The 72089-nt window shown below is 35.3% G+C and overlaps 7 protein-coding genes and 1 pseudogene across 8 annotated transcripts; 4 read left to right on the top strand and 4 right to left on the bottom strand.

Annotated features, from left to right (window-relative positions):
* The first annotated feature begins 5897 nt into the window (after positions 1-5897).
* On the top strand, positions 5898-9272 carry LOC140816670 (subtilisin-like protease SBT4.3; annotated as a pseudogene).
* Positions 9273-23171: 13899 nt separating this feature from the next.
* On the top strand, positions 23172-25678 carry LOC140817366 (subtilisin-like protease SBT4.3). Its single transcript, XM_073177019.1, has 8 exons — positions 23172-23178; positions 23243-23489; positions 23565-24072; positions 24161-24258; positions 24347-24565; positions 24642-24753; positions 24836-25049; positions 25132-25678. The coding sequence occupies exons 1-8, from the start codon at positions 23172-23174 to the stop codon at positions 25671-25673; spliced, it is 1947 nt and encodes a 648-aa protein (XP_073033120.1). The 3' UTR covers positions 25674-25678.
* A 2999-nt stretch (positions 25679-28677) lies between these two features.
* On the top strand, positions 28678-31926 carry LOC140816966 (subtilisin-like protease SBT4.13). Its single transcript, XM_073176486.1, has 9 exons — positions 28678-29006; positions 29119-29210; positions 29332-29578; positions 29650-30154; positions 30236-30330; positions 30411-30629; positions 30713-30824; positions 30907-31120; positions 31215-31926. Exons 1-9 carry the CDS (start codon positions 28816-28818, stop codon positions 31748-31750), a joined length of 2211 nt encoding a protein of 736 aa, XP_073032587.1. The 5' UTR covers positions 28678-28815; the 3' UTR covers positions 31751-31926.
* Positions 31927-34739: 2813 nt separating this feature from the next.
* LOC140817365 (uncharacterized) lies at positions 34740-35225 on the bottom strand. The gene has a single exon (XM_073177018.1). The coding sequence runs from the start codon at positions 35223-35225 to the stop codon at positions 34740-34742; it is 486 nt and encodes a 161-aa protein (XP_073033119.1).
* A 1801-nt stretch (positions 35226-37026) lies between these two features.
* On the bottom strand, positions 37027-41625 carry LOC140817046 (protein NRT1/ PTR FAMILY 4.6-like). 2 transcript variants are annotated; one of them, XM_073176613.1, is made up of 5 exons: positions 41483-41625; positions 41247-41345; positions 40537-40754; positions 38379-38819; positions 37027-38303 (listed from the first exon to the last, which is right to left on the bottom strand). In XM_073176613.1, exons 2-5 carry the CDS (start codon positions 41269-41271, stop codon positions 37329-37331), a joined length of 1659 nt encoding a protein of 552 aa, XP_073032714.1. In that variant the 5' UTR covers positions 41272-41345; positions 41483-41625; the 3' UTR covers positions 37027-37328. The 2 variants fall into 2 exon arrangements, with proteins under 2 accessions (XP_073032714.1, XP_073032713.1); XM_073176612.1 differs by having other exon boundaries at positions 37028-38303; positions 41247-41349; positions 41483-41610.
* Positions 41626-52697: 11072 nt separating this feature from the next.
* LOC140817233 (uncharacterized) lies at positions 52698-54189 on the bottom strand. The gene is made up of 2 exons (XM_073176873.1): positions 53486-54189; positions 52698-53277 (listed from the first exon to the last, which is right to left on the bottom strand). The coding sequence occupies exons 1-2, from the start codon at positions 54016-54018 to the stop codon at positions 52866-52868; spliced, it is 945 nt and encodes a 314-aa protein (XP_073032974.1). The 5' UTR covers positions 54019-54189; the 3' UTR covers positions 52698-52865.
* A 12798-nt stretch (positions 54190-66987) lies between these two features.
* On the top strand, positions 66988-68929 carry LOC140816272 (pentatricopeptide repeat-containing protein At1g59720, chloroplastic/mitochondrial). The gene has a single exon (XM_073175410.1). It carries the CDS (start codon positions 67067-67069, stop codon positions 68882-68884), a length of 1818 nt encoding a protein of 605 aa, XP_073031511.1. The 5' UTR covers positions 66988-67066; the 3' UTR covers positions 68885-68929.
* Positions 68930-69197: 268 nt separating this feature from the next.
* Positions 69198-71101, bottom strand: LOC140816273 (uncharacterized). The gene is made up of 3 exons (XM_073175411.1): positions 70348-71101; positions 69672-69963; positions 69198-69474 (listed from the first exon to the last, which is right to left on the bottom strand). Exons 1-3 carry the CDS (start codon positions 70915-70917, stop codon positions 69398-69400), a joined length of 939 nt encoding a protein of 312 aa, XP_073031512.1. The 5' UTR covers positions 70918-71101; the 3' UTR covers positions 69198-69397.
* Between the last annotated feature and the right edge of the window lie 988 nt (positions 71102-72089).

Below are 72089 nucleotides of genomic sequence, written 5' to 3'. Positions count from 1 at the left end.
TATTTATCACATGTTAAATAATAATAATATATAGCTTCTTGAAAATTAAAGAATTAAATATGTATTAAGGTTGGTGACCGACATCAATACACTAAACACGATAAGAATCATGTCATTGCCTTAGGCTAACACAATCTAAAATTTTGAGATATGATAGTGATTATTAGTCAAAAAAATTAATCCATATGGGTTGTATTTGAGAAAGATTTTTTAAAATTAGCAAAAAATAGTTTTTATTTTTATTTTTTATAATTATATTATTTTTTCAATTTAAATATCTATTCATTTTCACTAATTTTAAATAATATCATCTCGTACATCGTACATGTTAGATACTAGTTAATAAAATAGATGAGTTGTTAAAAATATAGTTTTGTTTTTAAGTGGGCCCATTTTATACAAATTTTGTTTAAAATATTAAATATCCAATATCATTAATTAAATCTTACAAAACGAATAATCACAAATCAAAGTCCTAAACGTAGGGGAGCAAAATTTCGGTTAAACCGAATTAACCGACCGAACTGAGCCAATTCGGAAATTCGATTCGGTTGTTTCGGAAATTCAGTTTTCAAATTAAAAAAATTCAGTTACAGGTTAATTCGGTTCGGTTACGGTTTTCAAAATTTTGAAATCGGTTAACCGAATTAACCGATATAATAAATACTATTATTTAATAAATTTTTATTATTTATCAATTTTTTTATATATTTAAATTTTTAATTTTAAAATCGACCCTAATTATAATCTAATTCTAAACGTCTTGGCTCCTCTATTCTCCACTCTTGACTTCATCCGCCGTCCACCCATCTCTCATCATTGGTCAAGACGATGCCCGTCCATGTTATGTTATTTTATATAAAAAAAAACATGTATTAATTGTATTCAAACAAAACTTATGCATTTGTGATGTGTGTGATTTTATATTTTTATGTATTTGTGTAGATCGTAGTGTTCAAGAAAAATTACCTATATAATCAAAGTTAAATCACATTTTTTTTAAATCTAATCGGTTAATTCGGTTACCGACCTAATTAATCGATTTTAGTTCGGTTCGATTTCATCGGTTATTAAAATTTATTCGGTCGGTTCGGTTATGAATAAATATTTTGGTTCAGTTCGGTTATGGCTAATTCGGTCCGGTTGACTGAATGCTCACCCCTACCTAAGTGTTGATATTTCGAATTGTCTTATATTCTATGTATACATCCTCATCGTCTGGATCATTATCTAAAGACAAATTATTCCGTACACTCAACATCCAACCACTAATTCGATCTCAATAATAGCGACAAAAGATTTCACAGCAATAAGAAAAATACACATGAAGAAAGGATGTTAGAATTTAGAAAGGACGAAATAACTAAATACATATCAGAATCTCTATCATGCAGCACGTTGATTATAGGAAAACAAAATGGCTCACATGTATCTTTAGACCCAGCATGTTGACCCACAGGATCTAAGAGGTGACTCATATGATAAAAAGAATAATATACACCATAGAATCTATTCATGATGCACATTGACTATTTGGTAAACAAGAGGTGGCTCACATGCTGCTTTTTGACCCGCATGAACAAATATGTGGCTCACGTGACAACATAATAGAACAACATCCACATTAATACTCCATTCATGCAACAATTTTACCATGATAAAACAAGAGATGACTCACATATATCCTCAAATGCAGCACTTTGACCTACATGAACCAAGAGATGGCTGACATGATACATGTATCAACCAGGAAATCGCCAAACACAATAGAATATTGAATTATATAAAAGGAATCAACAAGCGTTAATAACAATAATATACATACAAATTTATTAATGTGGATTTTTTGCGAAAGAATTTTGGAATATCAGTGTAAAGCCCCAGATTTGACGACTGTCCTCACTGTACCAAGACAAGTCTTTCCAGCATGCTTATGTCCTCACTCACACGCACCCTAGGAAACTTCCCAGGAGGTCACCCATCCCAAAATTGCCCCAAGTCAAGCACGCTTAACTTTGGAGTTCTTATGTGATGAGCTACCGAAAAGAAGATGCACCTTCATGATATGAGTAGTACTAATCAAATCTTTTTAAGCCCTCTTCAACTGTTCAGTCCATTACATTGCCCAGTCTCGGAATCCCTCTCATTCCCGTGTGGGTCGGTTCATTCATGTTCCCTTCACCTAGAAGCCTGCCAAGAGCCGCTCATTGTCTGTGCAACTGATGGCACCGGCGTTCACCCCCCGCCCTCTTCGGCCCCGGGCCTCACATGCCCACCAAAACCGAACTCACTTGTGCTGTCAAAAAATATCAAAGGGCCGAGAGGGTGGCCTGCTCTTGCTTCTTGTTTTAAAACCGATGCACCATGGACCAAGCCACCAAAAGGGCGACTTAGTCACGTCTTAGACATGCTAGGGAAGTGTTCTAATCATGGCTATAGGCCCCGAGGCAGCCAAGATCAGATTTATATCCCAAATGACAGCAAACAGATTTTTGAAACACAAATCTGTACCTACGGGGTGCTTGCTGTCATTTCGTTTTTCCAGCAAGCATGGGGCTTGTTTGAATGGACCAACATGGTCCTAATGCATCCTATTACATGTATAGATGTCGCCTTAGGAGCCTGGAGTCGAGAAATCCACCTGAAACATCACAACAAGCGAAAACCGTGAAGCTGCCAAAGAACACGAAAAATCTGCATGTGATTCCTTTGAAAAATCTGTGGTGTATTTCGGTTTTCTGGTATAAATTAATGTACAAGTGATGTTTAAAAATCATAGTAGGACTTGATTGAGGTTTGAAAGAAATAAATACATGCCTTGGATTTTTCGTTTGAAAGAAACGAACGAAACGACGACGCGACGCGGAGGAGTGGAGCGCTCTTGCTAGCTAAATAAAATCCTGGATATATTTTCTGAAATCTTAAATTTATCTCTAAACTCCAACTCCAGTCCGGCCTCGCTGAAATAACTGAAATGCTGAAATCGAACTACTGGACTGAAATAATAAAATAATTAACTTCAAACAAATGCATTTAAAATAATCATGCAATGAAGTCAATTAAATTTAAAAATCTAGAATTATGCATGGCTTATACGTAGACTGATTTACGGGTTCTACAATCCCACTTGTAACGCCCCAGATTCGACGACTATCCTCACTGTATCAAGACGGGTCTTTCCAGCGTGCTTATGTCCTCACTCACACGCACCCTGAGAAACTTCCCAGGAGGTCACCCATCCCAAAATTGCCCCAAGTCAAGCAAGCTTAACTTTAGAGTTCTTATGTGATGAGCTACCGAAAAGAAGATGCACCTTCGTGATATGAGTAGTACCAATCAAAATCTTTTAAGCCCTCTTCAACTGTTCAGTCCATTACATTGCCCAGTCTCGGAATCCCTCTCATTCCTGTGTGGGTCGGTTTATTCATGTTCCCTTCACCTAGAAGCCTGCCAGGAGCCGCTCATTGTCCGTGCAACTGATGGCACCGGCGTTCACCCCTCGCCCTCTTCGGCCCCGGGCCTCACATGCCCACCAGCTTCCGCTTGGTTCGTCCCCGAACCACACCGTACTAAGAGAGGTCGGCTCTGATACCACTTGTAAAGCCCCAGATTTGACGACTGTCCTCACTGTACCAAGACGAGTCTTTCCAGCGTGCTTATGTCCTCACTCACACGCACCCTAGGAAACTTCCCAGGAGGTCACCCATCCCAAAATTGCCCCAAGTCAAGCACGCTTAACTTTGGAGTTCTTATGTGATGAGCTACCAAAAAGAAGATGCACCTTCGTGATATGAGTAGTACTAATCAAATCTTTTTAAGCCCTCTTCAACTGTTCAGTCCATTACATTGCCCAGTCTCGGAATCCCTCTCATTCCCGTGTGGGTCGGTTCATTCATGTTCCCTTCACCTAGAAGCCTGCCAGGAGCCGCTCATTGTCCGTGCAACTGATGGCACCGACGTTCACCCCCCACCCTCTTCGGCCCCGGGCCTCACATGCCCACCAAAACCGAACTCACTTGTGCTGTCAAAAAATATCAAAGGGCCGAGAGGGTGGCCTGCTCTTGCTTCTTGTTTTAAAACCGATGCACCATGGACCAAGCCACCAAAAGGGCGACTTAGTCACGTCTTAGACATGCTAGGGAAGTGTTCTAATCATGGCTATAGGCCCCGAGGCAGCCAAGATCAGATTTATTTCCCAAATGACAGCAAACAGATTTTTGAAACACAAATCTGTACCTACGGGGTGCTTGCTGTCATTTCGTTTTTCCAGCAAGCATGGGGCTTGTTTGAATGGACCAACATGGTCCTAATGCATCCTATTACATGTATAGATGTCGCCTTAGGAGCCTGGAGTCGAGCAATCCGCCTGAAACATCACAACAAGCGAAAACCGTGAAGCTGCCAAAGAACACGAAAAATCTGCATGTGATTCCTTTGAAAAATCTGTGGTGTATTTCGGTTTTCTGGTATAAATTAATGTACAAGTGATGTTTAAAAATCATAGTAGGACTTGATTGAGGTTTGAAAGAAATAAATACATGCCTTGGATTTTTCGTTTGAAAGAAACGAACGAAACGACGACGCGACGCGGAGGAGTGGAGCGCTCTTGCTAGCTAAATAAAATCCTGGATATATTTTCTGAAATCTTAAATTTATCTCTAAACTCCAACTCCAGTCCGGCCTCGCTGAAATAACTGAAATGCTGAAATCGAACTACTGGACTGAAATAATAAAATAATTAGCTTCAAACAAATGCATTTAAAATAATCATGCAATGAAGTCAATTAAATTTAAAAATCTAGAATTATGCATGGCTTATACGTAGACTGATTTACGGGTTCTACAATCAGTGTACGCACCTGAGATCTTTATTTTAATTCGATCACTTAATCGGAATCCTCAAATAAGTCGAGGAAGGATTTTCATTTCAAAACCAAATTTACTCGTCAAATTAAATCGTCATTCATGCTACCAAAATCATTAGAATTGTTACATCTAAACATATGCTTACAAGACAAGTCACAAATTTTACTATATTGCTAAACCGACACCAACTCGGGTTCGAAGTCATTTAAAAATCCTCAATTAACTATGTTCTATACTGAACTCAAATCACACTCATCTAATTTTCCGATCATTTTCTCAAATTATGATATTTTATTGAATAAATATAACAAAACAACAGTCCAGAATAAGAATTCAACTAACCTTAATTTGATAAATGAAACAACGCACTAATATGTGACTGGGCAGTAGGAACCAAGCGACTTTGAGGATGAAAATTCTTATGTTTTCTTCTCCTTCTTTTGGAACGTGGTTGATGTATTTTTGGATGAGGGTTTAACTTGAAGAATAGGGTTTCTTATTCAATTTACATATATTTTCGGGTATTATCACCAAGCCCAAACCCAAAATTAAGGAATTTAATTAACCTAAAATATTAATGATATTTATCTAAAATAACTCATTATTAACTATATGATAATAAAAAAATCGTTTTATGCATAACATCTCTTTTTTCCAAATATTCTCCCAAATAAAACTTATATTATTTTATTTTAGTTTAAAATTGTTGGCTATTATTTGGGGTGTTACAAAGATTATTTCAAGAATCTGGTCATATTCATTAATTTTCTTTCTGGAGGCCTTTGCCAATTTTGTTTTAGCTAGATTTGGTGGGGCGGGTCGTGATTTACCAACCTAACCCACCTATAATATGTGATCAGACGAGTTTAACCCGTTTTGACAACTTTATTTACAACCCATACAAATGAGCCATCCTTTTTAATCACCACTCTTCTAAGTCGTTGCATCTCTCTCATGTTACTGCAAAATATAAATATTACTATTATGATTTGATTGATATTGATTATATTTGATTTGATTTGATTTGATTTGATTTGTTTGACTTGACTTTTGTGAAGTTGCAATCCTTGTCCATTTTCCCGTTGACCCAAAGCAGCAACATTAGGACACATTTTTGGACAACTCATAATGATTTTGAACTTTCAATTAAAAATACATCAAATTATATCCCAGCCCACACAAGATCTTACAAATTCACCTATAAATCTGTACTTTGACTGACAAAAAATAAAAACAGAAAACATGGATTCGCTTGAGCTAATGCACTATTAATCAATCAATAGAATCAACCCTTCTACATATGATAAATATAATTCTTAAAATGAAGTTTCACTCTATTTAAAGCTGTCAAAAATCTATCACAACACACTTTCATATTCAAAATCAGCCGGAATTGGTTTGAAAGGCCACTCATTATACAATGTCTGGGCTGCATTCTCTCAAAATTTCATGTTTTATACTAGTTCTTCGTGTTTTGAGTTGGATAGCCGGTTGTAATGCTTCCGATCAAGAAAGGAAGATATACATAGTATACATGGGAACTCTTGGTAAAAATGAGCAATCATCTTCGACCTACCACCTGAACATGCTTAAAGAAGTTGTGGACACCAGGTATCCTAAACAACGTTAAGATTTTAGAGGAATATACGGACAGGGGATTTCAAGAAAAAAGATCATTGTTTTCTGTCTGTGACGTCTTGTCGTTTTCTTGTGTTTCTTGAAGGTTTCGTGGTCAATCATTGATTAGAAGTTACAGCAGGAGTTTCAATGGATTTGCTGCCCTATCTCACACATGAAGAGCAGGAAAAGTTGGCAAGTAAACTTCTATGTATTTTCCACATTCAGATATTTAGCTTTCTTATTCCTAATGACGTGCAGTAAGTTTTTGTAATGCCTTGGTATAATATTCAGGGAAGGAGGAAGTAGTATCGATTTTTCCGAGTACAACTCTTCAACCACAAACAACGAGATCATGGGATTTCATGGGATTACCTGAAAATGTTCATCGAAATCCCACAGTCGAGAGCGATACAATCGTAGGAGTCATGGACAGCGGAATATGGCCAGAATCAGAAAGTTTCATTGACAAAGGCTTCAGCCCTCCTCCCAAGAAGTGGAAAGGAGTGTGTAAAGGAGGACAAAACTTCACTTGCAACAAGTAAAATCCAATTTCTCGTTGTCACTTCCTTCATTTTCTTGAAAATTGAGCTGTGAATTTTATTGGCGCAGCAAAATAATCGGAGCTCGGTACTACAACTCCTTTTCACCTATGCCAACTGATTCGGCAAGGGATTTTGAAGGCCACGGATCTCATACAGCATCTACAGCTGCTGGAAACTACGTGAGAGATAGCAATTTTTATGGCATTGCTAACGGGACCGCAAAAGGAGGGGTACCGTCGGCAAGAATAGCTACATATAAAGTTTGCCATCCCGACATTGGATGCAAGTCTGCAGATATATTAGCTGCATTCGATGACGCTATAGCTGACGGAGTTGATATCATAACCGTGTCCCTTGGACCAGATCTGGCACCTAGATTGGAGAATGACCCAGTTGCCATCGGGTCACTTCACGCTTCACAAAAGGGCATTTTAGTTGTACAATCAGCAGGGAACGGGGGGACAACGCTACGGGTTTCAAGCACCGCTCCATGGATTTTCACGGTTGCAGCTAGCAATTCTGATAGGGGTATCATCACCAAAGTTGTTCTTGGGAATGGAACTACAATAACCGTACGCAATTCTTCGAAAGTATACGATTCATTGCTGAATTCTTAAGCTCTCATTTTGACGAAATTTTACTATATCTTACAGGGAAAGGCTGTCAATGCTTTCGACTTGACGGAACAGAGTTTTCCCTTAGCGTATGGGAAAGAAGTCACGAGCACATGTGTCGAACAACTTGCTCAGTTAGTCCAGTTTTTGACATGCTCACCATTGTTATACCAAAACATAGACATTGTTTTGATTATCTGTTTGAAAATCTCAGGGCCTGTATCGCTGGCTGTCTAGATAAAAGTAAGGTCAAAGGGAAGATTGTGCTTTGCAGCGAATACAGAGGCATAAAAGAAGCCTTCAGGAGAGGAGCAGTTGGTTCAGTCGCCCCGTCTACGAATTCTCCTGACGTTTCCTTTGTCGTTCCCTTTCCCTCTTCTGGTTTAAGTACACTGCGTTTCAGTGACTTACAAAACTACTTCAACTCCACAACGTAAATCCGATATTCAAATTATAATACATAAAGTCGAGTATAACAAAATACTTATATTAATTAGTTGTTAAATGTTAATGCAGAAATCATACCCTGGACATACTCAAGAGTGAAGTAGTGAAAAATTTTGATGCCCCTTCGGTAGCTTCCTTTTCTTCAAGAGGCCCAAACATCATTTTTCCGAATATTTTGAAGGTAAGCAATCAATAAAATGCAGTTTTTACCATATTTAGCAATGTATGTATGATAACATAGGAATGTGACTTCATATACACAGCCAGATGTAACAGCCCCTGGAGTTGAAATCTTAGCAGCATATTCACCTGTGAGTTCACCTTCAAAATCCATCGAAGACGAGCGATCCGTGAAATACAATATATTATCAGGGACATCAATGTCATGCCCTCATGTCACCGGTGCAGCTGCTTACGTAAAATCATTTCACCCCGATTGGTCACCTTCTGCGATCAAATCAGCTCTTATGACAACAGGTAATTTGAATTTAATTTATAATGTAAAACTTTAAGCTTGTCTGTTCATTATAGCTTTGTATGTTGAATAATTCTTTTTTTCCTCATCTCATAGCATGGAGAATGAATGCCACAAAGGATCCAAAGGCTGAATTTTCTTACGGAACAGGGCACATTAATCCTGTCAAAGCCACTGATCCCGGCCTCGTATATGAGAATTCGCCTGATGATTATATCAAATTTCTTTGCAACTCCGGATACGATGCATCAATGCTTAGTAAAATATTTGGAAAAAGTGTCCACTGTCCAGAAGACAGAACAACATCCAAGGATCTGAACTACCCAGCAATGACTTTTAAAGTTACAAATAGTGGCAGCAAAAATAGTATGTCATTCTCAGCAGAATTCAATAGAATGGTCACAAATGTAGGATCCGCTGATTCAATATACAAGGCAATTACCAGTACAAGTTTGGACTATAACATCACTGTGAATCCAAACATCCTTAAATTTAAGGCACTGAATGAAAAACAATCATTCACAGTGATTATTATTGGGAATATAATCGATAAGACAATTTTGTCTGCATCATTGGAGTGGTCTGATGGTGTTCATAGTGTAAGAAGCCCAATTCTTGTGTATATGGGTTAGTTATACATCAAGAATCGATTGTATCTATGTAACCAATAATAAAGGTTTATCACATGATTAAGATGAGTGTTTTTTCTCCAAAAAAATGGACCTCGAATTCCTTATTTACTGAATCTTAGAATTAACAAAATGCAGGACCCTTTTCATAATCTGCAAATTTCTGATTGCTGATTGACTGTTAGCAAACTATATCATAGCCGTTTCTGTATCGAAATTCAATAAAAGCTTGAATAAATATAAAAGAAAATAAAAAAAAAGTTGGTTTTTCTCATGTTTATGCACAAAAATTCGATGGCAAATAATTAGTAGCTTCACTGCTGAAATCAGCACTTCAGTCCCCTATAGACACCGACAAAATCTGTACACACGGACGCAACATATTACGACCCTCGATATTCTTGAAAGATAAAAATGTCTAATTTTTTCCCGACTTTGAATGTTAATGGTCTTCTTTTTAAGTCTGCTCAACTTTTCTAACTATCTTGGGCTACCTTGAGTCGTTACCTAATTATCTTAACATTATATACAGTGGCTTGAATGAGTTCAGGTCTGGTGATGGTCCTCTCTTTCACTTCGTCTCAATACAGTGGTATCAATATTTTCTCCCATAAAGAGCGTCATAAGGTGTCATGCCCAAACTGTTATGGAAGCTGTTGTTGTAGACAAACTCTATCAGTGGTAGGTGATCACTCTAATTTGAGCTGAAATCTAATGCACAGACCCGCAACATGTCCTCTAGTGTCTTAATAGTTCTACAGGTCTGTCCATCAGTATGCAGGTGGTATGTTGTGCTAAGCATTACATTCGTACTCATTACTTCTTAGAAACTTTCTAAAATCTCTATGCAAATCTCGAGTCTGCTGACTGGAACTCAATGAAATCTCACTATATTATCCATGTAGAGAGTTGTCAATTTTTCCAAATTATAGTTCATGTGTATGAGTAAGACATGTGTGGTATTGGTGAGTCTATCCACAATCATACATATTTCATCGTGATTATGTCGTGATTTTCGCAATCCCACTATGATATCCATGTAAATATGCTCTCATTTTCATTCCAGGATTTATAATGGTTTAAGTAATCCATAGGGTCTTTGGTATTCGGCTTTAAACAATGGATAAAAACTGTTGTCGTTGAACGGACTTTCAACAACACCCTCAGTTACAACAGTTTTAAAAAGCTACGACAACGGATAAAAAAATTTTATTGCTGATTGTCTGTTAATGAACAGAATCGCGGCCATTTAGATGTAGAAATTTGATTGAAAACGCTGAATAAAATGTCAAGAAACATGAAAGTGACGAAGAAAAACAATCCAAAAATATGTCTAAAAGAACCTGTCAAAAAAATATGACTAAAAGAAGAATTATGTAAGGTCTATGCACCAAGACTGAGCAGAAAACCAGTAACATTTGATAAACCATTCCCCAACGTAACTACGAAACTTTATTATTATCTCAAGTTTTCCTACATGTTGCTAAGTTCTTTGTGTTTTGAGACTAATTGCTATTAGCCACATGAGCATCATTGTAACACCTCAAATTCGACGAAAATCTCTACTGTACCAACACATGTCTTTTAGGGTACTTATGTCCTTATTCACATGCACACGAGAAACTTTCTAGGGATCACCCATCCCAAAATTGTCCAAAGTCAATCACGCTTAACTTTGAAGTTATCAAATGATAAAATCTCGGAAAGAAGATGCACATTGACTCAAAAATGGTTAGATCTTCACTTGAATTTGAATGATGTTTGGACAGAACTTCGGCTTGAAAACCTTGAAAAATGGAAGCAAAATTTCCCCTTCTTGCTGCTGCTATGGCTTGAAAATTTGGAGTCTTTGTGCTTGATAATATGCGATTTTCTTTAAGCTCAAGCCACTATTTATAATCTCCAAAGAGGTGAGCTGAATGGTCCTAAATATAGCCATCTTTAAATGACATAATTGTCTTTTATTTAGATATTCCAACTCTTAGCATTTCAGATTAATTAAACAACTTCTTTTCCTCTTTATTTTTGAGTTTATGGCTTGTAAATGAGTGTGATAATTACTGATATAATGTCCGTTAATTTCCTTATATGATGATAACAATTTTGAGGTCTTTATAGAAGCACAAAAATTTATGTTAGACGATCTCACATGTCAATTTTGTGAAACAAATATTTTATATGGGTCGTCCACAAAAAAATATTATTTTTTATGTCAAATATATTAATTTTTATTTTAAATATGGATATGACTAATCCGTCTCAAGAATAAAGATTCGTGAGACCGTCTTATGAATAACTTACTCTTGTAGAATCACTAATCTAAAAATTAGTTCAAACACTTTCGATTAATCTCAACATAGGCAAATAGGCAATTATTATTGTAGGGGCTAACCCCAATATTTAAAGGTTCTGTTTTTGTAATTTTTTATGGACTTCAATAACATATTATTATAAAAGTGGACTTCTATTATTTTTTGGCTTTTTTATATCGATTTTTTTTAACCCAAAACCGATCAAATTTCATTAGCTCAAAGCTAGTTCATTACAATCATTAATTAAAGCATCATAAATAAAACTAGGAGCATCAAAGAGGACACAAGGACTAGCGTGAGAAATGGCCGCTCGAGCAAGGTTGTGGGCAACCATAATCGCTTGTTGTCTTGTAAAATGAACTTTGTAGTAGCGTTCTCTTGACAGAAGGGAGCAGCATTCTCCAATAATTGTTCCAAACTCACTGCAAGCTACCGCATTTGAGTGAACCGCCTCCACCACGGTTTTCAAATCTGTTTCGAATATAATATGTTGCATATACAAAGATGCGGCCCAGGTTATGGCATCAAGCATCGCCTTTGCTTCTGCTTCTCGTACTTCAATTGACCCCTGGAATTTGAGCATCCTACAGACCACAAACTCACCCTTTGAATCCCGAACCACCGCTACAGATCCAATCAAGTGCGTGTCCCTAAAGATTGCCGCATCGACATTGCATTTCATGAATCCTGTTGGTGGAATTTTCCAAGTAAGCTCCTGATCCTCAGGTGCATTCATTTGAGAGTGTGTGGCATAGGGTGATTTATGAGCCTCTATCCAGTTATTGAGGAGATCAACAACTAGTTTTATATTAACCCATGTTGATCTTTCTGTCGCATTCCAGAGTTTGTCATTTCTGTATTTCCAGATGCTCCATATAGTCATGAACATGGTGGGCAATAATTGATGAGGCCAGCATTCCAAATAGCCGAAGAACCATTGCATAAATGATTCTGAGTTATTTGCCTTATCATTTACAATGTGCACCAAGTTTACAGTTTCCCAACAAGCCTGAGCGTGAGGGCAATCAATGAACAAGTGCCAGTTATTCTCATTTCCTGATCCACATAGAGCGCAGATGGAAGGTACGTCAATATGACGATTAAGCAAGTTCTGCCTGCACGGGTTGCAGTTTCCTACAGCTTTCCAGATGAAGAATTTTACCTTTGGTGGTACATGGATTGTGCACGTTCGATTCCATAATCCATGTGCGTGTTGTGCACTATTCGAATTTGCGATATTTGTCATAAGGAGACTATACCACGATTTAACTGTATAGCAGCCATCTCTACTGAAATGCCATAATCGGATATCCTCAGAGGCAGCCGTTGGTACTGGTATTTTCATGATTTCCTCAATATTCCTTTGTTCGAATATGGCTTGCAGTGTTGTGTCCTTCCATTGATGTAAGTCTACGTCGATCAGCTCATGCACCGTCATGGCACGGTGCTCTTCATCAAGGGCTGTTTGAATATAGAAATGTGCAGGATCACGTAACCAAGGATCTGTGCCGATGTTGATAGATTTGCCATCACCAATTTTCCAACGTGTTCCCCATACCAGTATAGCTTGAGAGCACCATATGCTTCGCCATATGAATTTAGGACTAGATCTTAGGCTTGCATTCAATGTAGAGATATATCTTTCAGTATAAATTAATGTATATTAAACTTTTAAAAGCTATAATTTATATTATGACAATAATATAAATATTTAATTCTTTAAGTAACAAAAAAATATATTCGTTCACCCATCGGATTTTTACACAATTATTTTTCAAAATAGATTTTAATTATTAGAATGCAATATAATATATAATCTGTTAAATGCATAGAATATTGATATAAAAAAATTGATATGGATAAAATAAATTAGTGCTTTCTATCATTATTAATGAAATTGTAATTCAAAAAATAAAAACATAAAAACAACTAAACAGTAAACGACAAATAAATTAAGAGACTGACAGATTAATATAAAATATGTGTATCTTGCGTCGATTTTTTATTTATAATTTTTTCACGTAAAATTTAGGCCCCTAAAAATAATTCACAGGGTCGTCCGGATTATTAACCTCAACACATAGTTTGATACGGAAAACATCACGCTATAAGTGGTACAAGAGCCACGGATGAGTCTATGTTATACTAGGAGATATATTCTCGATTTTTTTGTTTTGTATAAATAATCGATCGATCATCTCATTTGAAAACAAAAAATGTAGGTTCCATCAATATTTTTCTATTTTACAGTGAGATGATCGATCGATCATCTTATATAAATACATCGAAAGTAGAACTCTCGGTGTAACATAGATCCACCTCAAAAGTCACACATTTTGCCATTTTTATGCAGCATGTGAGAACTAGCATGATGTACACTAATGTGATTAATTTTTTTAAAAAAAATTAAGTTATTGATTATGGTTAAGAAATTATTTAGTTATTTTTAGAAATTACTAAAATATTTGGTATAATATCTTTTATTAGATTGAAAAAGAGTATTTTTGTCTATCTATTAAAATGATCAAAGTAATTATTCTAAAGTGTTGATGCATTATTACATAGTATATTATAGATATATCACTAAATTATTTATAGCAGTCACTAAAATAAAGTGGATAAAAATTTTAAAACTACTGGTATTCGAAAAAAATGAAATGACTATATGTTTGTCACGAAAATTGCGGGCGTGCCAGGCACGTGTTCGTGCCAAATTTGTGAAAATAATCTGACTTCTTTGTCAAACGTTGTAGGTCTCGATTCGGTCGTAAGTTCTAACTCATTCGAAATGGCTTCAAAGCGAAAAAATTAAACTAAAGAATATAATGAAATTGTAGAGAAAATCCATTAACAACATCAAATTTAATTATGTTGTTATGAACATGAACGACATTTTAACAACAAAAGGTTGGAGGAATATGCAAAAATTCAAGAAACCTGACTGCTGGGAAATTGAAAATATACAGACTGCTAATAAGAGAATTTGAAGAAGCTTTGATGTAGATTTTTGTGTTGATTTTGTCGGTGCCTTTTTTCTGATTCCTCTATCTGCTTTTGTCACACTCCACAGGGAAGTTTCCACCATATTCCACGATCACTCCACGTCTTCCATCTTGGGTAATGGATGTAACCGGCCGCAACGTTCTTTCACTGGGCCAACTGCAACTCCTCTGGGCTTTATCTGTTGGGCTACTGCTTATGGGCTTCAAAGTGGGCTTCTTGGATTATATTTTAGGCACAACAATTGCTCCCATAGCCAATTTGGGCCAATGACCAATTTGGCCCATTTTGGCTATTTGGTTAAGTTGACCAATTTGGTCCAGTGGGCCATTTGACTACTTTATTTGGTCTTCTAGCTATTCAACGTACAATCATATAGTTTAAAGGAAGTTCTATAGATTTGAAGAAAATTGACAGCTAGAACTCATGTTCTTCCTCCAACAGGTTAGACCCTAGTCTGCTTTCCCTGAACTCATTCCTTATCTCTTTCTTTCTCATTTCATTCCCCCAAATCTCTAGCGGCGCCCACTGATATTCTCGAACAAACCACCGATTACATCGCCTTTGTAATGCCACTCAAGTTTATGAAAATTGTCATCATCAATCTCCTTTACATCAAGCCACACCTTCTCAAGATAGGTATGTTGCACCATTTTTCCCAATCCTCTATCACCAAAACATTGCAGAATTTGACACATTTCATGCTGCACCCAAGATATTTGTGAATATGTCTGAATGAGTTTTGATAATTAACAATGGATGTTGCACTTCAACAAAGCGACTACCTTGCTGTGCATATTCAGAGCTTGGCCTATGGCTAGTGCACATTCTGTAATCTTCATATTGAGAACACAACCACATGAGTTGCTTTTCTTTTGCCCAAATCATTAGCTAGCACTGTATTAATTGGTTCTGATTGAGATGACATAGTCTGATGGATTTCAGAAAATAGAAATGAGGTATGTATAAATCACCCAACTGTCATTCACTTGGCCATCTTCCATCATGCTTAGTAGATGCTCTTCTTCCTCGCTGTTATGTTGCACTATTATTTGAGCATTCATAGTTTATTGATCAACACTCTGTTATTCATCACTTGGTCTCATTTATTTCGCAGGAACATAGTTGGAGAAATCGAGAGTTTATCTCAAAAGCCAATACAAGAAAATACCTTAAAGGCCAATAGAGATGAAAATTTCTCGTGGTAGTGCCGCTGGCCTATCAAAAAGAAAATCACCAAGCTTTGATGAATATCCCTGCAACCAGCTGAGAATATACGTGTGGAGTGTCATGGACATTGAGAGGAAATAAAACATGCAGACTAGGGACAACAATAGCTGTAACTTTTTGCACTTGTTTGCCATGATTTAGCAAGTTTTTTTTTATATGTAGAGTTGAAAAAGTGGCTTGAAAGCCAAACTTTGTTCTTGGAAACATGTTGTTTACCTTATATATGCTGCTTGGGATTTGTTTTCATGTATTTGTATTTCTGGGATGTCAAGTTTACATGGGAAACTCTGCCCGGATTTCTGTAAAATAAATTAAGAACAACGGCTAAATTGCCTGTTTTCTTCAATATTATCACAACATGTTATCACCATTGCTCATTATCACTCATACTTTCCAAACACCATCAAAGTATCGAAATATGTAATAAACGTACTCGACATGTCATCAATCCGGCTATCAAGACAACACATTCTTCTCTTAAAAATACATCAGCTGCAAAGGATTCCATGAGCAAATTTTCTTTTTATTTATTCACATATGGTCCATCACTATTTGCAAACAAGTTCAGCGGGGAATGGCTTAAAAGCCTATTCCTCGCATATTACAGAAACTTTTCTACGAGTCAATATCTCAAAATTAGCCAAAGTGGCTATCGAGCCTACTTTGTACAATACTTCTCATATATTCCATCTTCATGAACCATTTTTCTCCGGCTGTCGATCTTTCATATGAGCCGGAGCTAAGATTAAATCCTCCGTTTGTAACTCTTTTTCCTTGCTACCTCCATATTCCTCCTCAAATATTTTCTTTTCTTTGAATGATTCCTCCACCTTAGATCTGCGGTCAACGACTTTTTCTCTCAACAAACGTCGTTTTTGGGTCCGAGAAAGCGGTTTTGGGAACTTTGGATGCTCCACCCGTTTCCATACACCATTGGGGATTGCTCTGGGAGGAATAACAAAACGAGATTTTCTTTCATATCTATTATCGGTGTCTAGAGGTGGTGGCCTCTGTATTATTTTCTGGAATGACTTTGGGTCACTCATTCCCTCGCCATTCATTGACCCATGAAATGAAACTTTTCCGAGGTGCTGGTTCTCAGGCCTTTTGGCCATGGATCCCCTACTGTACCTCATATTCCTCCCACTATAATACATATCATCTCCACTGTGACAACGGCCTTTTCCATAAAAAGTTTCTGTCTTGTTCTCCTTTACCTCAAACATCATTTTCCGAGGCAGTGTAACATACCAAATAAAATCAGTACTAGTCAATTAATAAGGAAACAAACGTAACTCGTAGTTGGAAAAATTATCCAAATTTGCTAGTTCCCCACACTGTATAGTAAACCTCGCCACATGTTCCACGTTAGATTGACAGTCTTCCCCCAAGTACAAAGTAAAGTCTGGAATGTGATATCCTCGTGGGTAAGGATTTTCACGATCAACAACATCGGGGTATGGCTTATGAAACTCTGGTCGGTTGAATGGCCTCACTCCCGGGCCATACAACTCTTGAATAACATCATGTACAGTCTCGGAGTCCAAGACTGGAGTTTTTCGCAATGGGTGCGGGGAATAATTTGCCCCCCGAGTGTTATTCCCCGAACCTGGCACTGAATATCCACGCATTCCCTCATCACCATACATCCCTGGATGTAAGTTAGGAGACGTCACAGATAACATATTACCATCCATTTGTTTACTGTTACTGCAATTTTGGAATTTTAACCCCAATTCCTCATCTTTTTTGTGCGGAGGAGTGTAACTTCCTTCCCTGGCAGATTCAGGAATCAGTACTTCTCCCAAGCGGCGATTTTCACCTGCTTGAGGAATTCCCGATCCTTGGCCTTGATCTTTAAATAGTTTAGTGTATGCTTCTTGAAGTTTATGATTTTCTGATGTAACAACCTCTCTTTTTGCAGACTTCCTCCATTCCTTCATCTCTGCCACAAATTCCATCATAACAGTAGCGAAAACTTGGGTCATTTCTCTGAGATCACTGGGTATATTCTTTTCCATAGTCACCATGAAGTTTGTTGAAGGTCCATCACCACCAGAAACGACAACTCCTTCCTTCATAGTCTCCTCTTCGAACTGGTGAAAAAGTCTTTCAACAGTTCTTCCATCAACATCGTTCTCTTCCTCCTGTGAACGATGATCTTTCCCCTGTGATGGAGGAATTCCTTCATTCTTCTCAGTACGCTTTGCAGGCATTTGGTCCCACCGGGCGTGCCAACTTGTTTGTCACGAAAATTGCGGGCGTGCCAGGCACGTGTTCGTGCCAAATTTGTGAAAATAATCTGACTTCTTTGTCAAACGTTGTAGGTCTCGATTCGGTCGTAAGTTCTAACTCATTCGAAATGGCTTCAAAGCGAAAAAATTAAACTAAAGAATATAATGAAATTGTAGAGAAAATCCATTAACAACATCAAATTTAATTATGTTGTTATGAACATGAACGACATTTTAACAACAAAAGGTTGGAGGAATATGCAAAAATTCAAGAAACCTGACTGCTGGGAAATTGAAAATATACAGACTGCTAATAAGAGAATTTGAAGAAGCTTTGATGTAGATTTTTGTGTTGATTTTGTCGGTGCCTTTTTTCTGATTCCTCTATCTGCTTTTGTCACACTCCACAGGGAAGTTTCCACCATATTCCACGATCACTCCACGTCTTCCATCTTGGGTAATGGATGTAACCGGCCGCAACGTTCTTTCACTGGGCCAACTGCAACTCCTCTGGGCTTTATCTGTTGGGCTACTGCTTATGGGCTTCAAAGTGGGCTTCTTGGATTATATTTTAGGCACAACACTATATTTTTATGATTACTTAGAAAATAAAAAGAGAAAAAAATTCAATTATCAGTATTGCTCATTCTACATATCTATATATATATAAAAGCAGAGTTTTTGCTAAAAATAGTAATTTCCCGCCAAAATGTCATTTCTAAAAAAAGAAAGATATATCATGAATATTGAAATATGTGTATTGCAATAAATGATAACTTCAATTGTTGCTTGCATTGATTATTATATCAATCCATTTAGTTCAAGGCAAAAACTTGTGTGAGACGGTCTCACGGATCATATTTGTGAGACGGATCCCTTATTTGGGTCACCCATGAAAAAGTATTACTTTTTATGCTAAGAGTATTACTTTTTATTGTGAATATAGGTAGGGTTGACCCGTCTCACGGATTATGACCCGTGAGACGGTCTCACATGAGACTCACTCATAGTTCAAATTTGAATTTAATTAATTTTTATATTAATTTAAATATAATTTATGTATTATATGTTTTTTTTAATTTTTTATTCAAACTGAAACTAAACTTTATTGAAAACATAAACTATATTAAAATTTTTGCATTGATTATAACAATCAATTTAATTAAAATTGTATAAATAAATTTAAAACGCAAATTATTGCAATGTGCAGTATCACTCATGAGGCAAATCATTCAAAAATACATTTTGCTGTTTTAAGTAATTTTCTGTCCAAATTACTTACTAAAAAAAATACAATATTTAATTAGATAATTTAATTTTTTTTAAATAAAATTGGTTAAGTATTAAAAGTTATCACTACAACAAGATTTTTCAATAGACATTAAATTATCATTTAATAATCATAAATGTTTTTTTTTATCTCAAATGCATATTATTTCGAGATTACCTTGATTTGAAAGAATTAATGTATTGTAATTTTCTTCTAAAATCATATGTATATTGTATATCTTGAATTGTCTTCTTGAACATTCAAATAAGATAGCCCGAGAAAATTAAAGAGATAGATTCAAAAGAGTTTCAATTGGACATTAAATTACCCTCAATAAAAATGTATATTTCCCTCAATAATCAGAAATGTTGACACCCAATGCATGTAATTCGATATTCCCATAATTTCAAATAGTTAATATATGATATAATTCTGCCAAAAGCATCCAATGTATAATTTTTTCCCTTGGGATTTCTTGTTTGAATTTTAAATTATAAATAATGAATATTGCATATTATATTAAAAACCAATTTTATTCCATTTATCTTATTAAATTTATTTACTCCAAAATTGAATTCTGAAATGACTCATCTTTTCAGCACCATATCTGAGTTGAATCCTTCCAAGATGTAACGTCCGTTTAAATTTAGATTTGGTCGTTGTTATGAACTAACTACATTTGGAAACAACGAGACATTAAGTTTGAAAATGACTTTCATTATCGAGAAGTAAAAATTAGTATTCTTCTATTTGTACAAAATTTTAATTATTACGTATTTACTAATGTGATAATTTTCTTCTATATTACAAAGTTCACAGATACATGATATTATAAAATGTCCCGTAATGGAAATGATTAAACGAATTCTAAAGAAAGTACACATTTTATTAGGAGACACATTATAAAATTTATTGGCATTGTTTTGGAATACACATAGTAAATGTTAATAAAATAATTTTTCTGTTTTATACATAATTTATTTACAATCGCATATTTCATTTTATTTAGGAATAATAGGCTGTGGTGTATAATATGAAGATATTTTGTAGATAAAATCACAACTCATTTGGATAAAGATATTAATGAAACAATTATTGTTATAATTCAAATGTGTCAAACACGTGTCATATCACAAAATTGTTTGTGAATATGGATTTAGACGAAATTATTGAATTTTTAAAAAATTAGTTCTCATTAATTTTATTGAATGTGATTTAAAAATATTTTCTATCACATGTTAAAAAATAATAATATATATAACTTTTCGAAAATTAAAGAATTAAATATGTATTAAGGTTGGTGGTCTACATCAATACACTAAACACGATAAACATCACGTCATTGCCTTAGGTTAAGATAATCTAAAATTTTTATATATGATAGTGATTATTAGCCAAAAAAATTAATCGACATGCGTTGTATTTAATAAAGTGTTTTAAAATTAGCAAAAAAATAGTTTTTATTTTTATTTTTATAATTATATTATTTTTTCAATTTAAATATCTATTCATTTTTCACTAATTTTTAATAATATGATCACGTGCGATCATTCTGTGCATCGCACGGGTTAAATACTAGTATTTTTTAAAAACAAAGATTTATACAAAGTAATAAAAGATAAAGATTTACATCATATTCTAATTGATTTTTTAAAAAATAAAATTTTTGTGATATTTAATTAATATCGTCAGACTTTGAGACCGGAGTTAGTCGACACCGACGTTGTTTACAACCACACAATTAAAAACAACAAGTCATTTTCTCCAATTTTCTCTTCAAACTTAACGGGAGATGGTAGAGTAAGGGGTGAGTGATATTGTCGTCACTCAGTATGTAGAGACCATTTGAGTACATACATACCAAATACACACGATCTTCGAAATAACATATCATGCATAACATATTTCATATAATATATATCATAAGCATAAACGTAACCACAGCTTGGCCTAGGACCTGAGATTCATCCATTTTATATGGTTTATTGATATCAGTCTCTAATTTTTACTTCTATAGGGCGATGCCATATAACGATCACAATCCCACCATGTAAGGGTCATAAACATATCGCATATTGGGATTCTCTTCCATAGCTAATTGAATCCTCACAGTACCAAAATATATAACATACAATAATCGTAGGCAAAAACTTGTGTGAGACGGTCTCACGGGTCATATTTGTGAGACGGATCTCTTATTTGGGTCACCCATGCAAAAGTATTACTTTTTATGCTAAGAGTATTACTTTTTATTGTGAATATGGGTAGGGTTGACCCGTTTCACGGATTATGATCCGTGAGACGGTCTCACATGAGATTCACTCATAATCGTATCAATAAGGGATAGAAGAAGAATTGCGTTCGACCTAACTTTAAAAAAAACGAAGCAATGGATAACCTACTTTATAAAACAAGCCCACTTACCTTAGATCTGGCTGAAAATGTGAAGAACGATTTCGTTGCTTGGATTTTCAAATCCTCCTTAGATCTGAACGGCAGTAGAACTTTGATACTCAGCAGAACTTGGGGAAAAAACTCGAAATCTTGAAAGCACTTTGAGAAAAATTTCTCGAAATTTTGACTTAATTTTTTGGGTGTGAATTTTCACATAGCATAGGGTGATATTTATAGGTGATATTGTGAAAATCTTACCATAATTCCGTTAATATTCCTTCCAAAATTTTGAGATAATTCTTCCATAATTCGAGATGTTTCTTGCGTACTTAACATCATACAATACTTGGAAAAATGTGTTCACCAAGTATCATTGATTTTTGAAATTTGATGTTGGACTAGATTGTTGAATGTAAACTGTTTTCTTATATAAATTTATAATGTATCTAGATTGCACTGAAATTTGCTAACTTCCTTATTGAGAAAATTATATTGTATGTAATACTTTCTTCCAAATTTAATTGATATCTGAGCCTCGATTTTCAATATTAATATACGTCTTGCACTGGATTTCAAATTTCATGTATTTATTGGCTTGTAAATTTTATATATAATTTATTATTATGAATTTTTTATTATTTAACCTAATACCAAGATTTCGAAAATATAATCTTATACATATCTATAATTAAATAAATAATTACATCTCCAAAAATTTGAATTGTCACAAATATTTTTTAATGTGTGTGCATGCTATCCTTGGCTGATTTCCCGTTGACCGAAATTAACGAAATTTATAATTTTTTTAATATTTAACTATTGGATAACGACTGAAATTTATATTTAATAATCGGTCATCATGAAAATTGACCCCAAAATCAGCATTTTGATTTTGAGCAAAACGGATTAAAAGTCTGGTAATATATGAAATCCAAAACAAGGATTTACTTCGATTAATGAACAAATCTCGACCAATAATAGAAATCAACCCTTCAAATATAATTCTTAAATGAAATTTCACCCTATTTAAGGACGTCAAATGGCTAAAACAAAAGACACATTCACTTGTTTTTGTTTCATTCGTCAATCAGCCAACAATGGCTCGGCAGCATTCTCTCAAACTTTCCTACCTTTTGCTTGCTCTGTGTGTTTTGGGTCGGATAATCTGCTGTCGCGCTTCGGACCAAGAAAGGAAGGTTTATATTGTGTACATGGGAAATCATGGTGAAAAGGGACAATCATATTCGACGGACCACTTGAACATGCTTCAAGAAGTTGTGGACAGCAGGTATCATGAACAAGATTAACACAAATTTAATTTACAGACATGAGGTTTCAAGAAAAAGGATCGAACTTTTTGTTCATATCATCTTGTGATTTCCTTGTGTTTCCTGAAGGTTTCGAGATCGATCATTGGTCAGAAGTTATACGAGGAGTTTCAATGGATTTGCTGCCTATCTCACACATGAAGAGCGGGAAAAGTTAGCAGGTAAACTTCGATAGTCTCCATATTCACATGTTTTGCTTTCTATTTCCCAATGGTATGTCTTCAAAAGAGGGAAAAAACCAGTAACTTGAAGTTTTTCCAATGACTTAAATTGAAATACAGGGAAAGAAGAAGTAGTATCAATTTTTCCAAGTAGGACTTTTCGAACACAAACAACAAGATCATGGGATTTCATGGGATTACCTGAAAAAGTTCATCGAAATCCCACGGTCGAGAGCGACACCATCATTGGAGTCCTTGACAGCGGAATATGGCCAGAATCAGAGAGTTTTAGCGACAAGGGATTCAGCCACCCTCCAAAAAAATGGAAAGGAGCTTGTAAAGGAGGAGAAAACTTCACTTGCAATAAGTAAAATACCTTTCTCACCGTCACGTCATTTCATGCTTGTTCATGAAATTTTAATATTGCATTTTCCGTATGCAGCAAAATAATCGGAGCCCGCTTCTATGCCCCTCCTTTTGTTCCGCCAAGTTATACGACGACGAGGGATATAGAAGGCCACGGATCTCATACAGCATCGATAGCAGCTGGAAACTATGTAAAAGGTACCAGTTTTTATGGCTTGGCTGACGGGACCGCGAGAGGAGGGGTACCATCAGCAAGAATCGCCGCATATAAAGTTTGCTACCACGGCTTCGGATGCGCATCTGAAGATATATTAGCTGCTTTCGACGACGCCATAGCTGATGGAGTTGATATCATAACTGTCTCTCTTGGAGGCGCTCAGCCATTTGGATTGGAAGATGATGTGATTGCGATCGGGTCACTTCATGCTTTCCAAAAGGGCATTTTAGTTGTACAATCAGCAGGGAATGGTGGGTCTCAATCAAAGGTTTCAAGCACCGTTCCATGGATTTTCACGGCTGCAGCTAGCACTACTGATAGGGGTATCATCACCAAAGTTGTTCTTGGGAATGGAACTATAATTACGGTATGCATTTTCCCGAATATATATTGTTCATTAAAAAATCTTTAGGCTCACGTAATTTTGATCAAATTAATTATGCAATATCCTACAGGGAAAATCGGTCAATCCTTTCGACTTGAAAGGGCATAAATTTCCCTTAGCATATGGAGATGAAGTGGCGAGCAGTGAATGCATAGGAGAGAGTGTTCAGTTAGTTCAATTCTTGAAATTTGAAATTCTCACCATTGTTATACCAAAATTTATACGTAGCATTCATTTTTCTGTTTGAAAATTTCAGGACCTGTCGTATTGACTGTTTAGATAGAAATCAAGTAAAAGGCAAGGTCGTACTTTGCAGCGAATACAATGGCATGCGAGAAGTCAACAGGGCTGGAGCAGTCGGTTCGGTCGTGCAGTCTCAAAAGTTTCCAGATGTTGCATCTGTCGTTCCATTTCCAGCTTCTGCTCTAAGTATACCTCGCTTCAGGGACTTGCTAAGATACTTCAATTCCACGAAGTAAAAATCCAACATCAATTATAATACCGAAACTCGAGTAAAGCGAGATTTTTATAATAACCAATCTTTAATGCAGAAATCATACCCTGGACATACTCAAGAGTGAAGTAGTGAAAAATCTTGACGCCCCTTCGGTTGCTTCATTTTCTTCTAGAGGCCCAAGCGTCCTTTTTCCAAATATCTTGAAGGTACATAGGGAACAAAATAGAGTTACTACTTCATTTAAGAATATGATACGATGACGTAGTAATACAATATTTGCATACACAGCCAGATGTAACAGCCCCTGGAGTTGAAATCATAGCAGCATATTCACCTGTGAGTTCACCTTCAGATTTCCCCGAAGATAAGCGATCCGTGAAATATAATATATTATCTGGGACATCGATGTCTTGCCCTCATGTCACCGGTGCAGCTGCCTATGTTAGATCATTTCACCCCGATTGGTCACCTTCTGCGATCAAATCAGCTCTCATGACAACTGGTAATTCAAGTTTTCATCATAAGAAATTATAGGCTGTAGATGCATCATTGCTTCATATGCTAAATGTGTTTTTATTTTGTAGCATGGAGAATGAATGCCAAAAAGGATCCAATGGCTGAATTATCTTACGGAACAGGCCACATTGATCCGGTCAAAGCCGCTGATCCCGGTCTCATCTACGAGATTTTAACTGCTGATTATGTCAAATTCCTATGCGGCTCCGGCTATGATGAGTCAACCCTTAGTAAAATATTTGGAGTACATGTTCAATGTCCAGGCAAGAACTCAACAACCGGCGATCTGAACTACCCTGCAATGGCTTTTAAAGTTACAGCCAGTGGAAGTAAAAAGACCACACCATTCACAGCAAAATTCAACAGAACTGTTACTAATAAAGGATCCGCAAATTCGACATACAAGGCAATTATCAGCAAAAGATCATATTATAACATCACCGTGAATCCTAGCATCCTTAAATTTTCCGCACTGAACCAAAAGCAATCGTTTTCCGTGAGTATTAGTGGGAAGATACGTGATAAGACAGTGTTGTCTGCATCATTGGAGTGGTCTGATGGCATTCATAACGTCAGGAGCCCAATTGTTGTGTATACAGATAACATTTAGATCAAGAATTTATATATCTCTACACCCAGCATGTTGACCTACATGAGCTAAGAGATCACATGATAGACAGAATAATATACACCATATAATCTAGTCATGCGGCACATTGAACATTTGGTAAACAAGAGGTGGCTCACATGCAGCACTTTGACCCGCAAGAACCGACATATGGCTCACATGACAACAGAATAGAACAACACCCACATTAATACTCCATTCATACAACAATTCCAGCCGTAGCTAGCATTTTGTAGCAGCTAGCATGTTCAGTAGCAATACAAAAATTCCAGCAGAAGCTAACAATTCCAGCAGTAACTAATATTTCAGAAACTGGTATTTTTCCAGCAGATAGAATCCAGCAGCAGAAGAGTTCAGTAGCGCGAGATTCCAGCAGACATCTACTGATTCTACTAATGACTTGTAACTGAAGCATTTAACATGGAATGAAAGTTGTTAATGGCACATAATGGCAGATTATGACCATTAATTAAGAGGCTAACAGTCAGAAGTTTACCTATAAATAATACCCTCAAATCTCTGAATTGGTGTTACACAAATATTGAGTTATCACTTGAAATTCGAGCTAAGAGAGTGCCTTTTTCAAGCAGTAAAATCCAGTAGCGAGAGCAAGCAAATTCCAGACTTCAACCGAAACTTTTTAGCAAATTACAGTAAGTGGACTTATGTATAAATATCTTGAAACAAGTTTGATCATTTTTGTTTTGAAGCAAATTATATGTATTTTTTTATTTCTGATCTCTGATTTTTGAAGTACTGAAACCTAGTGAACTAATGGTAGGAATATATATTCTGAAACATTTCTGTTTACTGATTACTGATTCCTGATTACTGATTACTGATCTCACCTCTTAGAGAAGAGAACATATAGCGGACTGATATCAGTTTAGCCATGAAATTTACAAACGTGCTCAGTGCTTGCTTGCTAAATTTTAAGTTCTCATTTCTGTTCTGAAACCGGTTATTCCTGAATACCGATTCATGTTCTGAAAGTTAGAGTTTTTGTGTATTATTTGTATTTTTTTCTGTTGTAAATGGTTTTGAAAACTAGAAGTTATTCTCGCCCCCGCTTATTGAGTGACAACCATATCACTCACCCACCAAACTTATCTTAGATAAGAACAAGGAAGAATCGTTAGAAGAAGAGCAGAATCAGTTCTGGGTCTGGTGAAGAAAACTGTTGTTTTTCAGTTCTAAATCATGTTTTCCGATGTATCGTTTAAACATTGTTATGTCTGGTTTTACATTTCTGCTGTAAAACATTAGTTATTTGAGTTTGTATCAGACAATGAAATATTCAATATTATGAATAAAAACTGATTTATGAATTTTGTACTTTTGAGGCTCGTTATCTTCGAATGTAAATTTGAGAGCAACGTCGGTGTCGACCAACCCCGTCCCTGGAGCGTGACATATGATACACGTATCAACCAGGGAATCACCAAACACAATAGAATACTGAATTCCAATATAAAAGGAATCAACAAGCATTAATAATAATAAATTTTTTAAAAATAATTTTGTAATATCATGTACGCACATGAGACCTTTATTTTAATTCGATCACTTAATCGCAATCCTCAAATAAGTCGATGAAGGATTTTCATTTCGAAACCAAATTTACTCATCAAATTAAGTCATCATTCATACTACCAAAATCATTAGAATTATTATATTTAAACATATGCTTATAAGACAAGTCACAAATTTTACTATATTGCTAAATCGACACCAACTCGGGTTCGAAGTCATTTAAAAATCATCAATTAACTATGTTCTTTACTGAACTTAAATCACCCTCATCTAATTTTCCGATCATTTTCTCAAATTATGATATTTTATTGAATAAAAATAAAAAATTAACAGCCCGGAATAAGAATTCAACTAAAATATTAATGATATTTATCTAAAATAACTCATTGTTAACTATATGATAATAACAAAATCGTGTTATGCATAACATTTTTTTTTTCCAAATATTCTCCCGAATAAAACTTATATTATTTATTTTAGTTTAAAATTGTTAGGCTATTATTTGGGGTGTTACAAAGATTATTTCAAGAATCTGGTCATGTTCATCAATTTTCTTTCTGGAGACCTTAGCCAATTTTGTTTTAGCTAGATTTTATGGGGCGGGTCGTGATTAACCAACCTAACCCGCCTACAATATGTGACGAGGCGAGTTTAACTCATTTTGACTGCTTTATCTACAACCCATACAAATGAGCTATTGAGTGCAATAATTATCTCTGTTTGGTAGAGCGATCGAACCGTGTTTCTTGAGCTGTTGTGCGGTTTAAAAGATTTGAGTTGCACCATTACCACTAGCTATAGCTTTTGATAAAACTGCAAGCGCTCGATACTACAATTGATATCAGAGCCAAGGTCACGTGTCCTATTCTCATTGATTGCAATGAGTACAATTATTGGGAGGGATATTTTTGAGTGCAATAATTGTTCATGCTTGATAGAGCGATCGGACCGTGGTGCTTGAGCTGTTGTGCGGTTTAAAAGATTTGAGTTGCACCATTACCACCAGCTATAGATTTTGATAAAGCGACAAGCGTTCGGTCTTACATGAGCCATCCTTGCTAATCACCACTCTTCTAAGTTGTAGTATCTCTCTGATGTTGCTGCAAAATATAAAGATTAATATCATGTTTTTAGTTCTTTTTCTTTTTCTAAAAAAAAGGTAGTTTGATTTGATTGATATTTATTATATTTGGTTTGGTTTGGTTTGTGTGAACCTGCAATCCTTGTCCATTTTCCCATTGACCCAAAGGAGCGACAATAAAGCACATTTTTGGACAACTTATATTGACTTTGACTTTCAATTTAAAATACATCAAATTATATCCCAGCTGAAATAAGATTTTGCAAATTCACCAATAAATCTGTACTTTGATTGACAAAAATAAAAACAAAAGACATGGATTCACTTAAGCTAATGCACAAAATCTTATTCAAAAAATCTTATTCAAATCAATATAATCAACCCTTTTACATATGATAAATATAATTCTTAAATGAAGTTTCACTCTATTTAAATTTGTCGAAAATCTATGACAACACACTTCATATTCAAAATCAGCCGGAATTGGTTTGAAAGTTCATTCATCGTACAATGTCTGACCTGCATTCTCTCAAAATTTCATGTTTTATATTTGTTCTTCGTGTTTTGAGTTGGATAGCCGGTTGTCATGCTTCCGATCAAGAAAGGAAGATATACATAGTATACATGGGAACTCTTGGTAAAAATGAGCAATCATCTTCGACCTACCACCTGAACATGCTTAAAGAAGTTGTGGACACCAGGTATCCTAAACAACGTTAAGATTTTAGAGGAATATACGGACAGGGGATTTCAAGAAAAAAGATCATTGTTTTCTGTCTGTGACGTCTTGTCGTTTTCTTGTGTTTCTTGAAGGTTTCGTGGTCAATCATTGATTAGAAGTTACAGCAGGAGTTTCAATGGATTTGCTGCCCATCTCACACATGAAGAGCAGGAAAAGTTGGCAAGTAAACTTCTGTGTATTCTCCACATTCAGATATTTAGCTTTCTTATTCCTAATGATGTGCCTTCAAAAGAGGAGAAAAGATGGATCAGTAAGTTTTTTTACTGTCTTGATATAATATCCAGGGAAGGAAGAAGTCGTATCGATTTTTCCGAGTACAACTCTTCAACCACAAACAACGAGATCATGGGATTTCATGGGATTACCTGAAAATATTCATCGAAATCCCATAGTCGAGAGCGACACAATCGTAGGGGTCATGGACACCGGAATATGGCCAGAATCAGAAAGTTTCAGTGACAAAGGCTTCAGCCCTCCTCCCAAGAAGTGGAAAGGAGTGTGTAAAGGAGGACAGAACTTCACTTGCAACAAGTAAAATCCAATTTCTCGTTGTCACTTACTGCATTTTCTTTCAAATTTAACTATGAATTTTATTGGCGTAGCAAAATAATTGGAGCCCGGTACTACAACTCCTTTTCACCTATGCCAACTGATTCGGCAAGGGATTTAGATGGCCACGGATCTCATACAGCATCAACAGCTGTGGGAAACTACGTGAGAGAGAGCAATTTTTATGGTATTGCTAACGGGACTGCAAGAGGAGGAGTACCGTCAGCAAGAATCGCTGCATATAAAGTTTGCAATCCCGGCATCGGATGCCAGTCTGCAGATATATTAGCAGCATTCGATGACGCTATAGCTGATGGAGTTGATATCATAACAGTGTCCCTTGGACCAGGTACGGCAGTTAGATTGGAGAATGACGCAGTTGCCATCGGGTCACTTCACGCTTCGCAAAAGGGCATTTTAGTTGTACAATCAGCAGGGAACGGGGGGACCACGCTACGGGTTTCAAGCACCGCTCCATGGATTTTCACGGTTGCAGCTAGCAATTCTGATAGGGGTATCATCACCAAAGTTGTTCTCGGGAATGGAACTATAATAACCGTAAGCAATTCTTCGAAAGCATATGATTCATTGCTGAATTCTTAAGCTCTCATTTTGACGAAATTTTACTATATCTTACAGGGAAAGGCTGTCAATGCTTTCGACTTGGCGGAACAGAGTTTTCACTTAGTGTATGGGAAAGAAGTCACGAGCACATGTGTCGAACAATTTGCTCAGTTAGTCCAGATCTTGACATGCTCACCATTGTTATACCATAACATGGACATTGTTTTAATTATTTGTTTGAAAATATCAGGGCCTGTAACGCTGACTGTCTAGATAAAAGTAAGGTAAAAGGGAAGATTGTGATTTGCAGCGAATACAGAGGCATAAAAGAAGCCTTCGGGACTGGAGCAGTTGGTTCAGTCGCCCCGTCTACGAATTCTCCTGACGTTTCCTTTGTCGTTCCCTTTCCCGCTTCTGGTTTAAGTACACTGCGTTTCAGTGACTTACAAAACTACTTCAACTCCACAACGTAAATCCGATATTCAAATTATAATACATAAAGTCGAGTATAACAAAATACTTATATTAATTAGTTGTTAAATGTTAATGCAGAAATCATACCCTGGACATACTCAAGAGTGAAGTAGTGAAAAATCTTGATGCCCCTTCGGTAGCTTCCTTTTCTTCAAGAGGCCCAAACATCATTTTTCCGAATATTTTGAAGGTAAGCAATCAATAAAATTTAGTTCTTACCATATTTAGCAATGTATGTATGATAACATAGGAATGTGACTTCATATACACAGCCAGATGTAGCAGCCCCTGGAGTTGAAATCTTAGCAGCATATTCTCCTTTAAGCTCGCCTTCAAAATCCAGCGAAGACAAGCGATCAGTGAAATACAATATATTATCAGGGACATCAATGTCATGCCCTCATGTCACCGGTGCAGCTGCTTACGTAAAATCATTTCACCCCGATTGGTCACCTTCTGCGATCAAATCAGCTCTTATGACAACAGGTAATTTGAATTTAATTTATCATGTATAACTTTAAGCTTGTCTGTTCATTATAGCTTTGTATGTTGAATAATTCTTTTTTTCCTCATCCAATAGCATGGAGAATGAATGCCACAAAGGATCCAAAGGCTGAATTTTCTTACGGAACTGGGCACATTGATCCTGTCAAAGCCACTGAGCCTGGCCTCGTATATGAGAATTCGTCTGATGATTATATCAAATTTCTTTGCAATTCCGGATACGATGCATCAATGCTTAGTAAAATATTTGGACAAAGTGTCCACTGTCCAGATGACAAAACAACATCCAAGGATCTGAACTACCCAGCAATGACTTTTAAAGTTACAAATAGTGGCAGCAAAAATAGTATGTCATTCTCAGCAGAATTCAATAGAATGGTCACAAATGTAGGATCAGCTGATTCAATATACAAGGCAATTACCAGTACAAGTTTGGACTATAACATCACTGTGAATCCAAACATCCTTAAATTTAAGGCACTGAATGAAAAACAATCATTCACAGTGATTATTATTGGGAATATAATCGATAAGACAATTTTGTCTGCATCATTAGAGTGGTCTGATGGTGTTCATAGTGTAAGAAGCCCAATTCTTGTGTATATGGGTTAGTTATACATCAAGAATCGATTGTATCTATGTAACCAATAATAAAGGTTTACTACATGATTAAGATGAGTGTTTTTTTCAAAAAAAAAACAGGTGTATTTCCAAGAGAAGGTCGATCAGCGCTTACAATTTTACGTCCGATATACTTAATTTATTTATTTATTTCCAATTCCATGTAACCTTTCGTTTACGAATCGGAGGTCTTAATTCTCTATTGAGTGACCCCAGGCAGGGTCATCTCCGATGCATCCCCGTCAAGATTTCGACCACTGTTCTCGTTTACAACCTTCCATTTCATTGTTATCTCATACTACACCGTGGCTCATGTTACCCGCGGTGGAGAATCAACCCTTCTGCAGAAATCCACTGTGTATCCGCCCTTCCAGGAATCATAGACACAACGACGAAGCCATGGTAGAAGAATGAACTGCACCACTCCTTCCTACACAATGTGGCTTCAACACGGCCCGCACCCGAGACAGCTGTGTGACACCAGAGTTGTTCTCCAATTATACATTCGAAAACATAAACCTCGTCTTCTTTGATATCTTCTTCATTCTTATCAGAAAGAGGTTGTTAATGGGTAAGTGACATGACCATCATTCAGCAAACGAATATATATACATATTTTTAGAATTAAACATATATAAACTTATGCACTAAACAGATTATGAAAGTTTTTTAATCATCTAAAGGGTGAGACATGATCATGAATTAGATATGTTCCAAGTATATATTCCTACAAATTTTCATAAATTTCATTGATTCAAATATATAAATTTCAAGAATCAGACTTTAAACACATAAAGTACATGCTGCTCGGTTTTAAATAAGATACACTAGTTAAAACCAAAAGTCCACTTTCCATAATGAGTAGGTCTCATGTGAGACCGTCTCACGGATCTTAATCCGTGAGACGGGTCAACCCTACCCATATTCACAAATATAACCCGTGAGACCGTCTCACACAAGTTTTTGCCTTCCATAATATACTTAATAAGTTTCGGTTGGTGCTTGACAAAAATTATGCTCTTGCTACTAGAATGGTACTCAAATAAGGTAGTTCCTTGCTCGAATTTTTAGAGTGCTTTGTTTAGAATTTTAAGTAACAATGATTCATAAATTTTTGTGTTTTTTATAGGTAAAATATGATTGTTAGTCTCTCATTTACTTATAGTAGGAATGATCACGTGCGATGCACGTAGATAACTAATAATGGAAAATAAAGATTTAGATAATTTTTAAATCGTTTGAATAACATCTTGTTTATAACTATTTATTAATCTAAATATATCAAAACACAATAAATAAAAATACATGATGACGATAAATCAAATATATTCATTTATTTATATAACATTTTTCAATTCGTGTGATTATAACATAATGATAGCTCTATAAAATTAATAAAGATATTTTTCATCCAAATATTATTCACAATGGAAAACAAAAAAAAAAAATAAAATTAATAGAATAATGAATATTAATAAAGCCAAAATCACAATATTTTTAAATGAAGTGCATATAGCGATTGTCAAATAAAATTCTCTTAATTAACTAAATTATCATAATGATATTAAAATAAACCCCTAAACTTGTTATTAAGTTAAATATCAATTTTGTTTTTGCTTACTTTTAACTCCTAGCGAATTTTGTTTAACTTTATCGTTTTTTAAAATATTTATTATACATACTGGAGAGGGCGGATCTGTTTTAAAGAAACTGTATACGCTACATGCCTCGGTTTGGTTTTGATTTCTTTTACACAATAGTCATACTGTAAACATCACACTTGTTTTGGTTATTGCTTTATTTCTACAAGTTTGTTTCTACACTACTGCTGTTAGCATTTATTCTAACAAACTTAAAATCTGCTAATTTTTAACTCCTTGCCGATTTTATTTAACTTTCTCTGTTTTTTTAGAATACATATTATATTATAGATAGTTAATTTTATATCATAATGGATCATTTGTAAATTAATATTGATGATTAATATTTCATGGTAAATACATTTTTAAATAATATCAATCAAATAAATATGTATAGTAAAACACATATATAAATAAAATAATAAGTAATACAAAGTTAAAAAATATCATATTTAAAAAATTAATTTCTAATGAATGAAAATAAATTATCACTATAATTTATATTTATTAAAAGAATTATTTTCCTTAAAAAATTATAAAGATTATCTAATAAATTTAATACAAAAGTAGAAAGTAATTTTTTCTCTTTTTAATTTATCATTGATTTATCTTTCTAGTTGAAATAAATCAAATTAATCAAATTAGATGAAAAATAAAATATAAGAAAATTTGCAAAAAAACATATAGAATCTACATGATCTCGATGTCCATTTTCATTGAAAAAGTACCGTAAAGAATTACATTTTCTGAAGTTTGATATGTGTATTAAGACATTAATTAAATATCACTATTTATGAAATTAAAAATAAAATAAAATATCATATTAATGTGTTTGTAATATTTGTCGTCCATTCCACTAAAATAATGAAATAAAGTTATTTTTATTTTCAATATCAAACTTTAGATCAAAAAATTAAACATTCAACTAAAATAACGAAATAAAGTTATTTTTATTTTCAATATCAATCTTTAGATCAAAAAATTGAAAAGTCACATAAATAAATAAATAAAACATGAATGAAGTAATGGTGAGTGAAATGTTAACTAAGTAAATTAACAATTCAAACTCATATCTCACCTAAATAAATAAATAAAATATTAATGAAGTAATAATGAATGAAAGGGTAACTAAGTAAATTCACAATTCAAACTCACATATTTATAGATAGTATAGATTTATATGTCATAACTTCGAATTAATTCGTCGGTTACAAGATTTGAAATGACTTCTAACCATTAGTATGTTCTGCTAAAATTTGGTTGTGGTTGCTAAAAATTGGCTGTCGAAAATGTTCATCAGAAAAGCTTCATACTAAAATGTATGTTGAAATTACGAAATCTCAATTTGCTGAAATTGGTAGTCTGTCGAAATTGGGGTTCTCATATTCTTCCTTGTGAAAAGATTCATCTTCGTAACTTGATTCCTCTTGTTGCTTTAAAAGATAAGAGTATCTCTTACGCATGTCTTCTACTTCCCATGTAGCTTCATGCTTCATATGGTTGGACCATTGAACCTTAACGTATGGCATAGATCTTTGTGTCAAAACTCGATCTGTGGTGTTAACTATGTGGATTGATGTTACTTCCGTACTGTAGGTCTCCTTCATAATATCTTGAACTACCAAAGTTCTCATTTCAAGTACAAAGCTTGGATCAAATATGTATCTCCTTAATTGTGATACATGGAAAACTGCATGAATTCTGGACAAGTTGGGTGGTAAAGACAATTGGTAAGCTAATCCACCCACCTTCTTTAGTATTTCAAACGGTCCAACATATCTTGTATTAAACTTTTTGGTTTTGTCGAACCTAATCACGCCTCTCATATGAGAGATCTTTACGTATATTTTTTCCCGACTTTGAATGTCAATGGTTTTCTTTTTAAGTCTGCTCAACTCTTCTGACGATCTTGGGCTACCTTGAGTCGTTACTTAATGATCTTAACATTATATACGGCGGCTTGAATGAGTTCAGGTCTGGTGATGGTCTTCTTTTTCACTTTAATTCAATACAATGGTATCGATGTTTTCTCCCATAAAGAGCGCCATAAGATGTCATACCCAACCTGCTATAGAAGTTGTTGTTGTATGCAAATTCTACTAGTGGTAGGTGATCACTCTAGTTTGAGTTGAAATCTAATACACAGACCCGTAGCATGTCCTTTAGTATCTTAATAGTTCTATCAGTCTTTCCGTCAGTATGCGGGTGGTATGTTATGCTAAGCATCACCTTCATACTCATTACCTCTTGGAAACTTTTCTAAAATCTCTATGCAAATCTCGGGTCTCGGCTCTCTGTGAGAGATAATGTTGACTGGAACTCTATGGAATCTTACAATATAATCCATGTAGAGGGTTGTCAATTTTTCCAAATTGTAGTTCATGTGTATGAGTAGGACATGTGTGGATTTGGTGAGTCTGTCCATGGATCACTCATATCTCATTGTGATTATGTCGTGATTTTGGCAATCCCATTATGATGTCTATGTAAATATATTCTCATTTTCATTCCAGGATTTATAATGGTTAAATTAATCCATTGAGTCTTTGGTATTCGGCTTTCACTTGTAAATTTACCAAGCAATTGGAGACGAAGTCCGCAACATCTCTCTTCATCCCACTACACCCAAATTTCTTCTTTAGATCCTTGTGTATTTTTGTACTTCCAAGATGGATGAAAATTTTTTACTTATGTTTTTCTGACACGACTTCTTGTAAAAAAAATTCAACATTTGGCATACACAATCTATCTAGCATCCAAAGTACGTCGTTATGGTTGATTTGATATTCAGAATTTCTTTCCTTCCTTAGCTCGAGCTTTGATTTTTATCAAGTTAGGATCTTGGTTCTAACTTTTCTTAGTTCTTTAATGTGATACCCTTTTCCCACATCCGAAAATTTAAAATTTAAAATGAGTTTCTAATAGACTACAATGAACTTCTATAACAACTTGGATTAATCATTTTTGTAAAGCGATGAGGAATACGGAGTAGTTGTTATAGGGGCTCATTGCGCGGGCTCGGGCCTGGGCTCGGGACGTGACATTTCATGCAGACATGGTTCAACATATACAAAAGTGAGTATCATTTCTCCCATGTTATTACGACTCGGAGTGTAAGCTACTTTGTTGATTATTCTCATGTTCTTGGGACTCAGAGCGTCGGCTACTTTATTAGCTTTTCTTGGGTGGTAGCTGATTGTCAGGACATAATCTTTTACAAGTTCTATCTATCTTATTTGTGTCTTATTCAATTTTTTTTTGTGAACAGATATTTGAGACTCTGGTAGTCGGTGAATATTTCACATTTTTCCTCCCACATATAATTTCTCAAGCCATTCGTTTAACATTCTAACATGACATTTTTACTTTTCATAGGTGACATGCATAAGGATTACGTCTAGTCATTAGTAATTACTGGGTTATTTGACACTCAACGGGTTTGTCTCCAAATATATCACTCGGATGTTCGAGTCTGAACAATTTTGGTATGCATGTGCGATGATCTTTGGAGCATTTATTGAAATGGTAATATTTTGCGTCTGATCATTATAACACTCAAGTTATTTGGCACAACTTAAATCAATGAATGTTTAGATTTCAGGCGTAAAGAGGTGCGGCACTTGTCGAAATGAACCGAGTACATGAATTGATTTGCGCGCAAATTGGCTAAAATCATGTTATTGTTTTACTGACAGTAACAATTCCACAAAAAATACAAGCAATCTACTTCTTTACCAAGACGATGCCAATTGATATATGCATTAAACCAAGGACGAACAATGTTAATTGCTACATGACAACTTCACACCTAACTGCAAACTTGGCCAGTTCTTGCACGACCAGCAACTAATCACCACAATACCATTTAACTCAAGAAACATGAACTAGGTTCATTTGGCAGTCCAAATCCCATATTTCTGAGCCAAATGTTATTTGTTGACCCCTATTGATCGGTACTTATACTTTGTAGCCCAGAACAGATAATGCATAAAATTCAGTCCGCTTAATGCGCACATTAGCCAGTAGAAGTTGTCCAACTGATAATGATTCAAGTTCTTGCCAGAAAGCCATGGCTTATTCTTGGAATCACCAGTGAGACTGTTAACCACCGATACGATGACGGTGCTTAGGTAGTATCCCGTTGCTAATGAAACCCAAGATAAAGCAGTTGCCAATGATCTCATGCTAAATGCTGCCTCCGTGAAGAAAAATTCAAGAAGCCCTGCTAGAGTGAAAAGATCAGCTGATCCTAGAAACAAATACTGAAATGCAATCCAGAGAAAAGTAATGGGAAGTGGCTTTGCGGAGTCGACTAGCCCCAACTCTGTTGCTACACTTTTGCGTCTGATTTCGACCAATGCGGCTACAGCCATGGCTATAATGGATAGGACTAGGCCTACTCCGATTCTCTGGAGGTGAGTTATCCCTGTCTCTGATTTCGTCATTTTTCGAGCAAATGGGATGATAACATGATCGTAAAGAGGTGCGAGAACCATTATAAATACAACAGGGAAGATGGGAAGAGAAGCTGGAGGGACTCTAAAGTTTCCGAGCTTTGTGTTCATGGTGGCAGCTTGCTGGACTGAAAATGTTGATAGCTGAGCAAGACAGCAGTTGAGCATGATCGTGCAAGCAAATATAGGGAGTACTTTCATGACAATCTTGACTTCTTCCACTTGTTGCGCTGAGCATTTTAGTACATCACAGGCTGGCACGTTCACTGCTGCTCTGTTGAGAAATTTGAGGCATTCCGATGGGGAATCGAATGCTTTCCGGAGCATCTTGTTTTCTACAACATGTTCTTCTTCAGATGTCAGAACTGGAGACAGGCTTGTGGCCACATTAGCAATGGTGTTGCTTGCACTTGTTGGCGTACCGGTATTGAGCAATGCAGCAAGCAAAACCTATTCCATAAACCACTGATCACAAGTCATCGATGAAGTAAATCCTCCCTAAGAATAATGTGAAAAACAACTTACCTTACCAATAGTCGTAAGTGGACTTCCAAGAGGAATCTTGTTCCTATAATACCGGGAACCGGCTAGAAATATAGGAACGGACAACAATATAGCCAACGTTGAAATCCCAAACCCCCATTGCCATCCCAAGTTGTCCTCAATCCACACGACTAAGGTCACCGCAAACAGGGCACCACATGAGAGGGAAAACACAAAGTAGTTAAAGAAAGTCGATCTTTGCCTCCTTCCACAAGGACTCTCCCCATCAAACTGTTCAGCTCCATGGGATGGTAAAGATCCCTTAATGCCTCCGACACCGAGCGCCACTAAATAGAGGCCTAAAAAAAGAATTGCAGCCTTTGCACCATGAACTTGTTGGCATGGATTGTTTGTATTGGCAGGGTCACATTTCATAGGCTTCAGGGATCCTACTTTTGCTTGTATTGTGAGTATTACCAGACCCTATTAAACATCAAAGATCATTAGTTCTTAGAAACTTGGTTCTTAAGCTAAAATTTCTTCTGTAACTAGCATTAATTCATATGACACGCAATTTTTTTTATTTTTTTGCAAAATTAACTCCTAAATTAGTATAAACACCATGACTCACATGTTATACGTATCAATTTGCTTATGGTGGGGTATCATCAGAAGATATACAAAGAACTTTCAGGATTTCCCTCAAGTAAAGGGCAGATATTAGGAAGCAAAGTTCATAATCGCCTTATATTCTTCCATTCACACTAAAATACAACAAAGTTGCCACCATACATGAGATGTGTGGACATCCTAAAACCTTAGATTTTTATGAGTGGAAGCATGCTTAGGTTTATCATATTATATATCATGATATGTCAATGTAGCCATATTAATTAGTTGGAACTAGCCAAGAACTTAAAATATTCATATCTATTTTTAGCCAAGAAATGCAATTTTCGTCAGCCACAATCTTGGGGAAGGAGTTGAGAGAATTTTCAAGAAAAAAAATTTGTGAGAAAAACCTATCAAAATAATGAAGTATTCATGATAAGTTGGTTGAAAGTTGTTGTCTTACAGCCTATCAGAACAGTTGGGAGGAAAACACATTTCCCAAAAAAAACAAAACAAAATAAAGGAATTCAACCTTACTGATATTCACAATAAAAAGTAATATTTTTTCATGGATGACCCAAATAAAAGATTTGTCTCACAACATACGACCCGTGAGAACGTCTCACACAAGTTTTTGTCAAATAATAATAAAAACAAAAATAATAATGGTGTTTATAAATTATAATATATAAATTATGTCTTTTGTGAGATGATTTCACATATATTTTTCCGTGCGATAAGTCAACAAAATTCATATTTAAAGTGAAAAGTAATAATTTTAATTTTTTTTTGTGAATCGGATCAATTGATGATCCGTCTCATAAAATAGACTCGTGAGATCGTCTTACATAACATAGATTAATTTACTTTTTTAAAAAGACAGGAAATAAAGATGGGAGCTAACCAATTCTCGTGGACACATATAATATTGCGCCAAACATGCAATCAACTTGCAGATTAGCATGACCCGCAAACGGGGAGTATTTCATCCTACCCCTGCAGTCACTGTCTGCAGGGGTACATCCAAGGGCTAGAAAAAATTTATTTTTTTTTAATTTTTTTTTTCCCCATGAGGTGGAATCTCAACCACTCATATGGGGTGTGGGCACTGCCCACACACCCATAATCGAACTAACCCGCAAACGGTCTAGAGGTGTCACCACTAAAGTTTCCTATTTTTTCGGGTAACCATCGAATATATAATATTTTCTAAAAAAAATTAGTTTATTATCTTAATTTTATTTCATATCCCTTTTTTATAATAATAATAATAATGATAATAATAAATTATTAATAATATTTTCTTCCAAGAATAAAGGGATTCATGCATCAAAAAGCATGAATTAGACTAGTATGTACATGTTTTGCTCACGTTTCCCGATATGCATTCGCAATGGATTTTCATGCAAATGAGGTTGCCAGATGCACGAAAATACGACGTAATTTCTGAAGCCAAGTGCAGTTTAGTATCAAATATATTAAATGAAACACATTAATTTCGTGAATTTTCATACTAATATCGCAACATATTTACCATTAAAAAAGCAAAAACTTAATCTTTTAAAAAAAATGGTTTAATTTTACGTACCAAGAATTCAATCAGTGAACTGATGAGGTAGATGTGATAAGTCGTGAAGAAAGCATCGGACAAGAAGCCACCGAGAAGGGCCAAAAGAAAGGCCGTGCCCATAAAATTGGTGACGGAGTTGGCGGAATCCGACGGCGAAAAATGCATGTATCGGGACAGGTACAACACCAAGTTGCTTGCATTTGCCAAATATGCCAAATTCTCCAATACCTCCACAACTACATAGGAGTCCCCAAAAGATATAACTTTATTAAAAATAAAATTCAAATTTTTGTTCAAAAAATGATAATTTATAACTCTTCTGACATCAAGTCCAACGTTTGGGACGATCAAATGACAAAGACATTGTTAAGAAAAAGATGGCTTTTCCCGGATGAAATGAAAATTGTAAAGGACTATCTAAATTGATTCGACGTCTTGATTTCAAAACTCAGTCGAATCATATCCTTCTCCAGCTTAAAAAAAATGTTCGAAGGGATAAATGTATTTTTGGAAGATTTTACTTTTAGATTAATTATTAAAAAAATCCGACATCGTGTGTATGGTTTCCTTCCTATTTCCAACCTAATGATTAATCGACTGCACAAGAATAAATAATCACAAATATCCCGCAACTAAAAAAGGCTTTTTTTCAGTCGAAACATGCAAGAAATCTTCCTGAATTTTCTCAAAATCATGGGAGGAACTAAATTTTAGTTCAAAAATTATACCCAAAACAAAGGAAGCAGCCAGCATGCCGCCATGTTTGCTTCTCACTGCTGGTTTCCCCCTCCAATCCCCATAGCCATCCCACCTCTGGTAATTCTCCACTTCCTATCAAAAAATCAATCAAATCTATTCATCTACTAAACATCTGGGATAATCGAGGAAAAGAAAAATAAAGCGAGAAATGCAAGAAAAATAATTAAAATGGGAAAACGAAGATGATAAAAAGAAGAGAACACACCATTTTTTCCCTATATATGGATGAGTCGAAAATGGAATCCCTGCAAGATTTTGTGTATTTTTTTTGCAGGAAAGAATATGTGATCACAGGGTGGGATGTATACGCCTTTCAGCTTGAAGATGTTGAGATTGGCTCAAAATCTTATTTAAATAGATGGAGAGAAAAAAGTAAAATATATATTATTTATTTATATATATTTTTTTTAGTATATATCATACTTTGTACCAAGTCAAAAGTGCGAGTTTACTAATACAATATCATCGTACGTTAAATATTGTCATGATATTGGACCCTCGTCGAATTTGTTTCTCGATTCTTGGGGTTTTTATTAAAAATAATTTAAATTTTAATTTTTTTTTCAAAAATACTTTTAAAAAAAAATGTTTCAAAACTACCTCAATCCGCTGATGAGAAGAGCGGACGCTGCCTACGTGTAGCAGCGTCCACGCTTTGTAAGCGCGGACGCTGCTCCACGTAGGAGCGTCCGCGCTCACCAAGCGCGGACGCTGTATTTTATATATATATTTTTTTTGTTTACAATTTTATCGATTTTTCTACACCAATCGTTTCGTCTTGACCCATTCTTATGTCTTTATTATGTACGAACGAACATAATGTACGAACGATTCCTGAACAATTCACGTGAAAGTTGAGAAAACAAGACTCTGAAAATTTCACGTGAAGACCAATAATAGAGAAACGAGTCCTATATAATTGAAAAAAATTCGATTGAATCAGTTAACGATTCTCATAAATTTTCCCTCACTTCTCTTTGAATTTTTCTCCAATCTCAGTGAAAAATGTCTAACATCGGCGTACTCTTATATTTTGGTGGTCATGTAGTTAGCGATAATGAATCGATTGAATATAGCATTCCATTTGTTAGACCGATACGAGTATCACGATCCATTAATTTGATGGATTTAGTTGAAGTTGTGCATAAAATGTTAGCAATCGATCCAGCGAATTTTGTTTTGAAGATGTCAACCAAGTATTCATTCATGGAGAGAGCATCTTGACATGAAATTCAAGTCAATCTCGTTGATGACGATGTTTTACAGTTTATAATGCAATGTGACAATATGCATGTTTTTCATCTGTACGTGGAAGCAAATTCAATTGAGAATAATGTTGTATTTGATGATCCTGAATCGTACGTTCCACATGCATCCGATTCAGGTTTTTGTAACCAACCCGGTACGTCTACATATGGTGGTTTCCAGGAGCAAGAATCTTATGTTCAGCAGGTTACTGAAGGACTCGGTAATATGAGTTTCGATGATGTAAGTGGACCTTGGGATCAATTTATAAATATCTCGTCGGAACAAAATAATGTTCCATATTGGCCGAATCCAACATTAGATACGAGTGCTCGTTGTCCGGATGAGGCCAATAATGATTATATTTGGAGGACTGATTCTGAACCCGATATATCATACAGCGAGTCTGAAGAAGACGATGCGAATGTTGATGATGAAGTGAATATTTTTACGAATCCTGATGAGGGGACATCATCTTGACAACCACCACGTGACACATTGCAGAGGCAGACCGTACCATTTCTGTCAAACACTTCTGAAATACCATCATTTTTCAATAAATTTTTTGGGGAAGAGCATCCTGATTCTGTCGATGTTCCTTGTGGAGAGCAATCAAGCTATTAATCCGGATAGAGGTGAATTACGCGTCAACATGTTATTTAAAGATAAGAATGATCTTATTGCATCTGTGAAGGATTATTTTGTCAAAGTTGTCAGGCGTGAGTACCGTGTCGAGGATAGCACACGCAGTTTGTTGAAGTTACGTTGTAAAAATAATTCTTCTACGGTCATTTGTCGATGGGGACTGCGCGCTTCATTGAAGGCCAAGACGGGTTATTGGAAAATAACAAAATATGGCGGGCCTCACACATGTATATCTACGTCTGTTGGTATAGACCATAAGAACTTGAGCAGTGAGATGGTGGCACATACGCTATTGGGAGTTGTTCGTTGTGATCCTTCGTACGAGATTAAGTACATCATTGAAAATGTGAAAGATAAATATGGTTATCAAATCTCGTACATGAAGGCATGGCGAAGTTTGGAACGTGCTATGGAAATTGCTTATGGTACATGTGAGAGGCATGGTTTATTGCATGCTATTTATTATCATTCATGCAAAAGGTTGCATTTATTACATGTAATTTTTTATCCTCCATGAAATAATTCATCTTCAATGCAAAACTAAAATCAAATTGCACTTTGTCTCTTTGTATAGTAAAATTTTGGGTCTTCACAGTGCTCCCGAATTTTTGACAAATCGGAGACTATTCGTACGGAAAACTTTATCCAATAATTCAGTTTTGTAACTCAGAATAGTCTAACTGATTTTTCAGAGAATGTTTCTTAATTTACTCGACTAACTTTTAGTTCAGTTGGTTTTCAGTCATCAGTTCGATAGACTTTGATATCATTTAAGCTTCAAACGAATTTTGTCTTGTAATACTTTCAGTTTAGCTCATACTCAGTTTAGTTCAATCCAGTTTGACGCATTATCAGTTTAGTTTGGCTCTGTTTGTTAAATCACCAAAACTTAATTGATCCAACAAATTTTTCATAAATCAGATCGAGTTTGTGATCTGTCTCACAAAATTGACTCGTAAAATCATCTCACACGAGTTTTTCCTGCCAATGTGAGTGAAGAATAATGATTTCATATTTAAAAAAAAACGAGCAATTAAATTTTTGATGAAGTCTTTCCTGACCATGCGAAAAGTTTTCGATAACATTTCGATTACGCACTTGATGTTGGAAAAATTATATACAGAAAAAAAAACAAATATATAAAACGAAAAATTTTCCCAGTTTAGTTATAATTATTTAATTAATATGTTTCAACTTTTAAGTAATCGATGTGGGGGAATTTTTTTTCATCATCAATTATCACCATTTGAGGGGGCACAGGAATGGGCTCCGAGGATGGAATCTTGATCGCAATAAAAGTAGCTTTTCTTTTTATGATCAGTTGGCTTGAGATTACTTTTTTTGGGCAAGAATAAAGTAGTGGTGATAAACTGGTCAAGTTTCAGCAATAAAGTCATTAAATATTTTGTGGAAAATAATTTTTAAAAAAAATTATGAATTGTGAACAATTAATTAATAATTTTTTTTGAACTTATTATTTAATAATTTATCAAGTTACACAAATTGCGGATTTTAAAGAATTATATATAATAAACTACTAAATTGGAATATATAAAACATAAGCAATCAACTCTATAAATGCTGTGACGTTTTAGTTTGACTAATCAACTTCCCGTACAATTGAGGGGTACCTTACACGCTTACATTGTAATTAATAAATAATTATTTATAAATATGGGCACTTTAAAATGTGTTAATACATGTAGTAATTCTATTGAAATGAAAAAAAATAATAATATCATATTTTAAATAAGTTTTAACACAAAAAATGAATATCAATTACCCCTTATTGCTCGTGAAAATTCCTTATTCTGCAATAAATAAGTTAGAACATGCATTGTGTCTTATCACGTCGTTATGCTTTATTAAATTTATGGTCGAATAATAAAATTTAAAATGACCCGTATATTTTTTTTTATAAAAAGTTATTGCAACAATTTTTTATTTTTACTATAATATAATTTTTTCTCAAAAATTTAAAAAAAATAATAATAAGTCATACTCGATATTTAATTGCCGAATAGGTCTTTTATGAGACGGTCTCACGAATATTTATCTGTGATACGGGTCGACCCTACCGATATTCACAATAAAAAGTAATAATATTATCATAAAAAATAATATTTTTTTATGTATGACCCAAATAAGAGTTTTGTCTCACAAAATACGATCCATGAGACCGTCTCACACAAGTTTTTTTCTTAATTGTCCTGATAATATAGTAGGGGTATTTAAACTTCGGATAAAACCGAAAATCCAAACCGAAAAACCGAACACCGAACCGAGCCGAAAGCCGAATTTTGTAATTCGGATATAAACGTTAAAACCGAAGTTTATTTGATTCGATTTTGGATTATATATGTCAAAACCGAACAAATCGAAAAAACCGAAATTTCATTAAATATTATATATTTTGATATGATATTTAGTAAATGAAAATCCATTTTGAACAAATTTTAATTTGTTGTTTGTTTAATTAATTTAGACCTTATATTTAAATATTTTACTAATAAAACATATATAAAGTTAATATACTATTAATTTAAATAATTATTCTAAAACGAAATAACCGACTGAAATAATCAAACCGTTTTGATATAAAACCGAATCTAACAAAAAAAAATAGTTCGAATATCGAATTATATATTTCTAAATCGAAATAAAAAATTGTAAACCGAACCGAACAAATCAGTGAACACCCATGTAATATAGTACACTTGACACGACAGGATTTGCTACTGGGTCCTAAAATAAAAAATGCTACTGGGTCCTTTTCACGTGTACATTGAATTAATTAAGTAAATACATCTGGAAAGAATAAAGGAATAAAGTATAAGAATCGGGATTTGAAAAAAACAAAATAAAATATGTTAGATTGTATTTGGAACTATGAGATCTGTTTGGACAGACTAAATTTAAAAGAATTTTAAATACATTCTGTATCGTATTAAGTATTTCAAATAGATCTATTTTAATATTATTCAAAATTCATCCTCAAAAATCCAAATCTTTTTTCGAAATCAAATCGTTTAATGCAAATAGAAATTACCTCGAATAATAAGGTTTATTCATCTTGCATGGAGCATTATCTGTCACAAGGTCGGTCATATAGAAGGAGTAATGCTACATATACAACAAAATTATAAAAAAATTCTTATACTATAAAAAATTCAATGCAAAAATTTTATTTATCAAATTTCATGATTCTTTGAATACAAAATTTAACGGTTTAATATCAAAATATCGCGATATAATTGTTGTAAATAGTATCGTATGATCCATTGGTTGCATTTTTAGTATTTTTTTATAAAAAAAAAACTCATCCCGCTTAAGTAAATGACCAATAGGAGGGGCGATCAAATATTTGTATTTATCGAGTTATTCTTGGGAAAAATAAAATGTGATATATTTTACATATCAAAATTATTTATTATATATATTAAAAAAGAGTAGGTCTCTTGTGAGACGATCTCACGAATCTTTATGAGAGGTAAACTCTACCGATATTCACAATAAAAAATAATATTCTTAACATAACAAGATTTTTTCATGGATGACCCAAATAAGATATCTGTCTCACAAAATACGACATGTGAGACCGTCTCACACAAGTGTTTTACAGTTAAAAAATTTATTATATATAGGGATAAGGATTTTGAACTAACATGCTGCTCCTTGATTCTAAAAAGAAAATCTCAAACCCTTTTTTTCGCTTAAGCAAATGATTGAATTAAATCATGCATAATAATTGGCACGAATTTATATATTCTTATCTATATATATTTAACCAATTTGGTGCAATGAATTTGATTCCATCATTCAATTAATTTGAAAGTGAATTTGGTTCCATCATTCAATTAATTTAGCACGTTCTTGATTGTAATTTGATCGGTTTGAAACGCATGCATGTGAATCTTGACTTTTTTTAAAAAAAATATTACATTTGCATTTAAATAAAATCTCGCCCTACTTTTCTTATAAGAGTGAGTCTCATGTGAGACCGTCTCACGGGTCATAATCTGTGAGACGGGTCAATCCTACCCATATTCACAATAAAAAGTAATACTCTTAGCATAAAAAGTAATACTTTTTCATGGGTGATCCAAATAAGAGATCCGTCTCACAAATACGACCCGTGAGACCGTCTCACACAAGTTTTTGCCTTCTTATAATTAAACTCTTGACGTCATTCAAAATAAGTCATCCGTCAAGAATATGTCATCCTATCGCACACCATTTCAATTTAGAATTAATAAGGTAAGGAGTAGACATACTAGGTTTTATATGTTTTTTTAAAAGTTTAGAATATAATATATTTGAAATGCATATGTTTTTCACATTAATAACTCTATGGTTATCAGAATGATAATATTTTTTTTTTGGAAAACTGCAATTTTGAATATTTATATTTGTGTTTTTATGATTTTGATTATCTATATAGTCAAATTTTAGTTTTGAGTGGGTCTTTTGTAAGATGATCTTACGAATTTTTTTCGTGAAACGGGTTAACCCTACCGATATTTACAATAAAAAGTAATACTATTAACAATAAAAGTAATATTTTTTCATTGATGACCCAACTAAAAGTTTAATCTCACAAAATACGACTCGTGAGACTCTCTCACACAAGTTCGATCTTGTCTTTAGTCTTATTTCGTTATTTTTGTTTATGTATTTTTTTTAAAAATAATAAAAAAATTCTTCATATTTTTTATCTAACGCGAACTTAATGAAAAAATGGCGCTCGCGTATGAAATATCACATTTACAATCTCAAAGAAAAATTACTAGATTGTAAAAAATTGAAATATACATTACTAATATCAAGCAGAAGACTGCAGCTAGACTAAAAAAGAGTCTTTCACGGGATTCGAATTCAGAACCTTAACTCCAAGCTTCACATATTCAACCAACTCAGTTGTTCCTCAAGGTTCAACTTATATTTATATTACTAATATTTTGTGTGGTGTCACTCATCTATTGGACGTGATAAAACATTAAAAAATTATGCATTCAATATATAGTGACATGCATCATCGATGTTCATATAAATGTACACAGTATATATGCAACATATCAAAACTAATATATATTAGAATTAATATCCAACTTTCAATAATCTATAATTTATTGCTGTATTTAACTTTTGTGTTTTGAATTCTTATTGGTTTTTTTTTTTTTTGCGCGATTGAACGTGCTCATCCTAACTAGATTTTATATTTTTTTCGTAACACCACGTCTCACATATGTTAAAAATAGATGTTTAAAATGATTTATTACGTCACGAATTATAAATGACGTAAAATTAACGGCAAAAATGTGGAAATATTTTTAAATTCCTCGAGATGAACATGTAGGTTGTTGACCACAATCCAATGGATTATGATTACCACGTAAAATAAGTGGTGATGTAATAAAGCATAGACACGAAGTTAATGTACAAAATCAGCAAATGGAAGGATGATTTTAAAATTAGGACTAGAAAAAATTATTTAAATTATAGTTAAAAAAAACATTCACGTGTAAATTAAGGTAAAAAACTATTTATAAGGAATTTATGTAAACAAAAGTAAATTAAAATATATTTAAGGGTGAGCCATATCATGATTTCAAAACTAGATCCAGGGGCGGAGCCAGGAATCTTAAATACCTAGGGCTGGCTCCATCCTGTATTGACAGTAATGAATTCAGTTAAAATCAAACCGAATATTCTAAAATCGAATTAACTGAACTTTTTTCTAACAAACCGAACCGACCGAACTTTACTACGAAAACCTAACAAACCAAATCGAAAAAATCGATTATTTCGATCAGTAACACAATCAACCGAAATTTTAGAATTTTTTTATAATAATTATGTTTTAAATAAAAAATCGCAATATAAAAATTAAATTAAATAATAAATTTAAATTAATAAATTTTATTAGAAATTGTAATATTTATATCTTTATGAACTCAGAACTTTATTAAAAAACTTAATAATATTAATTTTATTTATAAAAGTTTAGTTTTTTTATGTTAACCGAAATTTTATATTAAAAAATGAATTCGAACCGAACTAACCTATATTTTAAAAAATTAAACCGACTTTTTCAAATTTCATACTTATTCAATTTTGAGTAGGTCTCATGTGAGACCGTCTCACGGATCTCAATCTGTGAGACGGGTCAACCCCACCCATATTCACAATAAAAAGTAATACTCTAAGCATAAAAAGTAATACTTTTTCATGGATTATCCAAATAAAGATCCGTCTAACAAAATACGACCCGTGAGACCGTCTCACACAAGTTTTTGCCTTCAATTTTTGGTTATTAGAAATAGAAAAATCACAAAACAAGCCCAATAATAATTGCACATCAACAATCATTATATATTTCAACCAATTGATTATCATTCCAAAAATATGCAACAATAGATTTTTAGGGTAAAAATTCAAATTCCAAAATTCATATACATCATAAGATAATATTATTGCAACTTGAATAATCACATCTAAATATTCAATATAATTTTAGAGTCGTTGAATTTTTTTATCTCAAAGTTGCATAATTTCATAACATACGACAATAAACAACCAATAAATAGTAATGAATTATGATTTATGAAAATTGTTTTATTTTTAATTTTTAAACATGAGACTACAAAAATAAAAAAAAAATAAAAACTTATAAAAAATTTGTTTTAATTTTCATATGGGCTGAAAAAATATATATTTTAAAATATTAATTTTTTTTATAGAATGATAGGTGGGGCTGGAGCCCACCCTAGCCCAAGGGTGGCTCCGCCCCTGACTAGATCCACACACGTTATGATTGTCGAAACCGAATCGATATATACAAGATAGGTTCGTAATAGTTTGTATTTTTGTTATCATATATATTTCTCATTGTTTTAATTTTTGACATGCTTACTTGTTACACTTTTGTGTTAATTTTTTTTTATTGGAAAATTTTATGGTTTTGGAACGAATTTGAGCTAAAAGAATGATTTTTATAACATTTGAAGTTGTAATGATAAAATTACGAAAAAAAAGTACAAGCAATAGAAAATAAAACTCGATGAAGAAAACGTAGAGGGGAGGGGAATCATTGTGAGAGAGGATGAAAATTGTATTTGAACATACTCGGGAAAATGAGTAAAAGAAGACATGTTAAAATTAAATCACATAAATGATTGATAGATGTGATGAATTTTTTATTTCGTAACTCAAATCTTAAAAATATATAACATTTCGACCGATCTTCTCTTGAGGACAACTATTACAGCCCAACAACTGATCTCCTCACAATCCATGTTAATCAACATTTATAGGATCGATCATTTGTCGTTTTCATAAAATTATGACCGTTGATAAATGTATCGAATGTTTATTCTGATTGGCTCCAAGTAATATTTCGCCAATTATAGTTATAATTTTGATCCGAACGTCCATGTTAAAATTTCATTGAACTTGAAAGTCTGTTTATGCCGTAACCAAATTTGCTTAAAATATGTTACCAATACAACAAATATTTTACTATCGACAAATATATTCAAATATAACCGGAACCACTGAACTCTTCTGATTTCTCCTCTCGAAGTGGAGCCATTCCGTCGGTCTCACACTCATCATTAATCATATATACTCCAGTCCAACTTCGGTAAATTTAACTAAATTTATGCTAATATTTGGTCAATTCAAGATTTGTATAATGTTAGGCCAAAACAAATAACATATAGTAACCCAAACAAAGATGAATATTTAGTCAATAATTGTTCAATTTCTCTGTCAATATTTTCTCGGACGAACATACTGTATATGATTTGCCCAATGGTTTTTCTGACCAACGTGACTTACAAAGTAATACATTAATCCAAATAATTACCGGAAAATAATGGCGACAAGTTCTCACGTCATAAAAAATAATAATATTAAGAGAATAAACATCACGTTAGTTAATGTTCCCAACGCGGATTACGATCTATATGTTTTCCAGGCAGGTTTAATCCGCAGTCAAACTGATTAGGTTTCATAATTAAATTTAATTAATTAACAAATAAATGTACTGGAATCCGCTTTCGAGGAGGCAAATCCTCTCATAAAAAGCGCTTTCAAAGTCAAGTGGTCCACTATAGTGGAAAGCGGTCATTGTCGCATTAAGTAGTCGAGAACACGAGATCTATCTTCTCTTTTTTCCTTTGTACGATTTATTTATTTTATATTGGGAGAATTATAGAAAATATATATTTCGATGGTTTGACTGATCAGTTTGGTAGAGGAACTTAAGCTTTCAAAATTTAAAACATATATTTTTATATACAATTATCTTTATCATTCTATAATATTCAAATCAACCTTCTCTCCATAATAAAATACAATACCCTAGTCGCTATCTAATCCTAAATGACAAAAGTTTGTGTGAGACGGTCTTACAGGTCATATTTTATGATATTAATATCTTATTTGGATCATCCAAGTATTATTTTTTATATTAAGTGTATTACTTTTAATTGTGAATATCAATAAGGGTTGACCCTACTCACAGATAAAGATTTGTGAGACTGTCTCACAAGAGACCTACTCATCCTAAATTTGATCAATTGTAAACCAACTCATAAATTTGATCAATTGTAAACCAACTCAATGAGCAGCTCGAACATGACTAGCCTATAAACGGACATGGAAAATTTCAAAAGCTCGATTCGAGCTCGACCGGTTTCGAAATATGTATCTTTACACGAACTTATTAATTTCTAAAATTTTATTTCATCGCCACATTTTCAATACAAATGGCATAGCCATTAGCCTCGAGGAGTCATGATTTGGGCTTTGAACAATGAGACTCGGACTATACATTTTCGGTACAGTTCACAGCCCAACATTTTTATAAATTGGGCTACTTAAACATTTAAAAGCAAACTTGTTAAAAAATCGTACTACTAAAACATGTAAAAGCCCAACTTAACATGATTAAGGCAGGAAACAAGGAAACTGCAACGAGTACAAATCTAATATTTCACATAGAAGCCTTTCTACACAATCCTGAACAAGAAATGGATACTATTTTTTCCCAAAGAATTTTCAGTAAATATACGGTCATATCGAAATCTCCATAAATCTATGGAGTGAGTTACACCACGAGTTGAAGGAAACCCGGTGTTGATAATCAGTAATCACACATGGAACACTTGGTTAAGTCATTTGTGGCTAGGAAAAAGAGATGTGATTAAGAGAAACAATATAGAAGACGTGTGTCTCAGTTATCAAGTATTCGATGTGGTCCTTGAGTAGACGGCCCTGGACAATGTACGTGTAGCGCGCATATTACAAGCCAAATTTTTGTGTACAGCAGAATGTGTTCAGTTGATGGCCCTGAACGACTTGAAATCAGCGTGAATTGAAATCAAACCACCAGTGTTAATTATAAGCAGAAAGGTCAAAGCTAGAACCAGAACGCCAGCAGTTGGCAAGCCAGAAGGGTATACAGGATCATAGATTAGGCAGTCTTTTGTTTCCCAAACTTCTCACGTGAATTCAACAAAGAGGGATGTACAAAATATGGAAAGATCAAAATAATAATATATCTCAAATGAGAGCTCATACTACTTAAGTTCCTTAGTAACTGATGTAATAATAATCATGATTACTATGAATCAGTAAATAAGCTGATAACAAGAAAACATATTGTCGATTGTCACATACTACTTATTCTTGCATCAATCAACGGATAAAGATTTCTTGAGACTTCGAAGGATGCTCCACATGAATGTGGAGATTATGAATAGAATTATACCCGTCACAATGGCGTATCTAAGTCCAAGGTTAACCAGCAAGTTTACCAGAAGACCGGCTAATACAACACCAACAAAATTCGCTGAGACACCGGACCAGAATGGCATATCCAATATAGATGCGATAAAGGCTCCAGTCCAAGCTCCAGTCCCAGGGAACGGCACTGCCACAAATAGCATCAACCCAAGCCATTGAAATTCTTTGACAGGTCCGGCCTTCTCTTTGGCCCTCTTGAATAACATGTCAATGAATCGAGAAGCAGTTTGATTCTTTCCAGTGAGAAAGGCCGCAACCTTTTTCAGGTACAGTATAATAAATGGCACAGGCACCATGTTCCTGCAATTGCAGCACATAACAGCTATATTTCCAAAATTCCCATTCAGAAGATAAGCCAATAGCTTCCTTACATAATTCCTCCTTTTACATTAAGATTGTGTTTGAAAGACAAACTAGAAACCAGTAAATTTGGTTCAAAATTAGTTAAAGAAAAGAAGACATGAAATTATATGCAAAATCTGGGAATATCTGAGACAGTGAGACTAACCCAAGAACAGACAGCACAGTTAACACAACAGGCTTGAGTTGCAGCCAATAACCAACAGGAATTGCTCCACGCAGCTCAATAACCGGAAGCGTCGCCAGAGCAAATACAACAGCCTCGTCGGGCCAGCCCGAAGCCCGCAAAGTATTAGCAACTTTTACACCAAAGCCTGAAGCCCTAATGGAATCAGCAGGCGCAGAAGCCTTAGCATTCCCAGAAAAGGCATACAACCCAATGGATACAGATGCCCATAATAACACCCATAAAAGAAATTTCACTGGTTTCTCCGCAGCACCCCTCGGAGACTCGTCATTTTCAATAGTTTCAAGAAAATCACTCGCTGAAGCCCTTGTTACAGTAATTCGGGAACTGCCCAGAAGAGGTAAAGCCCGACACGAAAGCAAAGATTCCGACTTTATGTAAACGTTCTCGATCGGAAGCGAAGAAAAATGGGTTCTTGCAACTGGGAATTTAATGTGGGACTTCACATGATATAATACGCCGATCTTTGGTGGGTGAGATAAAATGGAAGCCATTGATGAAGTGGATTAAGCTTCCGAATAGGGTCAATACTTCTCAGTGAGTTTCAATGATTTGACCAAGATTCAACTTTCAAGAATGCCGAATTCTTCGAAAATTTGGAGATTCTGAAGTAAGCCAGAGACTTTGTTCCTTGTTTGTTTACTTCGACAAAGTGAGAGAAATCGAATTAATTATAACTCAAGTTTATAATCCGTAATTTAGCAGTGCTAAAAAAATAAAATTGAAAAAATTATATTTTTATTTTTATAAATTAGTTTTTTTTTTGTTTTAATAATATAATCTGACAAAATTTGGTTATAACTTGGATTTTTTTCCTGAAATCACTAAATCTATCAAATATAATCTATTTATCATCAATTATCTGTTCGTTATGTTAAAATTCACCGATAAAAAAATGAGAACGATAAAATAAAACAAAATCAAATAATTCAAAATGAGAATAAAAAAGTTTGTCGTTTTCTTTTATTTTTGTTTATGTATATTTTATTGTATATAATATAAACTTTATTCTTGTTACCTGAGCCATATAAGAGAACATTGATGTCAAATAAACAATATAATAATAATAATAATAAAAAAAACCAAAACAAAAAACAATCAAAATTACCATATAAACACAAACTTTGACAAATTATGGGACTACAATATAAAACAGAACACCACAAAGGGCTAAAATTAAAATTTTGGCAAACAAAAAACGTTGGTGGATTGTTCGAGGTTGAAGCATAAGAATAAAATACTATTATTCCAATAATGTTAAAATTGTAATTTTATTTTTCCCTTTTATTTTGAGATACAATTATCTACATCCTATTATCAATTAAAATTATATATTCGACAATATATTTACGTTCTTGTCAACAACTTTGATCATATGTGTAAACATCAAGACTAAGCTTATATATCGATACACATCAAGCTATTGATCAATATATTTTCTCCTGACAGTCATGATTTTTTTTAAAAAAAATTATCTGACTCACACTTTATTTGGCATTTTAAATTCCCAGTTTAATTTATTTTAATGTTTAAAAAACCATGTTGATTTTAATATCAGGTGTAAATAGTATTTGATTGTTACCTATGTTGACACCATCAAAATTGTCATATATTCTTTTTTTTAATGAAAAATTCATTAAAATATGTAAAAAGTTAATAGTACAGATACGTTGGGCATCTTCAGGAGATACAAATATCAGTAATCAGTACACCACCATGTATACATCAATGTGAAGAAAAAAGATCAGTAGCACATGGTATTCATCTGTAAGTGTGAATCTTAATCTTTCTTATGATGTCCTCGATTTATGGCTTTTCTGCTTCGAATATCACTCAATTACGCATGTTCCATACATGATAAACTGTTGCTGCATGACCGAGACAGTAAGCTTTTCCATGTCCATTTGCCTTTAGCTTGAACAAAGTAATCATACGCTTTGGACAGACCAGCTGGTGCACCAAACCACGGACGAAGCATGATTGAAGCCGAGTAGGAAGAACCCAAGATAGAGTGTTGAAAGAGAATGACCAGTGTTGAAAGAGAATGAACAAACCAGAAGAGGTCCAGGAACAAGGCGTGACCACGCCTTGTCATTATGTTTCAGCTGTCTAAAATTGCAAGAAGTGAAGAATCTGATTTTTTGAAGATTATACAAGATTTGAAAGAATTAATTATGGTGTCTAATTTAGTTGAAATTCTATGTGGGAAATTGTAAAACCCGGGATTCTGTACAATCGGGATCATATCAGATTATTATCAAATTTCGAAATTTGTATGGGATAAAAGATTTAATTTTTGAACATATCACGGATAGATCACGATTTGAGATAAAAGATTTAAGCCAGATTTCATCGCGATATCACTCGATCACGATAGCAGCCAACCCCTATAAATAGGAGGCCCTGTAGACTCAAAAATCACACCTAAAATTTCACCAAATTTTCGAGAATCTCCCCCTAGTCTCCTTAGGAGTTTTCGAGCACAGCGAAGCGCTGCCGCCGTCCAGCCAGGGAAGTAGGAATTTCGAAGAACCCTAGTTTTTCAAGAATTTAAGGTAAGTGGACTGTTTTAAATTTCGGTTTTATGCATATTAAATTTTTCGGCTTTTGGTTTAAAAATGCGGTCGAGTATCGTCGTTTGCCTATACGTTTTTACGAAAGTTGGTACGTTTTTGGAGTGGCACTGTGAGGATTCCCTGAAAATGGGTGGAATTCCAACATATGGCCCCTAACAGTGGGATAGAACTGTTTTACGGTCTCGCCCCCTTAGAGGATCAAAACTTAGGGACTGATATCAGTAAACCATAGAAGGTGGAAAAATCGCAGTGTTATTATGTTATGAATACGATGTTACGATTATGAAAAGCATGTTGTATTTATATGTATGTTTCGAAAATGTTGTAAAATGTTATGTGGTATTCAAATTCCCCCATTTGCTGAGTATTCCCAAAATACTCACCCCTTACAATCTTCCCCAGATAAATCCGAAGAACAGGTAGAAGAAGAAGAATCTGAGCAATTTTGGGGCTGGTGAATAATTGTTATTTCGAGATTTAATATTAGAGATTTTTTTTTAAGTTAGCAAATTTAAATTTTATGTAAGACGCTTCCGCAGATTTATTTTAATTCAGTTGTAAAGACAGTTGTTTTTTGAGAAATTATGAATAATAAACTGGTTTTCGGTTTATACTATGCTACGAGGCTGGTCGTTTCAATTGTGTGATTGTTAAACGACGTCGGTGTCAACTAACCCCGCTCTCGGGGCGTGACAGAAACTCTAGATAAGATATTATCTATTATTTTATATTTTAAGCTTTAAGGTTAATTAAGAGATTAGTTGGTTTTTTAGCTTAATTTTAGACCCAAATCACAAAAACAAGAACAAGAGAGGCGGCTGACTCCAGAATTCTTTTTTTCGACAACTCCCTACTCTCCAACAACAACGGAAGAATTAAGGAGAAAAATCACACGTGAAGGCTGCGCTGGAATTTTCTTCATTATCTCTTAATTAGTTTGCACTCTCTTTTCTAATGTTATTTAACTTTTATGGATATTGTAGATCAAACTATATTAGGCTAATTTTCTTAGTCTGATTCAAGGGATAATCTACTATTTTAATTTTATCACTGTGAGGATTTTGCACTTTAATTTATTATTCTTGTTTGCCCAAATATTCGTTGATTTATGATTTAATTATATGAATGTTATACGTCAATTAATCTGACAATTTAATTTGATGTATGATTTTCTAATGCTAACCATGAATTCAGTGATCTTTAATTGTCATGAACGATTGGTACGTGAGTAGCAATATGTTAGATGTGTGGTGCTATCATAACATGTGTAATCTAAATAAATCGACGGAACTAGATATTCCAATTGCAGCTATCCCGGTTGTTAGATTTTAGGATTAAATGTTTTCACGAAACTAAAATACTATCTTTAATTAATATGGAACGCTATCGTGCCTAGTTAATTATTGGTAAGTTTTGACTGGATGCTGGGTTTGGTTAATTAATTTAGAAAAACACAAGAATTTTAGCGGCTATCCCTATTATTCTAACGTTAATTGCTTGAAATAACATGAATAAATCATTGGTTAACCGATGAACATTGAGATATTAAATAGTAGAATTTCCTTTCTCGTCAATTAAGTTTAAATTCTAGATTTAGTGTCTTTCTTGCTTGGTAATTTTGCTTTGGTTATTTTATTTAGTAATTATCAAAATAAATCCCTCTTTTTTTATTTTTATTATAAAAAGAATAAATCTACCGTTTCTTGTGGATTCGACCACTCATCATTACACTCGTTTTTATTTAAAAGGATAAGAGTTAATTTGGTAGTCAACGACAGCACATCACTAATTATATCAAACAAGTGGAAAAATACATGAATTTATTTCTGGAAGTTCGAGGATTGAATCTAACAATATCTCTCTTTCCTCCATTTCCGAAAGTTTCCATTAGAAGACTTCGATTTATACTACACAGTTGTACAAACACGATCCAACTGACGTCACACTCTCAGTTAAAACTCCTAGCACTTTCAATTCGTCGGGACACAATCCCTACCCGATCTACCAAACGACAAGTTTGGAGAAAACACTCACTTCTTTTAAATATTCTTCTTTCATCTACTGAGTTGGACTGGTATGAAAGTTGAGCATGGATGCAAGGTCGAGCACATTGATCTTGATAACATAATGTGGAAGTTGAAATCATACTCTGATGCTCGTAGGTGCTCCTTGGTCTAGCAGATGCAGTGGTGAAGCGTGAGGATAAAGATGGATACTTAAATGCTTCATAGAACTAACATCTATGATGATTAAAAAATGTTGATGCATTTTAATAATGTTGAAAAAATCATCTACATGTGTGCGATCACACTCTTTATTTCGAAAATTCTTCCAGTTTATAACATTATCTTTCAACAGTTATATTTGATTTTCTTGAGACTCCATGCCTTTGTTTATTAAATGGAAAGGTCGATGCTACTTGTGGGGACAGTGCCCTCACAGGATCTGGGCCGTTGATTTTGAAGAATTTGGTGGACCCCACATATGAATTGATGGACCTCGCATATGTGTGGTTAAAACTGTGCCTTTGATCTTCTCATGAGGCGGTGCCCCATAAAGTAGGGCGAAATATTCCCAATTTGGTTCTTGAAGCATGTAACATATGAATGTCCATGACATAACTCTTGATTTGTCCTTTTTTTGTTAACATAAAAACTTAATATTATATCCTATTATAACTGTTACATCCACATATATAGAGATACATGTATGTAAATATTCCTTTTCCTTTAATCGAAAAGAATACAAACAGAGCATATATTACTCAAGTAAAAATGTTTCATTCTAATTGCAAAAAAAAATAAAAAAATGCTTCCTTCTGTTTGAAACTTTTTGTCTTTGTGACAAGCACCGTTGCTTCAGAATATATATATATATATATATATATATATATATATATATATATATATATATATAGAAAATGCTAAAATTTTGATTTAAGTTATTTTAACTTAGTGAATAGAGTCTTTATTTTCTAAGCAAAAATTTGCAGGTTTTATTCCCAATTGGGTCTTTTTATTTTTACTTTCTTTTTTTTATTTATTTTTTTAATTCATATTTCAATATGACAATGTAATCTCTCACTATTTTTTATAAGTATATTTTGATCCTCATTTAAATATAAAACAAATTAATTATAAAAAAACATTGTACAAAAACACAACATGTGCGTCGATGTACTAATACTAATAAAGTGGTTGCAATCGACGATGTTTTCCGACACTAAAAGATGATATTACATATTTGAATTCAAATTATTGTTGTTCGTGTACCATTAAATTAGACCAGTTAATATATATATAATCAAAAGAAAAGAATCTTGAAAAGTAGTTATATAATGTCAATATTCCAAATTATTTCTTGCTAAGATGCGAATCAAGAATTTATAAATTACTGTAGTTTTTTTTTTTTTTTCTAAAGCCTACGATTTGTAGATTTCATTAGTCAAAGCAAATGAACTAATTTATTGCAACTTTTTTGACGAAACCAAGTGCATCTGTTCCGTACATGGATTTCCAAATCGAATTTCAATCTTTTATTTTTATTTTTATTTAATTTGAGGAGTGTTATTTTCAAAAAAAAAAAAAACAAAGACAACGAACTAATATCAAAATTTGACAGTAGATAAACAAAACTACGAATAGACAAACGCAGATCCCAAAAATACGAATTTTTCATGATTAATCATACATTTCATAATCGTGAAATTATAAAAACTCTTGTTACTTACATTTTTTAGGCAAGACTTCATGATATTACTGGGTATTTTTTGAAATCTTGGGAAAAATTTGAAAGCTGGATTTTATTTCGATATATGATCAGGGAACTGACATTTGAGTCAGCAGGGAATTTAGAAGAGAGGTTCTAATTGCTTGATATGACAATATGCTTACTTTCTACCTAGATAAGTAATAGACAAGAAACTAGAATTTAATTCTTATTATTTGAATGAACGACATCACCACTCATCCACCATAATTTTATGCTTATTCTCTCCAACCTGGCTTACAGATCATGCCTGCATGTGCTTCTGATCTTAATTACCCGAAAAAATTTGCTGCAGCAGGATATTGCATGAACCAAATTATGTATACGAATTAATTTTCAGACTATGTAGATAATTACATCAAATTCATTGATTTGTGCATATGATTAAGTATGTTCACAGTTTCTATATTAGTGTTCGCGACTTTGCGATTAGCGTATATAAACTCGATGGCTGAGAGATTAATGTATAACCAGCTGATGTAACAAAAGACTGTGATTTGACAAAAACATTTGTCTGGTTAAGGTGATGGTAGGGGAAAAAATTAGCACCAAATCTTTCTATATTTAACATCAGCGGTGGATATAATGAAAGTCCCAATCAGAACATATTCTGAAGACTATTTAGCAAATAAAAAGGAGAAAAATTTAAGCTATGGACTAGTATAAAAACCATTGCCACCAAGTTATAATTCAAGCCAACATTATTCGAATTACTAAATTTTCTTGAGAAGAAAAATGGGTGCGGGTCTCTCAACTGATATTCGTCAAACCAGTTCTAGATTATATAATCGATCGCCATCAATCCAGAAGGGTGGTCAAGTTATTGCATTCCACTCCACAACGAAGTGGAGAATTCATTTTGAATCCGCAAAACAAACTTCGAAACTTGTATACATTAAATAAGTTTCGCAACATTAATGTTATTAAAACTTTGTCTGATATCTTGTGAAATTTCATCAGGGTTTTTCTAATGATTAATTTCTTGTTGAAGATGGTGGTGGATTTCACAGCTTCCTGGTGCGGGCCGTGCCGTTACATTGAACCTGCAATCAACGAATTCGCCGTGAAATACACGGATGTCGACTTCATCAAGATTGATGTTGATGAGTTATTTGTAAGCTTAGCTAGATTATCTTCCTCGTTTTCAATCAAAATCTAGTCCTAACAATCCGTATGCATCGAAATTTAATTAGTTTCTGATCAAATTATGTCGTCGGGATCGTGTAAATTAACTGCAGGATGTGGCACAAGATTTCGGGGTGCAAGCAATGCCCACTTTCCTGCTGATGAAGAGAGGGAAGATAGTTGATAAGGTTGTGGGGGCAAAGAAGGATGACCTACAAAAGAAGATTGACAAACACAGATTCTGAGAGTACAGAACCTAAGTGGGCTTTGACCTTTATTCGGTGGCACAAGTGAACCAAGAACATCTTCAACGCTCTTTTCTGGAATAATATACTATTTGCATGCATGTATTTGGATTTCGTATGATTCACCTATATATTCTCTCTGGAGTGATTGCTAGGGTTTTATTTTCGATATTTCTGTGAAATAATTTCTTTGGCTCGTATGTTTTGAGATGACATGGGAGATCAGTTCCATATATACTTCTTCGTTTTTGAACGAAGATATTTTATGAAAATACATGAAATTCCTAGAAAATCATGAATATTTATTAAAATTATGATAAACTGATTGATAATGAATTTTTTAAAAATTATATATAATTTTGTAAATTTATAGGAAATTATTGACTATTTTTAAAATTTTAATTTTTAGAAAAAATTGAATATTTATTCCTTTAAACTATATATATTGTGCTACAATCATTTAATATATTATTTGAATTTTTTTAATAAGTATATTACTTGATTTAAAATAATTATAAAAATTTAAAACATCTCGAACTAAACATGTTTAACGTTGTGCAGCTTGCTTGCCTTGGATTAGATATGTAGATGAACCGAGTCGGTTCGTGAGATGACTAGAAAAATATTTGATTCGTATTCGAGCTTATTGAATTCGAGTCGAATTGGAGTCCAAATTATTTTGTTGAATAATTCGCGAGCCTCTCCCTAGCTTTAGTATTTTATTAATATAATATAATTTGATACCCCATGGATGAGCCTATCAAGATCTGGTCCAAACTCCCGGCCCATATCTGAGGCCCACAGGTGAAGGGCCCATCAGAAGCCCAGGTATTCTCCTATAAATACCAGGTTTGAGCGTATGATTATTCATTCAATATATTGTTCTCAGCAGCACCCTTAGCTGCTCCCCCCATATATCCTCAGTCACTGACTTGAGCGTCGGAGGGGCTACGCCAGGACACCCTCCTGGCCCCCTCCTAACGATCTTATTTGTGATTTCAGGCTCAGGGTAATTTCAACACCTGCGTCTGGACTAGTGACACTTGCTGGGAGCGGACCCTAAATTTCCCGTGAGTATCACTTGGCGCCGTCTGTGGGAAAACTTGAGTTGACGTAGAGATGGTAGGCAGGAAAGGAAGTAGAAGAGCTACCTCAGTATCATCGCGTCCTCAAAGGGGACCCGAACAGTCTCATGTTGAGACAAGATAAGAACAACCGCGTCTCGAGACGAGACAAGAACAACCTCGTCCAGAGACAAGAACCGAGCAGCCCCTTCAGGAGACAAGGGTCGAGCAAACACATCCCAATGATAATGTGGGGAACTTGACCCTGGAGCAGTTGGGCCAATTTATCACCCGGACAGTGGATGAGGCCATGAAGAGGAATCAAGAGTCTATGTTTGCAGAAGAGCAGGCCGCTCGCCAGGAGCGAGAGGAGGATGTAGAGGGCAGTCAGAGTAGGGTGGAGGAGACGCGACCCCTCCCAAGTGAGGAGAATCCGGAGATGAAGGAGGTGTGGAAGGAAATACAGATGTTGAGGCAGACGAGAAGGATCCGTATCCGGGAGTCGATCGAGGTCTCGCCCGTCCCTTAGACGTGGTCAATACCCTCCATGGATAAATCAGGGGGTTGGGGAGCAGAGAGGGGAATGTCGAGGTCAAAATGTCCTTCAGGAGCCCGTCGAACCGAGGAGGGGAAAAGAGCGCGTGTAGAGGCTCACATGATTAAGAGAGGAAGAAGTGAGTGACTTTGTCCCAGGGAGGTATAGGAGGAGCATGAAAGTTGGAGAAAGCACATGGCAAGGCTTCAAAGAGACCTTATATGCTTACTACCTCAGAAAATATTACTCTTGAATTTATTGCTGATGTATTTCATCTTGGCATTTTCCCATGTAATCAGTTGGAATTCAATAAAAACAAGTTTATCTTTTCAGTTCATGAATGTTGTTGTATTAGGAGGGTGATAAAATAATTAGATTTTTCTACTAAGGCATCGCCTAGTAGAGGAGTAGGGTGAAGGAGAAAAATTTTATTTTCCTGCTAAGGCATCGCCTAGCAGAGGAGCAGAGGTGGCGAGGAGAAGAATTTTATTTTCTACTAAGGCCCGGCTTAGCAGAGGAGTTAGAGGGTGGAGGTGGTGATTTTTTATTTTCCTGCTAAGGCATCGCCTAGCGGAGGAGTTAGAGGGTGGAGGTGTTGAATTTTATTTTCCTGCTAAGGCCCGGCTTAACAGAGGTGTTAGAGGGGGAGGTGTTGAATTTTATTTTTCTGCTAGGGCCCGGCTTAGCAGAGGAGTTAGAGGGTGAAGGTGTTGAATTTATATTTTCCTGCTAAGGTATCACCTAGCAGAGGAGTTAGAGTGTGTTGGGGTTGTTTTTTATTTTCCTGCTAAGGTGTCACCTAGCAGAGGAGTTAGAGGGTGACGATGTTGATTTTTATTTTCCTGCTAAGGTATCACCTAGCAGAGGAGTTAGAGGGTGATGTTGTTGATTCTATTTTCCTACTAAGGCATCGCCTAGTAGATGAGCAGAATTTGGGAGGTGTTGATTCTATTTTCCTGCTAAGGTGTCACCTAGCAGAGGAGTTAGAGGGTGGTGGTGTTGATTTCTATTTTTCCTGCTAAGGTGTCACCTAGCAGAGGAGTTAGAGAGTGGAGATAGTGAATTTATATTTTCCTGCTAAGGTATCACCTAGCAGAGGAGTTAGAGTGTGTTGGGGTTGATTTTTATTTTCCTGCTAAGGTGTCACCTAGCAGAGGAGTTAGAGGGTGGTGGTGTTGATTTCTATTTTCCTGTTAAGGTGTCACCTAGCAGAGGGTGGAGATGGTGAATTTATATTTTCCTGCTAAGGTATCACCTAGCAGAGGAGTTAGAGTGTGTTGGGGTTGTTTTTTATTTTCCTGCTAAGGTGTCACCTAGCAGAGGAGTTAGAGGGTGACGATGTTGATTTTTATTTTCCTGCTAAGGTATCACCTAGCAGAGGAGTTAGAGGGTGATGTTGTTATTTTCCTACTAAGGCATCGCCTAGTAGAGGAGCAGAATTTGGGAGGTGTTGATTCTATTTTCCTGCTAAGGTGTCACCTAGCAGAGGAGTTAGAGGGTGGTGGTGTTGATTTCTATTTTCCTGCTAAGGTGTCACCTAGCAGAGGAGTTAGAGGGTGGAGATGGTAATTTATATTTTCCTGCTAAGGTATCACCTAGCAGAGGAGTTAGAGTGTGTTGGGGTTGATTTTTATTTTCCTGCTAAGGTGTCACCTAGCAGAGGAGTTAGAGGGTGGAAGTATTAAATCTTTATTTTTCTGCTAAGATATCACCTAGCAGAGGAGTTAGAGGGCGGAAATATTGAATTTTCAGTTTCCTGCTAAGATATCATCTAGCAGAGGAGTTAGTGGGCGGGAGTGTTAAATTTTCATTTTCCTGCTAAGGCATCACCAAGCAGAGGAGCTAGAGAGTTAGGGCGTTGAATTTTTATTTTCTTGCTTAAGGTATGCCTAGTAGAAGATAAGTAGAGTTGGATATTTTATTAGCCCCGGTGGTTTAATAACATCAAAGATAAACTCGTGAGAAAAAGTAAATTCAAATGCAAAATACTCAAAAAGCGGCAAGGATGAGCCGATGACGATCAAAAATGTGTTTCACGCTAGTGCTCGGGCGAGAATGGCTGGGCGAGGATGGTGGGACGTGGCGAGGGTCGAGCAGGTAGGGGCGGCGAGCGTAGGCGAGGCTGTCTGGGCTTGGGCGAGAAGGGGCGAGGGTGAGGCGCTGGCTAGGCGAGGCTGTCTGGGCTTGGGCGAGGAGGGGCGAAGGCGAGGCGCTGGCTAGGCGAGGAAGGGCGAGGATGTCTGGGCGAGGCTAGGCACCTGGGCGAGGAGGAGCGCAGGCGAGGCGCTGGGCTGGTGGGCGAGCTCGGCGAAGGCGAGGGCAGCGTTACGAGGGGCGAGCAGGCAGGGGCGGCGAGCGTAGGCGAGCCTGTCTGGGCTCGGGCGAGAAGGGGCGAGGGCGAGGCGCTGGGCTGTGGGCGAGCTCGGCGAAGGCAAGAGCAGCGTGACGAGGGGCGAGCAGGCAGGGGCGGCGAGCGTAGGCGAGGCTGTCTGGGCTCGGGCGAGGGCGAGGCGCTGGCTAGGCGAGGAAGGGCGAGGATGTCTGGGCGAGGCTAGGCACCTGGGCGAGGAGGAGCGAAGGCGAGGCGCTGGGCTGGTGGGCGAGCTCGGCGAAGGCGAGGGCAGCGTGGCGCGCTGGGCGAGCGTGCGGCAGACAGGCGAACACGCGAGGAGGTGAGGCGCGCTTGGGCGGTGCTCGGGCGAGGCGACGCGAGTGCTTATTTCTGAAAAAATTATGAGGGCGTTGCCCCCACACCCCCACGACCTGACCGGGCAGGTCGATCCCCGCGACCTGACCGGGCAGGTCGATCCCCGTCAGCGGCAAACATCGTTCGTCAACGGCAAACGAAATAAATTTTTCTGGTACGGTACGTCCTCATTGTCGATAAAACCATGGACAACACAACTGATCGAACTTTGAACCTACGATTCAGTTCGACTTGAGAGGGGGAGACTGGTGATACCCCATGGATGAGCCTATCAAGATCCGGCCCAAACTCCCGGCCCATATCTGAGGCCCACAGGTGAAGGGCCCATCAGAAGCCCAGGTATTCTCCTATAAATACCAGGTTTGAGCGTATGATTATTCATTCAATATATTGTTCTCAGCAGCACCCTTAGCTGCTCCCCCCATATATCCTCAGTCACTGACTTGAGCGTCGGAGGGGCTACGCCAGGACACCCTCCTGGCCCCCTCCTAACGATCTTATTTGTGATTTCAGGCTCAGGGTAATTTCAACACCTGCGTCTGGACTAGTGACACTTGCTGGGAGCGGACCCTAAATTTCCCGTGAGTATCATAATTATATTTTAAATAAATAAATTTCGAGTACTTATTTTTTTAGCAATAATTCTATTGTTTGTGACCATGTTCGAATCTTTCGAGTCGAACTTGAACTCAAGCTTTAATTTGAACATAATTTGAGCCAAAAATTTTAAAATTTTGAACTATTTTGAACTTCGTTCGACCCGATTCTATAGGTGTCAATTCGGGTGGTCGGATAGGTTTGGGTCTAGTTGATGTATGCTAATATTAAAAAGATGTTCAACACGAACACAAACCCGAACCCGAACCCGAACCCAAACTCAAACGAACCAACCCGACTCCGAACCTGAACCCGATTAATCTAACTCAACTCGATCAACTTGACTTCACCAGATTTTGATTTTTTTAAAAAATAATTAAATAATAATAAATATTTATTTAAACATATAATAACAAAATCAAGTATATATGATTTAATTTGAAATTCAAATTACAAAAAATTAAAAGTATATTTATTAAATAAAATAGACGTTTAAAAAAATTTATAAAATAAATATTAAATTATGAAAATTTATTATATAAATATATAATAACAATTTTTTTAATAAATATACAATATATAAAAATGTAGTAAATATTTATTAATTATATTTTAGAAAAAAAATTTAATTTTCTCATCAACTAACTCAATCCGATTAATTTTTCAGATTAGATATCAGGTTTAACATGATCTTACCTAATCCAAAAATCTTCAACATAAACTTGATTATTTGGGGCCGAATCGGATAGGGTTTTCGGATCATGTCATATTTTGACACCATTGCCCGATTCGGTTTGTTACACCCCTAACTTAGAAGAAGTACCCGAAAACTTTCAATATTTAAAGTTGGTCCATTTGATTATTGGGCTTACCGATCTGCCCATAATGTGGTAAAAAACGAAACGTCATCCGCCGAATTAGAAGAATGGCTGCGGCTCTGGTCAACGCGCCGCCTGCATCGCCCACCGCTCCTCAACACAACCACCGTCTCCACCAACTGTTAACCCAAAATGACAGCATTACTATACGTCGCGTCAAACAAATCCACGCCAGAATCCTCCGCACAACCCCACCTCCTGAAAGCAACCCAGCAAGTCTCTTTCTTTACAGCAGACTCGTCCATTACTACTCGTTACAAGACCTCGGTTACACTGTCCATGTTCTTAGCCAAATTCCGAACCCAAATGCCTTCATTTACAATACTGTCATTAGAGCTTATGCTCGTAGCAAAGACCACAAAATGAAAGCATTTTCACTTTTTGAAGAAATGGTGAAGCTAGAGAGTGTGGTTCCAGATAACCATACATTTCCTTTTGTGTTAAAAGCTTGTGCTTATTTGTTTTCTTTGAGCGAAGGAAAACAAGCACATGCTCACCTTTTGAAGTATGGGTTTGCCTCGGATGTATACATAAACAACAGTTTGATTCATTTCTATGCCTCTTGTGGGTGCTCGGAAAGCGCAAGAAAGGTGTTTGACAAAATGCAAGAGAGGAGCCTGGTTTCTTGGAATGTGATCATAGATGGGCTGGTGCAAATGGGGGATTTTGACGAGGCGTTGAAATTTTTTGTAGAGATGAATAAAACCTTCGAACCTGATGGCTACACGTTGCAGAGTGTGATAGATGCTTGTGCCGGTTTAGGGGCCTTGTCTATGGGTCTGTGGGCTCATGCATATATTCTGAGAAAGTATGAAATGGATTCTGATTTTGATGTTCTGATTAGTAATTCTTTGGTGGAGATGTACTGCAAATGTGGGTCGTTGAGAATTGCCGAGCAGGCGTTTCAAGGGATGATGAGGCGAGATGTGAGTTCTTGGAACGTGATGATTTTAGGATTCGCAATGCATGGCCAGGCGGAGAGAGTGTTTGAACATTTTAGCCGAATGGTTGATGAAGAAAAACTAATGCCCAATTCCATCACATTTGTTGGGGTCTTGACCGCATGCAATCACAGAGGTTTGGTTGATGAGGGCCGTACATACTTCGATACAATGGTTAACGAGTACAAGATCGAGCCAGTTTTGCAGCACTATGGTTGTCTAATAGACCTTCTAGCTCGTAATGGGCTAATCAGTGAAGCACTTGATGTTGTATCATGTATGACAATGAAGCCTGACAATGTGATTTGGAGAAGTCTTCTCGATGCTTGTTGTAAGCAAGGTATGAACATTGAACTGATTGAAGAAATGGCTAAGCAGATAATGGGATCAGAAGAGGATGCTGCTAGTGGTGGCGATTATGTTCTTTTGTCAAGATTATATGCATCTGCTGATCGCTGGAATGAAGTTGGTTTAGTTAGGAAACTAATGACTGATAAAGGTGTTACTAAAGAACCTGGTTGCACTTCCATAGAAATCAATGGCATTGTTCACGAGTTTTTCGCTGGAGACGTGACTCATCCCCGAAAGAAAGAAATTTTTCAGTTCTTGGATGTGGTTAACCAGAAATTGGAGGCGGAAGGGTATGTTCCTGATTATGCGCAGGCATCCATGGTGAATGAGTTTGATGATGAGAAGGGAAACTCACTTAGACTTCATAGTGAGAGATTGGCTATCGCTTTTGGGTTGTTGAACTCAAAGCCTGGGGTTCCGATTCGTTTGTTCAAGAACCTGCGTGTGTGCAAAGATTGCCATAATTTTACCAAATTGATCTCCAGAATGTTTGACGTGGAGGTTGTTATGCGAGATCGTATCCGTTTTCATCATTTTAGAGATGGCATGTGTTCTTGTAAAGATTTTTGGTAAGGCATAGGTGGGTTCTTACTTGAAATGCAGTTTGTTTAACATTAATCTGCAATACATACGATTGCCATGAGCATATTCCAAGGCCCTGATATACATTCTTAATGGTGTAACAAATCGAGTTCAATAAATTTTTTTAAAAAATCATGCTCTTATTCAGGTTCATGAATCTTGGACTCAATTTTTTTCTGGCTCGCAGGCATCAGTATTGTTATTGGAAATAATTTTGGTCGGAGAAGCATACACGAATTTCATTGTACTCCAAGTAACTTTCACAAAGAATTTTTGTGAACATGTTAATCTAGTCTAAATAAAGTAAGCACCAAATATCTCTCGAGAATTTAAAATGCTGCTCACAAAATCGTTTGCTACAAAATCAGCTTAAGATCCACAGAAAAGACGAGAAAAAAAAGGAACAAAAAAGGAAAAATGGGAGAGCTGTAAGAAACCAGCAATAACAGCTACAGATTCTCTTCACTCAGCCTGAATGTATATATATACTCGAAGCATTCAAAATTATTCGATCAAAATTGATGGGATCTCCGAATTCCTTCTATAAAATGGCACTCCAGTATTGTCCAAATCTTGAGATACTGAAACACAAGAATATGAAAACATATGAGCCAACACTAATGGTAATATTCAATCCAAAGCATAGGCGGATGCACGTAAATGAGGCGAGATCATGTAACAGAGACGGAAACAATCTTAAACGCAGTTGCCAATTTTAATGCAGCCTAGTGTTTTCCATACAGAATGCATAAACAAAATCTAATCGATAAAAGATCACCTCTTGATGATGGTGGCACGACAATAACGTGCATTGTAGTGTTATTCGGCGGAAGCTGCAGATGAAGAGGATAAAGCTTTCCATTCAATGGGCTTCGAGCACACACTGTAATACCCTCGACTCCTAACTCGACCTCCAGCCTCATCGTCAACTCATGCACTCCATTTCCCTTGAAAGAAATGCAGTGCTCCTCAAATCCATGATCAACTTCTCCATTTTCGTCAGCTATGTAAAAGTAAATTAGTCTCCCTTCGTTCCCTTTCGGTAGCAAACCAACGAGAGAATCACTTGACTGCAGAATCATGGAGAAAACATAGAATCAAAATACTACATATATACCAATAACCATTTGTACTAATCTTACATTTAGCGAATGAACCACCTGAAAATTTCGTCAAAACTAATTTACTTCTTCAAGACAATACTACCAATATTTGTACCAATCCACTTCCGAATGATGTATTGATTTTCTTTCCGTTAGGGTCATTTTTTAATCAATAGATTGTAATCCATTAAATTTAAGACCAAGATTTTGTTCTCAAGTTCTACGTTTTTATCTAAAATGAACCTCTTCTCCAATTGTTCGGATCTCTTTTTATAAAATATTTGCAAATTAATTCTCATAAAAAAATATTAGAAATCACAATTTAACTCATAAACAAGACTAATTAATTACCTTCTGTCTAGAAAAACTTGCAGACTTGGTCGTAGTCGGCGAGCTCGGTTCAGAAATGGAAGAATCTTTCTTCTCCGCCACCACTGGAGGCGGCGCTTTCGCCGCCGGCGAGTGCGCTACTAGAATCTCCACCACGTGCACCTCCCACGAAATCCACTCCTGGGTCGTCGTCCGATGCGGGATATCATGCGTTACCGAATTCCTCCACGGCGGCAAGCCTCCATTCGCACGCAAGAACTGCCCGTACCTCGTCTTCAACTTAACCCCGCCGTTATCTGGAATAGGCTCCCATTCGACGGAGCTGTCGAGCCGCCTCGGAAGCGACTGGGTCACTTTCCGGCCCGTCATGCCCAGAAGAAACGGCTGGTTGGATGCGGTCAAGTACTTGTTGTAACAACTCTTGAGCCGGATTATGTTGTCGGAATTTTCCACGAATTCCACCGTCCATTTTGCAGACTTGGAGGACCCGTTACGGTCTTGGATCACGGATTCCTCGTCTTCATCGGCGGTTAGATACTTGTCGTGGGAGCTTTTTAGGCGGACTATTTTTGCAGTTAGGAATAAATCCATGGCGGCCGTGCTATTTCGGAACGTAAATTTTGAGCTGAGTTTCTGCGTTAATTAATGTAGAAAAGAAAATGTAATTAAACTAGTTTAACGGAAGATAGATCGGGTTTGATTACTTGAGAATTAATAGTCAAAGATTGAAGGAAACATCTGGGTTTTATCCGGAAACAGAGTCAGGTGGCGGCCATGGTCAAAAGAATGAAGCACACGGTTTCGGGTTTATTTCATCCTATCTATGCGAGCATTACCCTCATGATAGGATGGATGGTCAAAATTTGTCCATACATATGTAGGACCCACTTTTTTTTTTTGAAATTGTATGTTTGGCAAGATCTTGGCCATCCATCCTCTCAACAATGCCCACATGAGTAGGATCTCATTAACCCGGTTTCGGTGTTTGTCCTAACGTAGTTAATGCATTCGTTTCCGAGCAAGAAAAGTCAAATGAATAATATTTTAATTAAATTTAATCTACCCTCGAAAAAAGAGTGAGTCTCATGTGAGATCGTCTCACAGATATTCATTTAATTAAATTTAATCTACCCTCGAAAAAAGAGTGAGTCTCATGTGAGACCGTGTTACAGATAATCTGTGAGACGGGTCAACAATACCCATATTCAGAATAAAAAGTAATACTCTTAACATAAAATACATAAATTTTTGCCTCGAAAAATATCACCGTACGATTTCACGCGTATATTTTTAATTTAGTGATTTATCTAACTAATTATTCAATTTAACATTTTACAAAGCAATACTATCTGTTTTCGTTCTATACTTTAGGATATAAATAATATGTTTATTATTGGAAAATTTTCAATTTTAATCGTATATGTATTGATGTTTGACATTTGTAGTCCTATAATTTTTATCGAATTAATTATACTCCTGCAACTCTATTTCAAAGAACAATTTTAATTTAATCATTCTCATCTAAATAATGTAATTTAGTAACTAATATCATATTATATTTTTATAACTACTTGGTTTAAAAAAATCGCTAGTATCATACATGATAGTTTAACAACATAATTATAAAAAAATTAACGATTAAATTAGTCAATCAATTACATTATTTTAATGATAAGGATTAAAATTTATCGCGGGCTCATAGTTACATATGTATAATTGATTCAATAAAAGATACATGATTAAAAATATCACTCTTGATAGTT

The sequence above is a fragment of the Primulina eburnea genome, chromosome 16 (assembly GCF_022965805.1).
Source record: "Primulina eburnea isolate SZY01 chromosome 16, ASM2296580v1, whole genome shotgun sequence".
Taxonomy (NCBI): Eukaryota; Viridiplantae; Streptophyta; class Magnoliopsida; order Lamiales; family Gesneriaceae; genus Primulina; species Primulina eburnea.
The sequence above is the reverse complement of the archived record's forward strand: the minus strand, read 5'-3'. Positions and strand labels throughout refer to the sequence as shown.

What these genes read in the sequence shown, in the direction of transcription:
- LOC140816966 (XM_073176486.1), top strand. Translation starts at nt 28,816, where the DNA reads ATGTCTGACCTGCATTCTCTCAAAATTTCATGTTTTATATTTGTTCTT. An exon ending in GGAATGGAACTATAATAACC is followed by an intron (nt 30,155 to 30,235) that starts GTAAGCAATTCT and finishes TATATCTTACAG; the next exon opens with GGAAAGGCTGTCAATGCTTT. An exon ending in TGTGTCGAACAATTTGCTCA is followed by an intron (nt 30,331 to 30,410) that starts GTTAGTCCAGAT and finishes TGAAAATATCAG; the next exon opens with GGCCTGTAACGCTGACTGTC.
- LOC140816272 (XM_073175410.1), top strand. Translation starts at nt 67,067, where the DNA reads ATGGCTGCGGCTCTGGTCAACGCGCCGCCTGCATCGCCCACCGCTCCT.
- LOC140817365 (XM_073177018.1), bottom strand. Translation starts at nt 35,225, where the DNA reads ATGAGAGGCGTGATTAGGTTCGACAAAACCAAAAAGTTTAATACAAGA.
- LOC140817366 (XM_073177019.1), top strand. An exon ending in GAAAACTTCACTTGCAATAA is followed by an intron (nt 23,490 to 23,564) that starts GTAAAATACCTT and finishes TTCCGTATGCAG; the next exon opens with CAAAATAATCGGAGCCCGCT. An exon ending in ATCAGCTCTCATGACAACTG is followed by an intron (nt 25,050 to 25,131) that starts GTAATTCAAGTT and finishes TTTATTTTGTAG; the next exon opens with CATGGAGAATGAATGCCAAA.
- LOC140816273 (XM_073175411.1), bottom strand. Translation starts at nt 70,917, where the DNA reads ATGGATTTATTCCTAACTGCAAAAATAGTCCGCCTAAAAAGCTCCCAC. An exon ending in CAAGTTTTTCTAGACAGAAG is followed by an intron (nt 69,964 to 70,347) that starts GTAATTAATTAG and finishes ATGATTCTGCAG; the next exon opens with TCAAGTGATTCTCTCGTTGG. An exon ending in CGTGCCACCATCATCAAGAG is followed by an intron (nt 69,475 to 69,671) that starts GTGATCTTTTAT and finishes CTTGTGTTTCAG; the next exon opens with TATCTCAAGATTTGGACAAT.
- LOC140817046 (XM_073176612.1), bottom strand. An exon ending in GGCTGCTTCCTTTGTTTTGG is followed by an intron (nt 40,755 to 41,246) that starts GTATAATTTTTG and finishes ACTCCTATGTAG; the next exon opens with TTGTGGAGGTATTGGAGAAT. An exon ending in CACTTACGACTATTGGTAAG is followed by an intron (nt 38,304 to 38,378) that starts GTAAGTTGTTTT and finishes TTTATGGAATAG; the next exon opens with GTTTTGCTTGCTGCATTGCT.
- LOC140817233 (XM_073176873.1), bottom strand. Translation starts at nt 54,018, where the DNA reads ATGGCTTCCATTTTATCTCACCCACCAAAGATCGGCGTATTATATCAT. An exon ending in ACTGTGCTGTCTGTTCTTGG is followed by an intron (nt 53,278 to 53,485) that starts GTTAGTCTCACT and finishes CTGCAATTGCAG; the next exon opens with GAACATGGTGCCTGTGCCAT.